General features: G+C 41.2%; 1 protein-coding gene across 1 annotated transcript; it reads right to left on the bottom strand.

Annotated features, from left to right (window-relative positions):
* Window positions 1-32,991: 32,991 nt before the first annotated feature.
* On the bottom strand, window positions 32,992-46,160 carry LOC118782935 (adhesion G protein-coupled receptor E1-like). Its single transcript, XM_036536565.1, has 15 exons — window positions 46,130-46,160; window positions 43,025-43,171; window positions 40,860-40,894; window positions 40,370-40,450; window positions 39,254-39,428; window positions 38,747-38,860; window positions 38,179-38,360; window positions 37,901-38,062; window positions 36,380-36,586; window positions 35,353-35,585; window positions 34,948-35,014; window positions 34,759-34,850; window positions 34,098-34,260; window positions 33,620-33,724; window positions 32,992-32,997 (listed from the first exon to the last, which is right to left on the bottom strand). Exons 1-15 carry the CDS (start codon window positions 46,158-46,160, stop codon window positions 32,992-32,994), a joined length of 1,800 nt encoding a protein of 599 aa, XP_036392458.1.
* Window positions 46,161-72,089: the final 25,929 nt, after the last annotated feature.

The following is a 72,089-nucleotide window of genomic DNA, read 5'->3' as shown; positions in this document are numbered from 1 at the left end:
CTTCTCAACTTACACACTTTATTTTGACCAGAACATTTTGCATTAAATCTAGGCTAATGAACAATAGCCTTGTGCGCTTTCTTTTGCGCTATCGGTAAGGTATCGGTATCGGTAAGGTCTACACAAACTTATCTTTAACTGCATCCACATTCATGTCTCCAAGTACGAGACAGCGTCAAAGAAATCACTGTCGCATCGGTGACGTAAGGGTCAAAGGTTGCATCGCTGACTTTCGCCATCAAACACATTGCGGCTTGATAATAGTGATTTAGACGTTGAAATACTGCACATCTTTGTCATTTCTGTTTTATTTTCGAATACTAAAATACTGTTTTGGTTCTCACCCAATACCCACCCGCGTTTAGTTCAATTCCCGCCCGCGCCCGTACCCGTGAATTTAAATGAAAGAAAAATCCGCCCGTTTTAGCAACTTTTATGCGGGTACCCGTTGGGTACCCCTGGGTACCCGACCCGGTGCAGGACTCTGTTATGAGGTCATCTGGTGGTCATCCTGGGAAGCAGTAGTTGAATCCTTGACCCTTTCTCATGATAACAGCAGTTCATGAAACACACCTCCGCTGTTAAAATGATGTAAATGAGGATACAGCAGTAGGAATTGCTGCAACAACTAGGTTAATGTGAATGGTGACGTCATTGCTGTTATGAATACAATTTCATGATTTTCCAAACTTTGACCCCTGAAAACCATGATGAGCAATGACAGTCACATTTAGGTGTAAATGAGGTTTCAGTAAAAAAACAGTTTCTAACCTCATTTGGGTACAAGTTAAAGAGATCACATCATCATGCTGCAGCTGACCCCATTTACCACCTCAAAGTGGTAAATGGGGTCAGCCACAGCTGAGTTCCACAGCCCTGCATCTGAGCTGAAGTTGCTGCAGGAAACACCAGTGCTGTGTGGGTGGGTGTGGCATTTCACCTCAGCAGTAGGGACTCTGAGGTTCAGGCCTCTCAAGTTATTGAAAAACATCACTGAGTTTTTGAAATCATATCCAGAATGGGTTACAGAAGAAAGCAGCCACCCCTCTTTCAAAGCCTCCAGCTGCCAATGCAGCCTAACAATGGTGTTTTATATGAATTAAGTTTTTAAAAAAGAGTGTGAATAACCTCAGACTGGTCAGGAGTTCCCACAGTAAAGGCCTTTCATGTGCTTGTAGTGATCGTTAATATTAGTGCTGCCAAACTATTAAAAAATGTGATTGCAAATATTTGTGTGACTAAAAAATGAATATTACCATTATTTACAATATTTACTGAGGGCTAGAGTTACACTGTATACACAAAGAAAATCAAAATAAAGAAATTGTGTATCTCTGACATAATACAATGAATTATGCCATGGACACACTTTTTAGTCAAGTCAAGTTTACTGCCAAAAGAAAGTTGTTTTTTTTAAAAAAAAAAAGCTTCCATAAATCTTTTTTTGCAATAAAGGATAATTTTGATTCAACTAAATGTAGATTCACACTTGTAGGAAAAAAAACAGAAAATCCCCAAACAATTGTAATGCAACAGAAGTCACATGCGCTATTAAAATGAAATGATCAGTTCGAATCAGAGATTGGGTCCATTTCACTTTAATTTACAGATTTCAGTAACCAAGCTGGAATTTGAGAATGGGGGGGGGGGGGTGTTTCTGTTTCTTTAATTGCACTGGAAATGAATTGAATGACTTACTGACAATGAATACAGAGTTTCAGAATGTCTGTCTTCTAGCAGACCTTGGCTGCTGTGAGCTCTTAAGGACAGGTGTTTCCTGTTCCTATGACATGCTGAAGAACCACATGGGTGACTGAACTCGGAATCTTTACACAGCTACACATTTTACTAATATGGGTCTGGATAAATGCAATGCATTACAACATGTCAACCCCAAAAATGACAATTCTCTGAAGGGCAAATCATTTCCTTCATGACCAACACTCCTAAATGGAACTTAGAAGGGCTTCAACAAATGGAGCACTTTAAGACTTGGAGTAAAAACACAGAATAATATCAGTCATGATTATAGATGGCAGTGTGGCATAGTGGTAAGGAGCAGAGCTCTCTCTCACAAATAGCTCCATGGAGAACCTAATTCCCCCCAATACTCCCCTCACCTCTGATTGGTGGGGTCATCACTGACCCCAGACACCCCAGCCTGCTAAGGGGGGGGCACAGACAGATACACCTGTGACAGTTAGATTTTGAATGATAGGGTTGTGTCTGGAACTGTATGATTCTCTGTCAAGCTAGTGTGAAACATCAGTGTAATTTCTAAAGCATGTGTCACAGAGAGAGAATCACTCCAGAGAAACACAGAGGGTTGTGACCGATGCCGGAAAGTGTGTTGGGGAGGGCAACAAGACATGTGTTTCTAAGTTATTTTTATCTCTTTCTACAACAGTTATTACATTATTCACTTCCTCTTTTTACTCTCATTGGTTTATTCTCACCAGAGCATATCTCTCGTGTCTCCTCAGCTCCTCTTCCTCACATAGAAAGCACTGCAGTTCCTCGTCCTCAAACAGAAAGCACTGAGAGAACTGCTGTTCCTGCAGGACCTCCTACAACGTTTCACCCAACAACTTCGACACACATGTCTGTTAAAGGTATGAACCTCTGGAAACTACATTTAAGAACCTGCAGTCCAGTCAGCACAGAGGTGTGGGTCATGTGACGTTCTGTAAAGAGAATGATTGGATGTACTGTCTAAGAGGGGAGAGTCAAATAAAAGGGGAGAGATTTCTATAAATAAAGGTACATGCGTGCACATGCGTGTGATGGAAAACAGAGTTTGATGGATTGCATTTCGAATGTCAAGTTTCAGAGGTACTGCTGGTGTAGAGTGAAATACAGAGGGCTGCAACTGAGATCAAGAGAGATGGATTATTTAATAGATAACAGATAACGTGTTCTATTCAGCTCAACAGATTAAATCCTGTTCTATTTCACCCCTTCACTAAAGTCACCCCTTCCTGTTACATTGTAAAGTCACCCCTTCTTGTTACATTGTAAGGTCACCCCTTCCTGTTACATTCAAAAGTCGCCCCTCCCTGTTACATTGTAAAGTCACCCCTTCCTGTTACATTGTAAAGTCACCCCTTCCTGTTACATTGTAAAGTCACCCCTTCCTGTTACATTGTAAGGTCTCCCCTTACTGTTACATTCAAAAGTCGCCCCTCCCTCTTACATTGTAAAGTTGGCCCTTCCCATTACCTGTAGGGGCTACTTTACACTGCAACAAAGTCTGTCCTCTACCCACCAGACTACTGCACTCAGCTCTCTCAGGGTGTTTGGCTGTCTCACTCCGCGTGGCCTTGCATCTCGTTCGCGTCTTGCGTTGGCCCCTGTGTAGCGGAACACATTCCTGTTGTCCCTGGCCATCTTTCATCACAAACTAAAGACCCACCTCTTCAGACTGTAACTCAATCCCCGGGCCTGATCTCCAAAAGCATGATCCTTTGTTCCCTGTGTGTATGGTGGTGTACTACAGGGCATGTGTTAGCATTGTGTTGTGTTAGCATTGTGTTGGGTTAGCATTGTGTTTGGAATGCTATATTCCTGCGGTTGTGCGCATTGCCTGACACTTGCGTGTTGATCTAGGCGCACACTTACAGATCTCAGCGCTGATGCTGGTTCATATGTGGTGAGTGGTTACACTTTGTAAGTTGCTCCGAATGAGAGCGTCTGCTAAATGACGGTAATGTAATGTGTTCTGATTGTAGACGACAGAGGGCAGAAGCCGGGAACAGTCTCGGCATCCAGAGAAGGTATGGTGTCTGAGAGCTATTGAGTCACTACGATGGCGGTCCGTTATGGTCTGTGAAGAATGCAATAAGGCCACAGCGCCCAGTAAGAAATGACCAGAGGGGCCGATATTGAATTTGAATGAAAGCAAACTCAGGTTGACCTCCCCTCTTTGTGATCTAGCCTGAGAACCCATCTTCTTCTCGTTTCAGGATTAAAAAATCTCTCTCTCTCTTTCTCTCTTGGTCTGCCAGATCTCTTGCCACACGTTATTGGAGGTCTGAGTGTGGCAGTGTTTGGCCTCTGCCTGTTTTTAGTTTTCAAAAAGAAGACGAAAACCAAGAAATCAGAAGGTAAGGGTTTCTCTCTCTCTCTCTCTCTCTCTCTCTCTCTCACACACACACACACACACACACACACACACACATTCACAGACACATAGACACACACACTCACACCACACGTGCAGGGTCACAGCTGCCAAGGGAAGATTATCACACTATTTTGGTTTTCTGTTTCATGAGAAAGCACCTCTCTTTTCTGCCTACAAAGCGGTTGCTGGCAAAACCTCAAAATTATTCACTGACCTCACAGAAGGGGCTATGAGTGGAGGAGTGCTCCCTCTACTGGGAATAAGCGGAAGTGCTTAAGAAAAGACACCAACCTGACACGATCAACTTTTCATTCTTTTTATTCAGGATTGATTCATTGTTATGAAATTATGTCGCACTGCCCATTTTAACAGATACACTGGTGCATAACTTAAGTCTGAATCCCAAAAACTGACAAACATGTAAATGCCATTTTTTGCAAAAAACACTCAGCACCCTGAAGTCTGAATTTGCTCCTTAATGGCCTGGCTGTAATGCATACTAGGCAGAAAACAATGAACGTTTCTGTGCTGTGACTGAGGTTTAGCATTTTACTCCCCACAGCGGCCGCCTCCTCCTCCAACTGGATGAACACAGACACAGGAAACACTGGAGGGGTGAGTGTAGTGGGGTTTATGGTCTTCAGAAGAGCCATACAACCAGCAAGCCAGAAACACCCCACAGTTTCAGGGTGGTTAGAAACAAATAGGAGGTGATGGGACCTACCCAGACTGCAATTGTAGATTCCTGAAGATAACTCTGCCATCACTGAACCAATCAGAAATGTGAGGGGCTCGTGCGACACCAATCACGTGTCTTGCTGTTGTGGGGTGGGAGAGGGTGTTGGAACTTGGAAGTAATGAAATAAAAACACATGACTGTAGGGAGGCCCTTACCCAGCCCTTACTTCAGTTGTGATAAGTGTTGTGAAAAGGCCAAACATCTGGACAGGCAATAAGGGAGGAGATCAGGGAAACCTGACTGAAGCTGGCGACTGAAACCCCAGGACAGAGCGTTTGGATGTTCAGTGTCTTTCCTGGAAAAACATGGCATTTGTCCTGCTGATTAAAAAAAAAAATCATTAAAAACTTCACACAGTCATAATATTAATTCATGCTTGTATTTTTCATTTCTTTATTTTTAGGGTGACTATGACTATGACGAGGTCAAGGATTCAAACCAACAACCACCTGCAGCCCCTGCAGTCAACACAATATATGCCACAGCCGGCTCACCCACAGTCCCTCCTGACTTCCTAAACTACGCCACCATCAACTTCCCCAAACGTCCAGACTCTGAGGATCAGTCAGCCATCACCCTCACTAAAAATTCCACTGAATACTCCACTGTCAGCTTCCACAAAGACCCTCCTAACTCTGATATCTACTCAACTGTCAGGTTACCCAAAGACTAACAGATGACTCTGCCACCTACTCCACTGTCAGCTTACCTAAATACTCTTGACTCTGTGAGGCAAGGCAGATATGATATGGAAATCTCACTAAGTCAGTTAGAAAATGCCAATATGTCACTTACCTGTTTGCAGTACTGGTTTTGGAATGTACTTAGTAAACATAAATGCATTTGAACAATTCAGCATTGTCGGTACTGGGATGATCCAAGCTGGTAGCCCAGGGTAGGTTCATTGTAAATATGTTTAGAGTCTACAGGAGCCTGGAAGGGAAGGGGGATGTTGTGGTTGTGTGTATTGCCTGTATTTGTGACTTTCTGTTTCTGTGCTGTTGGAACCCCTTTTGTGGCGGTTAACTGTTTCTCCAGGAGGTGTATTACAAACGTTATGTTACCGTGTTTTTTTATCCCACAAAGCATTAGTATTCTTTCAGTTCCCTTTATTATTATTATTATTATTTTAATATCACCAGTTAGGTGTGTTTCTTTTCAACAGTGAAAATGTAACCGAGTGGTTGTTGTTATGCCCTTGAAAGTGGAGACAGTGTGTTCTTAAAGGAAAGCAACTTTTATGCTTGGATGGGTTTGCCACCTGTGAGAATGACAAACAGTCAAAACAAAGATGACAACAGATAAATATATGTATACAAAAAAACCTCCCCAAATGACGCCTACACACGGGGTCAGGAACCTTTCTCTCCTACAGCTTCTCTCTGAATGTACACAGTGGAGGACTTCAGAAGGGTTCACCCTCCCCACTCTGCAGAATTTCATCACATCTTCAGATAAATAAAAGAACATGTGCATAAATATTGCACATTGCACAATACACAGAATTTCATTCAAATAAATGGATTACACATCCAAAACACAAGTGCAAAGTGTGCTCTCGTGTGGAAGTGTGAAAGCTGAAGGAGACAGCTGGTTGGCCTGCACTTAGTTCTCCCTACAAAGGCACATTTGAAAAGTCAGGAGTAAATTTCAGGTCCAACAGTGCTTCCTTCCCCTAAATGATGATGTCATCTGAATATGTTGTGGTAAACTGCTCCATTCGCTGAAGCACTGGATCCCTGAGCCACTGGTTTCTGGTGCTCTGTGCAAACCAAACAGCATTACAGTGAACTGGTACAGTCCGAATGAAATGCAAAGGACAGTGTGCACTGTGGACTCTGACGCCGGTGGCACTGTGTGCCTACCACCTGCCTTGCTCCTCTCTGTAGGTCCAATACTGTCCTTTCAACGGTTGTTTCAGTTTCTCAAATGAGTCATTCTCACATGTTGTTACGAGGAGCAGAGTGAACCCATCTGCTGAGAGGAGACGCAGGAGGTTTGGTTCAAAAATAAATTTACCTTTATTGGAGACATGTGCACACGCACACACACACACACACACACACACACACACACACACACACACACACACACACACTCTCTCTCACACATGCACACACGCAATTCAAGACTAAACAAAGACAGGAACAAGAGGCAGAACTTAAACAGCAGTGAACACACGTGCACAGAATAACTGATTAACACAAATGAAACACATGAAGTAAATGAGAAAGAGAACACAAACCTGGACACAGCAGCTGCACTCCTCACACATGTATCCTTCCAATGTAACAATGCATTGCTAAAGCAGGAATCAAGATGCAAGTTGCAACTGTGGATATTTAACACTTAGCACATTCACTTGAAAATAAGCAATGAAATAAAAGATGAACTTTTTTTACCACTACATTCACATGTAAAATTTGTAAACTGGTGTGAGGTATTCACAGCATACTCACATTTAACATGATCATGTTATAATTTTTAGCAAAACACGTTACTTAGGCATTTAAATTTGTTCCTTTCCATATACATTAGGTGGTATGAAAATGAACAACATAGAACAGAAACAGGAAACTGTCCAGTTTCTACTTATATCTTTTCTTGTGTAGTAAAAGGGATCTTCTGTGTGGATTCTGTCCTTAATTAATAAGAGAAAAACACATACTGTCAGTGCTCCGCCTCCTTAGCTGTCGAGTTTTTGTTTTTTCCTTTGCCCATGTGCTTTTGTTTTCCCTGTGTTTTGGTCCTGCCCCGCTCCCCGCCCGGTCTCCGCCCGCCTGATTGCCTGTACACCTGCTTCCCATTCCCTCGTCTGCCCTGCCCTATATCTTCCCTGCTTTTCCTTGTCCTGTTGCTAGTTCGTCACAGTGTTTTTCGCCTGTTTCGTCCCCGCGTTTGCTTTATGCTTCTGTCTGCCTGTTTCCCGTTTTTCGACCCTGCTTGTACCCTGACCTCGTTTTTGCCTGCCTCCTTGCCTTGTTCGCTTGATTGTCTGCCTGTCCGGTTCCCCGACCTTGCCTGCTCCGATTTCCCGATCCTCGCTCTGTCCACGGACTGTCTCCCGGTTTTCGACCCTGCTTGTTTTCGGATTAGCGAATTGCCTGACGATTCCATTAAAGACGCACGGAACCCGACGCTCCCGTGGTCCGCGCCTGAGTCCCTGCCTGAGCCCCGACACATACAGTCATTATGTTTTTGAGTGAATTGTCTTTTAAAAAGTGACCACATGAATGAAGGTATAATGATGTGAACAATGGCTATTGCATTCCTTCTCTGCAATCAAAGTACATTTTGTAAACGACATTTACTCCACATACCCCTTCTCTTTAAACTCTCCTAAATAGATGAGGAATTGTACAAAAATATATATATACTGTTAACCTTTTTTCTTGGCATGGAAAAATAGTCACACAGCAAAGCTTATATCAACACTATGGTGATGCAAAGGTTAAACCTCCTTATAATTTAGTAAAAGCTAAAAGCTGGAGCTAAAAGGCTGAACTCTGCTTCTAAAATAGCCACGATACTGTAGGCCACCTTTCTCTTTTGTCTGTTGGTGAAGATACGATACAATGGGATACCTTCATCTTTTGCAAAGTTGTGATAATAAATTTGGAATTTTCATGCAGCAGCTTTTACGAAATTCCAGCACCTTTTCGCATTTGCTTTGTCTTTTGAATCCGTCGCCCATTTGAATCCAAAGCTTAAAAAGTGAGCTGATGCTACTTCTGAATAAAGTGTCAGTTGTTATGTTTTAAGACATAGTCATTCCTTTTGTGCAAGAACTCAAGAAATGGAGCCTTGTCATTGTGACAAATGGAAACTTATTACTGTTGCCTATAGTTGCAGATTTTCTCAACTGTTACTGAGACTTTTCAACATTTTCTTGTACATTATTGTTGGAATGCAGTTTAATATCTTTTATGACAAAAAGCAGATTGTGTTAAAAAAAAATAAACACTTGACAAATGTAACAAATCGAGTGGAAATACATGGTGAAGGTTTTATAGCATTTTTGAATATCTCACACCAAACTTCACTTTATGCCAATGTGCTGACTTTAATATCCAGATCTTTTGTCCAATTGATCTTGGAAAATAATTGTGCATCTTTCTCAAATTACAAAATCAGTTGGTATGAGAGTGAATTGGTGACAGTAATGACATTTATGGATACAGTTATTGTCATCTCTCCCCATAAAAACAACAGACAATAAATTCACATATTTATGTTCTGTTGTTAAAAGAAAATCAACACTCTTCGTTAATCTTAAGTAGTATTGTACAGTAGATCACCCATATCATATCTATGATTGGACGCTTAAATGCAACTTAAATTGGTACTTTGCCCAGATGTTGAAATTTATCTACCTCAGCATTTATATCACAGGCTTAGTTTTAAAAAATGGATTCAGTCTTCATACGTTTTTGTTATCATGAGTCTGCCTGCACTGCCTATTTCAGGCCTAGTGAGGAATCCAAATGTACCAAGGCAAGGTTAGTAATGACGCTGACTGAATCCACCAATGCGGCATCAAGAGCAGTGGAACCTGGTTTGTCATCAGGAAGGAAGTGGGAAATCTGCTCCCAGACACAGAGACATCGTAGGGCGCGTGCAGCATGGAACAGCTGGCTTCGGACTTGGCACAACAACACCCTCATGGCATAAAGCAACACCTGAGCTGAGAAGAAAGCTGGTGGTGGAGGAGGTGAGGCAGCAAGAGGAGGCAGCACGCTGTGCAAAGGCAGTATCACAGGCCAGACAAGGCCAATGCGCAAGATGGGAGAGTCTAGAATACCCTAAACTCACCTGGAGGGATATCTGGGAGATGGAAGGGAACAGACTGAGTTTCATCATTAGAGCCACCTATGATGTTCTCCCAAGAATCTCAACCAATAGATGGGAGAAGACCCATCATGCCCCCTTTGCAAAACTCCAGCAACACTTAAGCACATCCTGACTGCATACCCAACCAGCCTCATGCAAGGGCGCTTCGCTTGGAGACACACCAAGTCCTTCGGCAGCTAGCCTCCATTTTGGAAGAAGGGCAGAACACCACCAATGCTTTACCCACCTGTCAGCCATCCCAAATACACACTGTGGCCTTCATATCAGCTGGGCAACATACCAACAACCAACCAACAACAAGGGAGTCAAGCCCACTGCACCCAGTGCAAGACTGGAAAGATGTGAAATGGAGAAGTTCTTGCACAAACAGATAAATCAGACGGAACAGCATCTTAGGTTGATAAATATCAAGGGTGTGTTGTAGTTATGACAGTTGGTGAGCTGTCATTCTTTGACCCCCAGCCTCCACCAAAACAGTATAAAGGTCGCTGTCTGGGACCCAGAAGAGTATACCTGAGCAATACCTCCTGTTGTCATTATCAAAACAGTCTTTGACAGGTGAGTTATGCTTTTCATATGAATTTATTCACCAGCAATGATTGACTGAAATTGTTTGTGTTGTGATTTTAGAGTAACAGCTTTTGCTAAAAGCAGTAATTGATGTTGTATGCTATCAAAATTTTTTGAATTGTTGGGATAAAATAATGGATAATGATAGTAGCAATAACAATATTCAATTTATTTATATCATTTATATCACACATTTCATGGATCACAATGTGCTTTGCAATGAAGGGGATTAACTCACATCAACCACCCAAAAATTCTACAGTGTAGTTCCCAAACCCAATATATGACAGCCATTGTGACAGTCAATGAGCAAATATGTTTCATATCAGTTTTTGACATGAAGCGATGTTCCTGTTGAATCCCTTATAGATTGTATGGTCCTCAAACTGAAGGACCTTTAGCATTCAACAGGCTTGTTGTTAAATTTCTGGGCATCTTCAGCACAATGCATGTCAAGGTAAGAGTGCATTTCCCTATAAATCTGAATTCACACCTTTATGCATACAACGTTACTGCATTGCATTATGCAAGGAATCAAATGCCATATAATTTGTTACTTACTGTACATATATATGCAGACAGGTTTCTTTTCTGTTTTTCTCAGGCTGTCACTGTTGTTTACTTGATGGTGGCACTGCTGGGGGAAAGCAGTGCACAGAATGTGAGTATTCTCCTCCATGATCCTTTAAAAGCAACTTAACCATAAGACACTGCAGCTGAACGGAGAATGCGATATGATGCGTGAAATACTGTGGAGGATGTTATAGTGGTTTATCAAATCACAGTGTTACTGTGTGTATTAGGGGTGTAGTGATACACTGATTCATATCGGGGCATCCATACAAAAGCATGGGCACATCTGTACTGATGCTGCATATGAGATTCAATTCCATTGATTTTTTTTTTTTTTATTTGTTTATAGTATTCATATTAATGCATACATTTGAATGGAACTACAGCACCTGTGACAACCCTAGTTATCTTTGAAGATTGAGTGTTATTTCAGTGGCACATAATGAACTAATGTTTACATACTCTAGATTTCTTTAAAAGCATAGAGTAATTATGGTAAATAAGGTTACGTTGAATCACATTTTAACAAAATGTATCAGATCATACTGCATGGTACCAAGTTGAGTTATTTCATATGCTCCGATACATTGCATCATTGCTTAGATATTGTGTCGTGTTAATTTTAATCCAGATGATTATACCCCTACTGTGCATGAGAATATGTAGGTGAGAGCATTAGACTTGTGGAATTGTATTGTGTCTTACTTAACAATAACAGTGATAGACTGAGCGATCTTGCAGTGTGTGTGTGTATTCAGGTTTTTTTGGTGTGGTTAGTACATCCAACTGAACACTTTCCCAAGGGTTCATTTTCCAAAGAAATACTGATTTTGCCAGTATTTGCCAGCTAGGTGTAAAATTATGATTGTGAATCACTGCTAATATTTCACAGAACAGCCTTAAGTATATTTTAAAGTTGACCTTAAATACTGTTGTGTATCTACAGGTGGGACAGACAGGCATCCTTGTGAATCAAGGTCAGTGTCATTCACATGGCTTTATGTTTCACACACACACACACACACACACAAACAAAGAATAGTGGAATTTCACAAGAAAAGCTGAAAAAAGACAGAGAAAACTACCTATAAAATCCCCCTGTATTTTGAGATATAGCAAGGTGTTAGAAACTGTTCATTACTTGTGTATGTGATAAAGAGATTACAAGCTCAGCACCAAGGTGGAAATTAAATTCATTTCACTCAAAATTCTAAATGCAAACAAGGGCATTTACTAGATGGATTGGCAGCATTTTTGAATCAGTATGAATCAACTGTGTAATCCTTATCCTGCTGTATTCCCTGTTTTTTTTTCCATAGGTACTCCTGTCCACTTCTTCGCTTCAATGCCAACATCTCTTTCAGGCTATGTCGACCATATCAAATACACTGATGTGATCCTGAACATCGGTGGAGGATACAACAAACACTCTGGTGTCTTCACCGCTCCAGTCAGCGGAGTCTATCAGTTCTTCTTCTCGTATCAGAGTGGTCGTGGAAATGAAAATAATGCCTTAGATCTGGTAGTCCGTGGCTCCAATGTCATGGTGTCTCATTCCCAAATCGCTGCACCTTCCACTGCTAGTAATTTGTCTACATATATGACTGTCCTAAAAAAAGGTGATGTTGTCTATGTGAAGCAGAGGCAGGGCTTTGCTTGGGCAGAGCATTGGTCACGCACTATTACCTTTTCTGGGTCACTGCTTTCCCAGATATTCTGAAAGCTGCACTTCCTGGCTGCAGTACGATCATCCAATATCTGTTTTCTGTGTTTCATCTCCCTGTGCTCAAGTTTCATGCATAACAGCCAGAAGCAATAAACGCTTCACTATGTTCCTTCTATTTTAAACACTTACTCTTCAGAAGAATATACTGAAATTGTTATTGCCAGTTTCTACTATTATCAGTGTACACTGTAGACTGCTATATAATAAAGTGAAGCTTAAATCGCATTTACCCTGAAAATGAATTTGTTCAACTTGTTTGAATGTTTCAGTTTGTGATTTTCAATTCAAACTCTTAGAATATCCATCGTATCTGAACTGTTGTAATTAACTTTAAGAAAAATAGTGCACTTTACACCACAGTTTAGGATTCAGCATTGACATTGGAGAGTGCCAGTGCCCCTATGAGCAAGGATGTGCATAGCAATGACGTTGCTCTTGACATTACATGTTGTCATGCTATTGAAAAACACATTCATGGGTTCCTGAACAAACAGAGCAGTCAGCAGCTCTCCCTCAGCTCTGTAACCCCAGAGCTCCTGCGTTCTCTTCTGCACAGGTGTGTTGATGTAACAGGTGAGCAGGAGGAACCCAACAGCAGAGACCACACAGCAGCACAGAAACAAAGTAACTTCACTGGAGCCTCAAAACCACCAAGGTTTGTGCACAGGAACATACACAGAGCAGCTGAAGACTCAGCAGGGAACCAGGGAACAGGCAGGGTTTATACAGAGCACAAAATGTATGATCAGGCTAATTATACACAGCTGAACTCAATTAACAAACTTAAAAAAAGGCAAAGGGGAAGGCAGGACCTCTGGTGGCAGCAGCAGGCAAAAATAAAACGGACGATTTTGAGGACGTCTGCTGGTTGTTGTGGACAGCGGTCTCTGAAACCCCATCCTCTCCACTTGCAAGACATCTCCCCCTTTTTTAAAAGTTTATGTGAAATGTTTTACAAGAACACAGCTTTATCATGTTACAGCTACCCACATTAAGGTCTATTAGGTATAGTCTTATTTTGTAGCTCACATATTCTTGAAAGCTATCCTCACATATATGCAACAGTATATACAGTATATTACAGTATATAGTAATGTACTGTAAGTCTAAAACTGTACAGTATAATGTCTTCACTAGAACTGACATTTTTAGTCATCAAACATTGTCTTGCATTTAAGCTTGACATCAGTATGTTTTCCACTGAGAACAATTTTTCACATCTGTACCACAAGTCCCACACATACATTGTTCTCTTTTCTTTTCTACACAATGGACATTTCTTCTTAAAATTTCTTCTTCTCAATCGCTCCCTGTCTTTTCCACAGGCAGAGCAGTCTATTGAGTTTTCACATCACAGGTCTTCCGGGTCCAGTTTTGCAACTGGCCTCCGCATTCTCCCTGAGCAAGTGAATGAAAGGGTCATCTCAACAGTCTCTGAAAGTCCTTCAGGACTTAGAGAATCAGCACGTTGTGGCTTTTCAGACTTACCTGCCACCCCACAGGCTGTACCGTCTGTAGGCACAGCACCGGAGATGTTGTGTCGCTGTGTTTTCAGGTACATTCAGGAGGTGACAGCTATCCCTGTGCAAGTGAATGAAGTGAAGTCTGCTGCACTGAAACACCTTCTCACATCCAGGAAATACACTTTTACTAGGTTCACTCCCGGAACCCTAAAGAAGGTACCACCTGGCCCATTAGTATTTGTTCATTTCCCTTTTTTCATTTTTTTAATATCATCAGTTTGGTATGCTTCTTGTCAACACTAAAAATTTACCCAAGCGGTTGCTGTTATGTGGGGGTTACAGTGGGGTTGAAAATGGAGACAGTATGCTCTTAAAAGAAAGCACATTTCAAGCATGAACTGGTTTGCCACCTGTGAGAATGGCAAACAGTGAAATGAAGACACCGTGCACACTGTATACATACAAAAAAAATCTTCCCAAAATGGTTCCTACACACATAGAATCAGCCTCTCTCTGAGTGAACACTATGAAGGACTTCAGTAGGGTTCAGTGTCCCCAGACTGAGGAATTTCATCACCCATTCAGATAAATAAAATAACACTTGCATAAGTATTGCACATTGCACAATGCACAGAATTTCATTAGAGTAAACGAATGACACATCCTAAACACAAGTGCAAAGTGTCCCCTCATATTGAAGTGTAACAGTGTTTTCAACTGCAGGAGCCAGCTGGCACATTGGAAAAGTCAGGGGTAAGTTTCAGGTACCACAGTGCTTCCCTTCAACTTCCCTTCCCTTAACTGATGACGTCATCCAAGTATGTTATGGTAAACTTCTCCATTCCCTGAAAACCTGAATCCTTAAGCCACTGGTTGCTGGTGCTCTGTCCAAGCAATATGTGCCTATCACCTGCCTTGCTCCTCTCTGTAGGTCCAATACTGTCCTTTCAACGGTTGTTTCAGTTTCTCAAATGAGTCATTCTCACATGTTGTTACGAGGAACAGACTGAACCCAACTGCAGAGAGGATTTGAGATACAGGAGGTTTAGTTCAAAAATAAATTTACCTTTATTGGAGACATGCACACACACACACACACACACACACACACACACACACACACACACACACTCTCACACATGCACACACGCAATTCAAGACTAAACAAAGACAGGAACAAGAGGCAGAATTTAAACAGCAGTGAACATATGTGCACAGAATAACTAATTAACACAAATGAAACACATGAACTAAATAAGAAAGAGAACACAAGGGGATTATGTGGCCATCTAGTGGCCAAACCTGGACACAGCAGCCTCACTCAATCCAATGTAACAATGCATTGCTAAACAACTGTGATTCCACACATTTCCACACAATTCCACACCAGTATTTCCCAGCATTTGTGTCAGTTTGTTGATTTTAACAGTGAAGACTGTCCTTCTAGTGTTGTCATACGGAGAGAATCTCCCTTCTTGCACCAAACTGTTCTTTTCCCCTGTTTTGATTAGATCTTTACAGCTAAAACTGCTGTACACGTGGAAAATAATAATATTCATCATTAGAAATTCAATAATGCAATGGCCAGTTAGGTATGCTGAGTGTAAGTGCTCAGTAATGGTGTTGATTTCAGGCAGAACTCACCTGTTAGACAGAAGGTGGCAATAAGGAGGTTCCTCATGCTGAGCTCTGGCTCCCAGTTACTCCCAGTTATTCCTAGTGCCTCCAGTCCTTTCCCTTACAGAGTATCTCTCCTTCTATTTCTCTCTCTCTGTCTCAGTTTGTTCTCTCCTCCTCTGTTCAGTTCAGTCTTTACATCAGTCTGCAGCTCAGAGTGTCTGCAGCTGTGAGTGGAGAGACATGGCCCCGCCCTCTTCCTCTTCCTCCTCCCCCTCTCCCAGCTCCCTCCCTCCTCTCTGTCTCTGATCTCCCTCACTCACATACACACTGCACCCCCTGCTGGCCCTTAAACTGCACTGACTCTTAACAGGACCTTCACAGTCGATCTATTTATGTATTTGTGCGTGTGTGCGATTTTCCTTTACATGCACTACAAGTTCAGGGAGTACTGTCAAGAATTAATCAAAGGAATGCAGGCAGAGGCGCTGGCACTGTTGGAGAAAAGGAAATTTCTAGCAATTGCTGAGAAGGGCTGTGAAATCCACACAACCAATGGCATCATCTCTCAGCCTGCTGTGAAAATGTTTCTCTGCTCTATGGTTAAAGCATATGGCAGCAAAACATATTCTGTTGTACTGTAATGGTATGCACACGGGAGAGGGAAGTGGTGAAGGGGCTCAGAAGTCCGTGTAAGAGATACAGCATGAGCCACCTATAGAATTGAATTGGCCCAGAATTGCCAGGTGCATTATGGGTAATATGCTTCTGAACTTAAATATCTTCATTACTTTACCTCCTACAGTGTCCTCACTCTCCATTCAAGTACATTTACACAGCCACTGAATTCCACACATGCAAAACTCAATAAGACATAAATTTAATTGTAAGAGATCAGCACTTTTATATCAGTCACTGACCAAGACACCACAGAGAGACAGTGTTTATTAACAGATAATTACATTCCCACCAAACTGACATTAGAGTGAGATGAAGTGCAGGCCAAGCCAATATGACAGTGGAGTAGAGTAGAGAAGATGTAGGAGGTCTTCAAATAAAATTAAAGTTGAACAGAAGCAGAGTAATATTGTGAGGGTTAGTAGTCTGTGGGCAAGTTGACATTGGAGGAGGTGGCAGAGTGATCTGTTAGTCTCTGGGTAAACTGACATTGGAGTAGATATCAGAGTTAGGAGGGTCTGTGTGGAAGCTCACAGTGGAGTATTCAGTGGAGTCTTTAGTGAGGGTGATGGCTGACTGATCCTCAGAGTCTGGGCTTTTGGGGAAGTTGACAGTGGCGTAGTTTAGGGAGTCTGGAGGGTCTCTGGGTGAGCTGGCGGTGTAGTAGATGGAAGTGACTGCAGGGTCTGCATGTGGTTGTTGGTTTGAATCCTTGATTTCCTCATATTCACAGTCAGCAGCCTGAAAATAATGACAACAATTTTTTTGAGGTTTGACCCAATATCCCATCTGTCCAAAAATTAAAATTTCAAAGATTTAAAACAACTGTTTGTATGTGCTCCTCTAATTCATATCAAACAAAAATTGGAAATGACATATTAGATTGAATATCCCTCTTAAAGACCCTGTCCAAATCCAGATTTCAGTGCCCTCCCTCCCCCAAATACCAAGCACTTCCCCTCCACACATTGATCTAACCACCCCCCCCCCCCCCCACCCCAGCTCACCCCTGCAGTGTTGATCCTGTTGATCCTATTGGAGGAAGAGGGGGCCACTGTGGAGAATACAACATTTAATTTCAGTCACAACATTCGTACATTTACACTTACACACAGCTTCAAAATGGATACATCTTCACTTAGTAAGACTATAATTTTTATACGTATTATTTCTTTTTATCCAGCTGTATATAATGTCATGCCTGTATGTTTGTTATTTCACAATAATGCACATTTTGTGACTTCTAGCTGTACTCAATTTATCCATAAAAACATTTACGATCAACACAAAAGCAACACAAAATGAGTAGTGACTGTCAATCTGGTGTCTTCAAGTATTTACAGTTTTTTACAATCGCTAACATCCTTTTGCCCAATCTATAGTCACATTTTCAAAACTCTAAACACAATTAGCACAACATCTGTCTGTTATGGACCATACCATTAACACAATTCATGTTGTTTTCACAAAATATGCAGTCAATTAACACATTACTAAAATGCTTTAATTTTCTTTACATACAAGCTTACCCAACACCAAAATTATGGATCTTTCTTGTCTTGTTTACAAATGCTTGCACACTGCCAGAAGTTCTTTCAATTTATATGGACATAATTATTATACAGTAAAAAGGGGACTTTTTGGATTGGTTTTGTTCAATGTGGATACAGAACAACACTGAGGAGCAGAGAGAGAAAAATAATGTCTGGACAAGGGAGAGGAGTAGCTGGACCAGGCAGAGGAGTAGCCAGACCAGGCAGAGGAGTAGCTGGACCAGGCAGAGGAGTAGCCAGACCAGGCAGAGGAGTAGCTGGACCAGGCAGAAGAGTAGCTGGATCAGGCAGAGGAGCAGCTGGACCAGGACAAGGGAGAAGGATAGGTAGGGGGTGAGGAGTAAGAATGCGTGCATCACATGCCCAAATGTCCCTCCTGGATGCAATGGATGCCGGCTGCAGAGACATCTCAGCTGAAGACGGCCAGGGGTGGATAAGGCATGCCAAACGTTTCTATCCAAGGTGCATAGCGAGTTACGACATAAGATGTGATGTGGACGAGAACATGCGGCCAAATGCTGAAGATCAGATAGATTAGAACAGGACTGTGCATTTTTTGTGTTTTTTCCCCTTCTGTGCCTTTTTACTGTATTTGTGTATTTTATTTTTACACATTTGGAACCAAAGGCCATGTATGTTGGATTTTTTGTTGATCACTGGCAGCAATTTCATATTACTACTAGTAAAGCTTTTACTGCAGCAATTCTGTCACTATTTTGTGTGTGTGTGTGTTTCTGACTCCCACCTGGTGGTTTCCTGGCTCTCTTCTTCTGTCTTAGGAATATAAACAGGCCCACCCCAAGCGCTGACACAATGGCACCCAGACCCAGACTGACGTACAGCAGTGGATCTGGCAGACAGAGGGAGTAAAGTCTTAGCTCTGAAACATGCTGAGATTAAAATGGGTCCTCCTGCATGATCACAAAGGGTTAATTACGTAGAGGGTTAAATATCTGAGTCTTGTTTGCAGGAGCAGCAGTCTAGCATAGTGGTAAGGAGCAGGAGGAGCATAACCATTAGGTTGCTCGTTTGATTCCCTGCTGGGGCACTGCTGCTGTACCCTTGGATAAGGTACTTAACCCACAATTGCCTCAGTAAATATCCACCTGTATAAATGGATAACATGTAAAAATAGTAACCTATGTAAGTCACTCTTGGATAAGAGCATCTGCTAAATGACATTAATGTAATGTAATGTAAAGTGTATTGACAGCGTATTAAGCCCATAACCATCACACGATCAGATCATTCACACCACATGTTTCTGTGGGGACTAGATTCACACTGCTGGCGCACTCTGTCTGTCCTTAAAGATTTTGGCAGAGTTTAAACAGGCTTTTGGGATGCAGCCCAAAAGCCTTTTGGGATTCTGCTTTCACTGATAATCTGTTCTCTCTTCAGCCTTCACCAAAGGGGTCAGCATTTCATCTTTGGTGTAATATTGGAATTTAAACTGAATATCATTTGCTGTTTATTTTACTTACTAGTGTGTAATGGATAACATGATCAATTGACTGTGTGATGTATGTTAGTGCATGTGATTGACTTCCATTAGTTTTCTAGCCTGTCTAGTTCCAGGGTAGCACATGTTAACTTGGTGGTGGGACTTGTTCTCACACTCACTGGTCTGGAAGAGCTGTTAGTGTTAGCCTGGTCTGGCAATGGTGCTCTTTTAACTTGGATGGATACACCTCTGATTTATTGTGCTCAAAATCGCTCTGGATAAGACGGTCCTCTAAATGACTGCAATGCAATGTAATTTAATCTACACTCTACACCATGTAAACTATGAAGCTCTACAGCTGAATTGCAAACTACGAGGCTCTCACGTTATGTGTCACTTACAGGAAGGGAGTTTACTGAACTTCATGTGACCCTCTTAGACTGTACATTAAGCCCCGCCCCTCTGTCTGAAGGTGTGCTTTCCCTCCACCAGCTGCAGTGTGCCCAGCAGCCAATTACTCCCTTTAGAGAAAGTCACATGACCCACACCTCCATGCTCTTGAAAACCAGAGGTTCATACTTTTACCCAATGTGTTTGACAGCTGGTACATGAGAACTATAAACAGCCATGGAGAAACAGTGACAAATTAATGAGGAAGAGACAAAACCATCAAAACCCACTTCCTGAATTCTGTCCTGTGTATTTTTTCTGAATGTAAATGTGATGTTTCCGTGTGTCAGAATGCAGAACTTACTCTGATCCCTCATTTCCAATAGCCTCTATATTGACATTAAATTGTTAATTGTTAATCATTAAAATGATATATAAATACACTGTACTGTGATGATGATTTTTAATAATATTATCTTTCACCTGGTTGAACAGTATGCAAAATAGGCAACTGCATTTTTCCTTAAAAAATCTCGTTAAAAACTAATAAGCAGTGAATATCATTCATAATGTGGGGGAGCAAACCCCCAGCCCTTCACAGATTGTTTTAATAGAGGAGGTGGCCCTTGACTGGACGTTTTGCCTGTGGTCCCAGATACGGTGAAGCAGCATTAGTGCTGTGACACTTATTGGAGTCTGACGAGGATCTGGTACCTGATTCTGTATGAGCAGCATCTTCCTCAGGAGGAAGAGGAGCTGCAGAGCTGTCAGAGTGAGGAAGAGGAGCTGCAGTGCTATCAGAGTGAGGAAGAGGAGCAGCAGAGCTGTCAGAGTGAGGAGGAGGAGCTGCAGTGCTGTCAGAGTGAGGAAGAGGAGCAGCAGAGCTGTCAGAGTGAGGAGGAGGAGCTGCAGTGCTGTCAGAGTGAGGAAGAGGAGCAGCAGAGCTGTCAGAATGAGGAAGAGGAACAGCAGAGCTGTCAGAGTGAGGAAGAGGAACAGCAGAGCTGTCAGAGTGAGGAAGAGGAGCTGCAGTGCTGTCAGAGTGAGGAAGAGGAGTTGCAGAGCTATCAGAGTGAGGAAGAGGAGCAGCAGAGCTGTCAGAGTGAGGAAGAGGAGTTGCAGAGCTATCAGAGTGAGGAAGAGGAGCTGCAGAGCTGTCAGAGTGAGGAAGAGGAGCTGAGGGGAGGAGAGAGAGATGCTCTGATGAGAATAAAATGCAGGAAGTGAAAAGAGGAAGAGACCAAGCAGAGGGTATGGTGCATTCTTAAAATTAGAAATGAACGTTACCTACAAATGTATCTGCAGATGATCTGCATAAAACCCCACTTCCTGAGGGCTGAGCCACTTCTCCTTTCCCTTTGCATGACAGAGTGATGTTTTTTTTTTTTTTTTCTGGCTGAGAACACAGAACTTTCTCATGCTCATGCTAATACTTCTGCTTTCTTTTAAAAAATATTAGATGTACTGTTAATGTCATAATGCAGATTTTTTAATTAATTATTGTGACTGCCATTTATTCCTCTGACACTGTATCACAGCAACAGGCCCAGACCCAACTCTTGCCATCATTAAGTGTACCTGTTGCAGGGGTGTGTCTGTGTGACCCCCCCTCAATCCTCCCCTCTGTAGCAGGTATTGGTGTTTGGGGGTGCTGGGGGTCAGGGACAGCGTCACTAATCCGATGTGGGGGTGATGTGGGGGGTGGAGATGCTTGAGTCACTGCTGGGGGGGCTGTGGGTGGAGCTGTAGGGGAGAGGGAAAGGAAGAGAGACAGTTTGGGAAAAGAGAGCAGAGTTAGAGATCCATGCTGAGCAGGACCCTCAGTAACAGTGTACTCACTGAAATTGTACTGCAGCCCCTAAAAGCAATTGCTCTGCATCTACAGCCGAGTAGCAATTACATGCGGAAACTTCAGACAGTTTAGACAGAGTTTCTTTAGACAGTGACTTTTAGACAGAGATACACTTAGGAGTGGTCTTATTCCACTATTCACGCAAATCTACTGCACTATACTATAGTTATAATAATTACATATTTTTTTATATTAGTTATATAAATATATTAATATATACAGTATATAAGTTTTCGCTCCAGCATTGTTGTGGTCATTGCATTGATGGAGCGCATTCGGCAGCACATTATAACAGTGTAATGATTTCTGGGTACCTTATTTGTGTAGTAAACCTTATATCTGTTACAAAAGGGATGTGTCTCAACAATAGATTGATAAAGAAGCAGGTTTCACATCTGTTGGGTGCAATGATTTCTCAATATGGTGGCTGAGAAAATAAATAGTATTGTGGTCTGCCATGACCCACTGTAATTCTGTCATTTTTAGCTACTGGAAAATGTCTGTATTGTTAGGTTACAAAGAATTGAATAGTCTAATAAGAAAATCCATTCCTTTGTATAACCCTTTGAGGCAGCATACAATAAAACGTCAACTACTGTGTGAAGGTTCAGGAAATATTTGCTTCAGTTTTGTAGTATTATTCCAAAGGCCATTAAAACATTTACTCACACACTTGGGAGGCATATGAATTTAGATATTGCATATGTATACATATTGTTGCTCTCAGGATGGGTTTTGGTCTTCTTGATGTTGTAGATTATAATTGGGACTGTGAACAGTTCAAATGTCTTTTCTCGGGATTTTATGGGATGCATGTAGAAATACAACAGTCAGACTCTTACCTTTCTCTACTTTCAGCAGCACCTCAGTGTACGTGTCAGAGTAAACTGAGGTATGTATTCCACACCAGTACTTCCCAGCATCCCTCTGTGTCAGTTTGGTGATGAAAACAGTGAATAATCTCCCTCCAGTGCTGTCATTCAGAGAAAATCTCCCTTGTTGCACCCCACTCTTCTTTTCCCCAGTTTTGATTATGTCTTTACAGCTAAAGATATCCTTGACATCTTTGCAGAAATATCTATTACTGCGTTCATGTCCCTGTAAATAACCACACTTGATGCTGATGTCTTGTCCCTCATATGCAGTGATGGAGTTCTCACAACATGGAGCTGTCAGTCACAAAGAGAAATATATTAATCATAAATGCAATCACTGTGCCAGCCTGAAACCACTGTATTCTCATTTGTCCACAGGGATTTAAAATAATTAATTAATGAAAATCATTCTCAAAGATACATAGAATTTATGTGTATCAAATCAAAAAGCCAATTTTCCATGTTTTAACTCCCCAAGGAAATGCCTTTTTTAAAATACATTTAAATTTTCGGTGCATCACATTTTTTTAAAGAAATTAATTACAAAATTTATTAAAACTCCACAGATCCAAAACTGATTATTCAATATAAGTTTTTTTTTTTCTTTTTGTCTTTAAATGCCATTTTGGCCTTAATACAAATCTTTTTTTGGAATCGCCATTCACACATTAGACTTGTCTCACCATAAAATCTCAGTGATGCAGGAGCAGCGGAGTTAGGCAAATATAACTCTCAGATAGGCCTACCCTCACTCACAGCCAACTGCTATTTACACGATTCCTCATGTAATAGAGCGATCTCTATAACATCTAAATTTTTAATGTCTGAAATATTCATCTTCAAGTCATAGAAATCCTGAAATTTTGTGTTTATAGTAAATGACCTTTCAGAAGCATGTCTCACTTTTGCCAGTGGCTTTAATATTCCTGATATTCCAAAGATTATTTTGAATTAAGGAATAAGATGTGGAAAAGGAGTCCTAAAACTCCACTATAAACTGGATGCTTCATAAACATTCAGATTTTTTTATCCACAGAATTGACAACGTGGACGCCTCAGAGAAGACAACGGGTGAGGAACCTGGTGGGTCATTGCAGCAAAAACACGGTTTGATGGCAGTTGGAAACACCGTTCAAATTGGAGTCCGATGATCTGACAGAATCCATCCCCATTGTGGCCTGCATGCTAGATCCCCGGTTCAAACATCTTCAGTTCATCCCGAAGAGTAAGAGAGGCCGCCCAGAGCCACCTACACAGCCTGCTACAAGATGAGGGAGAGCCGCTTGCAGCAGCCGGTGGGTTCGCTAAAAGAAGCTAGTCAGCCATCTTAGTACGGTCACACCGGTGTGATTTGCTGTTTAGCGTGTACGCTAACACCGGTGCGATTAGAACACTAGATTGTAAAAATTCTAGCTAATTTTAGCTTTGAGGAAACAGCGATTCAACGTTAAAAAATATAGCAAATGCTAACTGAAAACTATGAGAAGCTTAATACTGCAAATGAAAACATAATGAACCATGTGTAACACGCGCTACATAGCATAAAAATAAGTTGAGTGCGAAAGGGTCAATTGATTTAGAATGATCTAATATTGATGCTATTGTTATAATATGCGCAGCTACGGTAAACTTAGTTATTAAATTTTCATCCTAGGTGAGGATGTCCAAAGCGAGGACACTGTTGATAACGAAGGTGAGCCAGTAACTGGGGAAAAAAAGCCAAGCTTGACCAACCTTTTGGGCCACACTATCAAAGTGGGAGGAAAGCGGGACACTACTGCACCGCAGCCGAAGAATTCCGTGATTATTAACACCGCATATTCCCACCATGGAGAGCCCACTGCAGTGGTGGGCCCGCAACCAGGACAGATTTCCCGGTTTGTCAAAGCTTTGAAAAACCTATTTGGCTATCCCAGACACCAGCACCCCAAGCCAGAGAATTTTTCTCTCTGGCTGCGAATACCATCACGCGACAGCGGGCGAGCCTTCATCCAGCCCACGTTGATGTCCTTATCTTCTTACAAGCAAACCAGGATCGAAAAGCAAAAACTGTGGCTGAATAGGACTATGACAGCGAGGAGTTGTCAGAACTCAGGCAGGGACTCAAGCGCAGACAGGGAAGACTGGAACTCATAGGGTTTATTAAATCCAGAGGGTAATCCAAAAACAGGGTCAAAACAGGCAAAGTCCAAAACCAGAAAAACACAGAGAAAACACCAAAAATCGTAGAGAAAAACAGGCAGGCGGGCAGAACAGGAAACAAGGCTGGTAGCGAAACAGATAAACTGAGACAAACTGGCAAGAAGACAAGAAGCAAGCAGGGAATATATAGGGCTGATGAGGAGATGGGATGCAGGTGTGCAGGCAGGCAGGCGGAGACAGGGCGGAGAGCAGGGCAGGGCTGAAACACAGGGAAAAACAAAAGCACATGGACAGGGAAAGCAAAAACAAAAACAAACCCGGCGAAGAAGCCGCAGTCCTGACAGGAGTAGGCTTACAGGCTGCATCTTGCGTGAGTCTTATTTCCTCCCCGTGTTATAGCGACATTTCAATCTTTCTTCTTTTGCACTTAAATGAATTTGTAGCATACAAGTGTTATTGTTGCATAAATTGCTACTGCTGAGCTGCAACCTGTTGTTTCTGCTTGTTTCTGTTCCCTGTAAAATATTTGTGCATGAGCTGTGTGTTGTCAGACATGCATTAAGTTTTGCGAATACAGACTGTCGCTTGTTGCAAAGTGTCCCCTTCTCCTGTGGCTTTATTTATGACATCATCAGCGATTAGTCAACGTCGACTCGACTTTTATCACATAACTGTCGACTGTTAAAAATCTTAAGTCGTGCAACCCCTACTTTGCAGTATTTTTATTATTTTATTATCTTATTCAATGTTCTTTGTTTAAATTAAGTATTTTCTCATTGTAACCCCAGCAGACCTGGTTTGACTCTCTCAGGTGTGGAAATGTACTGATGAGGAAATGGGAGATTTCAGACTTTACCTGTTTTAACTTCCAGCTCCACTTCAGTGTAGGTGTCAGGGTGTGAACTTCCATCTAATGCACACCAGTATTTCCCAGCATCCTCCAGGGCCAGTCCAGTGATTCTTACAGTGAAAAAGCTCTTTGTAGTGTTGTCATATGAGGAGAATCTCAGATCCATATTTTTGCCCAAGCTGATTTTTTCATGGTTATGACAAAGATTACGACTATCACTTTTGCAGAAATATTTCTTATGGTTTATGTACTCTGCTTTGTATGGGCACCTGATGATGACTCCTCCTCTTTCATAGCCAATCACTTTGATGGATTTCACATTAAATTGAGCTGTCAATCACAGGAGAAGCATATTAACTGTTACTAAAAGTACTTTAAAATACTTTACGCTGAAACCCTGCACCACTCTGAAACTAATCTCAATCTGTGTCTCTAAACACCCAACACAACTGTCATATGAATATAATACTGTCAAACAAATGCATCCCTCATAACATCTTAGGTAGCATAATTAAATATTGAAATACAAAATGCACGTCTATTTTCAATTTTAAGCAGGTATGAAGTGTTTCATCGTGACGTTATTGTGTTTATTGCAGATAAACTGTATTGTGCATAATTTTATTGTTAATAAAATTAGTATAGTTTATAAATTATTAAATTATATAGTTTATTGTGTGGAGTTTGGCATAATTAGTCTTTAACACAATCGGTCTAGCATGAGTCAGTGCTAATTTAATGGTTATATTAAAAACATGTAGTGCTGATGGTATCCAGGATGGTGAACTCATACCTTTCTTAACAACCAGTTGAACTTTAGTGTAGATATCAGTTTCCCATGGTACAGTTTTTATTCCACACCAGTATGTCCCAGCATCCTCCAGGGTCAGTCCAGTGATGGTCACAGCGAAGACTCTTGCTGTTCTGTTGTCATACAGAGAAAATCTCCCTTTTCGTGCCCTAATCTGGCCTTCTTCAGTTTTTATTTGGATGTTTTTATTCGGCCACTCACATTTCCCTTTGCAAAGATATTTTAAATTCTGTTGATACTCCTTTGAATATGAACATATGATGTCAGCATTTCCTCCTTCATACCCTGTCGCCGTGATCACCTCTACTGACACCTCACACCTCACAGCTGTCAGAAAAAACACATAAAGAACGTATACTGTGAAATTTAATAATTCTTACAAACACTTAATTTAAAAACAGTTAACATGAAATTACCAGCCATAAAAAGAGGAGACTGTTCACATTTCACAATCACACTGGATGATAGAGATGACACAGCTCATAACTGACACTCTGGGGCGTAAAACTGCAAAAAAATACAGCATAATAATACAGTTTAACTGAATCAGTGTTCAGTGTAGCAGATCTCAGCTAAACAGTGTTAAGTTAAATGTGTTCAGTGTGATATTTAAGCAACACAATGCTGAGAGTAACGGTGTTTATTAATGCAGTACGGGGTGAAATAAGTATTGAGTGCAGTTTCAGTGTTCAGAAATACAGCGTTGAGTGTAATACTGCTGAAAGAAATAATGTTCAGTACCACAGTGTTGAGGATAACTCTTGTTCAGTAATGCAGTGTTGAGTGTATCTTTGTTCAGTATCAATGCTGAGTGGAAAATGCTTCAGTCAGACAGAGCTCACCTGTTAGACAGAAGGTGACAATAAGGAGGTTCCTCATGCTGAGCTCTGGCTCCCAGTTACTCCCAGTTATTCCTAGTGCCTCCAGTCCTTTCCCTTACAGAGTATCTCTCCTTCTCTTTCTCTCTCTCTGTCTCAGTTTGTTCTCTCCTCCTCTGTTCAGTTCAGTCTTTACATCTGTCTGCAGCTCAGAGTGTCAGCAGCTGTGTGTGGAGAGACATGGCCCCGCCCTCTTCCTCTTCCTCCTCCCCCTCTCCCAGCTCCCTCCCTCCCTCTCTGTCTCTGCTCTCCCTCATTCACATACACACTGCGCCCCCTGCTGGAGTCCCTGGGTCACTGCTTCACTGAGTGCAGTGCTGTGCTGACACTGTATTGCCCAGAGGGAATGTCAGTGAAGCAGTGGCCTTTTTCTGTGTGTCTGTCTCTCTGTGAGTCTGTTTTTGTCTCTCTGTCTCAGTGAGTCTCTGTATGTTTGTCTATCTTCAAGAAACTACAGTCACTTTTCTGGTATGTTTTGGTATTTTTTTCCCAAAAGCATAGCTGTTTCAATGTTATTTAGTAATTATTTATATTTGTCCCAATATAACTACTGTCTAAGAAACCTGTGAAAATGTAAATGTCTCCAAAGCTTTATTGTTTTAATGCAGACTGAAGGAGCTGCTTGTGGGTGTTGGTTTGAATCCTTGAGTTCTTCATATTCTCAGTAAGCCTGAAGGTAAAGACAGAAGTCATTATGAGGTCTGACCTGTCATCCCCGCCTCTGATAAGTCTCATGTTCAAGACCATGGGCGGCAGTGTAGCACAGTGGTTAAGGAGCAGGACCCGTAACCGAAAGGTTGCCGGTTCGATCCCTGCTGGGACACTGCTGCTGTACCCTTGGGCAAGGTACTTTACCCACAATTGCCTCAGTAAATATTCAGCTGTATAAATGGATAACATTGTAAAGAACTGTAACCTATGTAAGTCACTTTGGATAAAAGTGTCTGCCAAATGAATAAATGTAAATGAAAAGTTCATGAAAATAACAGGAATTAAAATTAATAAAAATTACATTATTGTTTAATGTTAAGAGTGATCTACCTCCCCCCACCATAAATCTCACCCCCAACTCCACAGCTACCTTCCAAATTTTCCCTCCCTTTCCCTCAGCACCTCCACAGAATGGTGCTGGCAGGGTGCATGCTGCTCTGATATCCCAGTATTCATTGTGTCTGATATGCCAAGGTGAACGAGCTGTCCCTTAATGAATTTAACCAAAGTTCCATTCAGCTGCAACAGTAGTAAGTATATACATGCTCCCTATGTTTACATAGATGTACCATAAATAATCAGCTCATATCAGTTGTTACTGATAAGATCATTTAGTTTGGGTGGGAACAGAAATTGTCATGATTTTGATGATTCAATGATTCAGTCATTTCATACCAATCACTGTATTTTTTTTTGTTTTGTTCTTTTTTGCAATAAAGTTGGATCTGCAGTGATAGCCCTCTGTCTTTCCTTTGTAAAGAAAGACATGTTATTCCTTCAGAGCATTTCCTGTATCTGTGTTCCTCCTGTTTCCTGTTAAAGGAGGAAACAGTATTTATTCAGAGTGGATTAGGTTGACCTACCTGAGTAGGTGCAGGTTGTCTGAATGCACCATGGTTCTTTTAACCAACACAAGGCTATAGTACACACCATTGTTCTGCTGCATGTGACCCTCTCAGAACTGCAAATTAGGACTTTTCTGTGGAAGTTTCTGAATCCGGTAACCTAGTTCTTGGTAACATTTATTAATGGTACACAAAATTTTAAAAAATATAGTTGTTAAAGATTTATAACACCATTATCAATAATCTTTTGAAGTATGTAAGTATATAAGCACAGCTTTTTCTGAAGTCTTGGCAGATTTTGTAACAGGAGGATGGGACCAACATGAGGTGAGGGTCAGGTAACACAGGCAAGCAAGGTGAACACGATCAAAGGCTTTGCAGCAATAGGAAACCAGTGGAGGTTGCTGTGATGTCAGGGAGCAGGGAAAACGAAATGTGAGAATGCAGAAGTATAAGCAGGAAGGAGAGCAATGAGAGGATATCAGTACCAGCAAGAGCTGTGGCTTTGGGCTTTGGCCAAAGTCTTAAAAAGGAGATAGCTGGAATATGCTTCAGAAAGTAATGGCTGAAAGTAACCACAGAAGACATATGATGCAAGAATGTGTCAGGGTTGTGTACAGTGACCCCCAGACGCCTCAGTTTTGTTCTTTTTTAAGTGGGAGGGTGAAAGTGTGACTAACTCTAGACACACAGAGAGGTCTGCAGGAAAGCATAAAGAAGCAGGAAGTGATAAGAAGTCCAGTTCTGAAAGGTGAAGTTTAAGATCATTGGGAATGCATCCACAGGGAGATGCCCAAGACTCCTGCTGAAATCATGAGAATAAAAACCTGTGAATCAGATGGATGGGAGAGAGAGACAGAATTCTGCATTTTCTGACCAAATGTGCGACAACACTGTGTTGTCTTTCTGCTTACGCCCAAATGAGAGAGCACAAACACCAGCCTATGTGCTGCTCAGTGAAGGATTTTAGGACTTTTATTTCTGTGTAGTACAGATATACAAAAGTGACGTATTGTTATATAAATAATGGAGGTAGAGGGTTTTGCAGAAAAGGAAGTTTTTTTGTTTTTTTTTTAGGTAAAAACCACCACAGATGTTTCAGTTTACACATAGGTTATGAGCTTGTTTGATGTGGCAAAATTGGTTGAAACGTGTTGTCGTCTGCATTCACACTGAGACAAAGTGAAACATTTTACGTGTTTTTGCTGCTTGATGTCTGAAGTGTGTGCATACAGCAGCTGGGCTTTTAGTTGTTTATTTATGGTGAAATATTCTCACACAGAACTGCAGGAAGCAGGAAGCAGCAGCTTCTCACCAGGCAGGAAATGCAGCTCAAACACTTGTGTGCCAGAGACCTGAGCAAAGCTCAGAGAATCCTGCTTGGTGTCCCCTTCTGTGCTAAGGGTGACTTCATAAGACCACATTATCAAGTGTACTGCAGGTTGTATGTTATTTCCTCACCACCCAAATCAGCCAAAGATGCTGTCAGAACTTACTGATATCAGAGAACATTACATTAATAAGAATCGGCCTCTTGGCTCCAGTATACAAGTGGAAGCCAGTGAAATGCCAAGGTAATGCACAGTGCTTCCTGAGCCAAGCTGAACATTGATAGAGAGAGAGAGATAGCCTTTCAGACCGAACCGCTCCTCTCGTTGAAGTGGAATGATAAGAATCCATACGCTTCTCACAGGCGGTTGGCAGCAGCATGATCGTTCTTCTAACTTGTCCAGTTGTACTTCTTTGCTGCAGACAAGGCCCAGCTACTGGTTAATTTCTCTCTCTCATCAGTCATCTACAGCGTCCCCTCTCCCCACAACATCCCTCCCTCGATTAGTAGAATCTCCCTACACCAAAGGGAAAAAGTCTCTCTGTTCATTAAAGTTACCAAATGACAGAACAGTCTTATTTCATAAGTCCTGATTATATTAAGCCCTGCTTATAAAGAAGTGTGACTTTGATAAAAAAAAAAAAAACATTTATCTCTAACTCTTCTTTCTCTCAAACTCTGATCAACATACTGATGTCTTATTAGTCTCTTCCTCTTTTTATCCCCTGTGGTTTATACTCAGCAAAAAACCCTCACTTCCAGAAATATTTTTGACATACCTCTGCGGAAATGTTTTCAACATAAAAGAACATTTTCAAAATACAGATACGTGACTCTATCAGTACAGTAAGCACAGTGGGAAACCCTGTCAGGTAATGTGCTGGTAATGTCCTATGCCCACATTGATATTTTGTTACATGCTACCCATTTGTTCCCCTGGATACTTACAGAGGCAGTTCTGGGGGTTAAGTACCTTGCCCAAGGATACAGCATCGTTTCCCCAGCAGGGAATCAAAACTGCAACGTTTCGGTAATAAGCCCAGGTCCTTGGACTCTGTTACACTGTTTAGGAATCGCCAGTTGTGCATGAGGTTTGTTTCACTGCAACACCCTCTACACTGATGCGAGAGAGCTGAGGTGAGTTAAATGTGATCCTCCAACAAGCTAACAGTGAACCACAGTGAAGAGCACATTACACATTACATTACATTACATTATCGGCATTTAGCAGACACTCTTATTCAAAGCAACTGACATCGGTTCCAGTATTTCTTTTTTTTTTCACAATGTTATCAATTCAACAGCTGATGTTCATTGAGGCTACTGTGGGTTAAGTACCTTGCCCAATGATACAGCAGCAGTGTCCCAGCAGTGGAATCGAACCAGCGACCTTTTGGTTACAAGCCCTGCTCCTCACCGCTAGGCAACACTGCCCTCCCTCAGGGAAGCTGCTCCATCCAAAATACCCTTACGGCTGGGCTTTGCCATCAGCTGACCCTGACTGCACAGAGAGCTCAGGCTAATTCCACTCCAAACAATTCAATTCAAACCAGCTTTATTTGCATTGCCACACAGATGCACAGTAATGCCAAAGCAATTTTCACATAAATATGCAAAACAAAATGACAACTAACCAAAAATAAATCCATACACACACACACAGAATCACACACATATAGGCTGTGGCACTCTGATACGTACCATGCTGCTAAAGGTGCAGTGTTTCCCTCCCCCACAACTATTTGTAACGTTTCTTCATCATATTTGTCTGTAATTGTTTGCAAGTTATTACAGTGTCGGATAAAGTGCATCTCTGTTTCTGCTTAACCTGTTTCACAGTGACTACACAACCTTTCTTCTTTTGGTTTCCATGACTGTCTGCGTCCACCTTTTTCAATTGCTGAGGTGTGGTCACTGAGCCTGTACTTGGTCAGGATCTTTCTGTCACCAATAATCACTGATGACTTTCATTGACACTATATTACATTAAATTACATTATTGTCATTTCGCAGAGACTGTTATCCTGAGAAACTTACATAGTTTACAGTTTTTTTCCATTTATATAGAATGTTAACTGAAGCAATTGTGGGTTAAGTACTGTTAGGAGACAGGTTTGTGGAATGGCATGGCGTTTGTTCCGGAGACACGCAATGTGTATTCGAATACAAATGCTGGAGACAAGCGATGTGTATTTGAATACAAAGCGATGTGGCTACATCCGACCGGAGCCAAATGGCGCCTCTTGTGATCCCTATGGAGCCAATTAGGTTACAGGGCTCAGGAAATACCCAATTAGAGAGGGAGCTGTTTAGCTATGCACAGCTCCACAAGACCAATCAGAAACAGCACCCCTGCTGGTTATCATAGCTCATATGTGTGCTCAAATGTGACTGCTATTAACTGTATAAAAAATGAACTGAATTCTATACCTGTTGAACTTCTGCTCAATGCTGATGTTCCCACGGCCGGCTGTGCTAATAAACTTCCTGTCTTTTGCTACGAACATCGAATCTGCTTCTTGTCGTAACAAAACCCTTTTTGGTGTTCCGGACTTTTACTAACAGTACCTTGACCAAGGGTTCATCAGTACCATTTGGTTATAAGCCCTGCTCCTTATCGCTATGCTACACTTCTGCCCTACCTCATGTAATATTAAACCCTTTCAGTACATATACAGAATCAATGACTTTTTATCATTGCATAAAAATAATAGAAAAAATAATGCATCATTACAAGGCTTTTTGTGGTTTATAAAAACTAAACAGCAATTACTTTCGCTATTCAACACAGAAACAACGAGCAGATGAACTTTCAAAGTGCATCCTAAATGTACATTAGTCAAAATATTTTCATTGTAAATGCTTTCAAGAAAAAGTCATTTTATTCCAAAATTCATATTGGGACAGGCTCATGAGAAAAGGCACAGAGTCAGATGGCTTCTCAAATCCAGCTCCTGAAAGCATGGACTCTCACTTCTGCAAGACAGAATAAACAGACAATCATTAGCAGGACGAATGATTCACATTTAACCTCTAACCTTGTGTGATGTGTCTGGTGAAGAAAACAGTAATGGGTTTTGCTCCTCCAAGTTACTCATAAGCTTTAAGTGGATATCAGCCAGTCTGGCTGTTCCTGCTGATGCTTGCACAATTCCACATGAATTGAGAGACTGCTGATAGCCAATGACACATGACCAACAGTAACACTAAACCACAAAGTGAATGTTGTGTTGATGCTGTCGTGGTAAATCCACTCAAAGATAACAGGGAGTTGACTGTACATCTTTTCTGGTGGGTTTTGGATCTAATGACAGGTTTACAGAGCTTCATTTGCTTTTCTGTTAATGAACCTCATTGGGAAAGAAACTTTGCTCTTTCATGGAAAGTGCTGGAGATCCTGGCTGGTGGGAGAGAAATCCCTAACAGAGGATTCATCTTAGCACAGAATCTGAAACATTACAGCAACACAGAGGAAGGCTCCCATCCAAATCTGATTCCTCTCTCAGTGCATGATGGGTACATTACATGAGCTTGGATACAGGCCCTTTTCCACTGCAGAGCAGTTAATGGCACTTGGTTTCTGTCAGCTTTCACTCACTGTGGCGATCTGGGACGTTGTGAATGTCGTAAATGAGTGGGAGGACTCAGAGGGATCCTTGGAACCACAGATGTTCTTCCACCACTTCCTGTACTGTTCCTGAACCTGCAACATACACAATGGAGGAGGTAAAGGTGAGATGGAGCACAGGTACAGGCGAGACAGGTGAGTCTGGGAAGATAAATGAGATGGGAGTGAGATGCAGGTGAGACAGAGGAGATAGGATGTACAGATTAGAGACACAGGTGAGACCAAATGGGGAGGATACAGATTGGTAAGTGGGGTGGGTTATTGGTTAGAGAGGTAAAAATGGTAACACAAGAGGTGGTACAGAGGTAGAAAAACAGATAAGTGACATCAGATATAAAGGTGAGAAGAAGGAAAAGAAAATAAGGTAGATTAGCAGGTAAGGCAGACTGGTACCAGGACAGTGAGTGGGGAACAGGGGCACAAGTGGGTAGAACAGGTGGGTGTTCACCTCTTTTCTGAGGGCGCAGTGCACCAGGAAGATGAATGTGCCCTGCTGGGAGGTTATAAGCAGGAAGAGATACTCCAGCACCTTGCTGTTATTCACAAAGAAGCCGAATATCCAGGGGCAACCAAGAATGATGAACTGGAATAGTGCTTTTAACACCAACATCCTTCAGAGAGAGACAGAGAGAGAGAGAGATGGGTCTGCACCAGAGGTGTCTGATACCTGTGTCTATTCTCCCACACCTGTTTTTGGCCTTTGCTCCCTGACCTCCTCTTTTACTTGCAACTGCTTTTTCTCTAACTCTTGTCACCTACCTAAAAATTAAAATCTCTTACCTTCACCTCTCCCTTTTTCCTGTACATGACTTTTCCTAATAGTAATGTGTCTTATTGAAAAATTGTATCTTTTTATCTATTATTTTATCTCTCACATCTCTAGTTGTCCTTTTGTTCCTTGACTTCCTGTTTTACTGGCAACTGTTTTTTTTTTCCCTACCCGTAGTAACTGACATAAAATTTAAATCTCATATCTGCAGATATCTTTTTTTCCTGTACCTGTATTTTCATGCCTGTGTAATGTCATATTTTATAATGTTTCTTATTATCTATATCTATCCTCCTTTACCTGCAACTGCCCTCTCATTCCTCTACCTGTTCTCTCCTACCTGGTGTCTTTCAGTTGAGAGATTTCCTTGTTCCGGCCAGCCAAAGCAAAAAACAGGTATCCCATGATGGTAATAAAGAGGATGACATTCACCTGTACAGATCAGACAATGGTATATTTTCATCAAAAGTTTAAACAGAGTCAGACTTCAACTGGAAACAGACATCAAACAGATAAGTAAAGCACTTACTGCAAGGAGAAAACACACTGGCCCCAGAAAACTCCAGATGAGGCCCTCATTAGTCTTCAGCCAGCATCTACGATCAACCAGACTCAAAATTACAAGAGGAAGACAAAGGAAACCCAAGCATATAAATCAATCCAATCAAATCCAGAACCATGACACCAGGGAAGAACAGTTCCAGGCTGACCCAGAACAATGTCTACATAAATGTCATAGCTGCCCATAATGCTGCTAGCTTTCCACTACCCAGGAGTACTGTAATCAATGGCTTGTGAACCAGTTAATCTCGCCTCTCTGATCAGCAAATATCAAAAATTCTACTCAAGAAAATCTGCTGGGTAGAGAACAATAGTAGGTCACCCTGTAAATGCCCCGCCCCAAGCACTTGGCTCCGCCCCTCTCTGTACTTACTGGTCACTGCCGTATCCGTTGGGAACCACTCCTGCAGACACACCCACCACCAGGAAGGGGGCGCCGTAGCCAATCAGCAGTAGGAAGCCCCAGTGAATTCCTTCCCTCTGTATAATCCTGACCTCTCTCAGGTTGCGCACCAACAGGAAGAGCTGCAGAGCCTCCAGGAACATCCACACAAAGCTGGACAGGAAGAGGAAGTGCAGCACGCCCGAGATCACTGCACACACCAGCTGAGGAGGGACACATCATCATTACCACCATCATCACTGATGCCATCATCGTTATTACCACCATCATCACTGATGTCATCACCGTTATTACCATCATCATTACTGATGTCATCAGCATTATTACCATTGTACGAAACCATACCAAATTAGTTTCGTAATGATTGCTCATGTGGCACTTAATCAGAGACTCCATGATAACATTACACTATCATGTGCTCTTCATACAGGAATAACTGTAATTTATCCCTCAAAACAGATCCCAGTGGTTTGCATGACACGTAAATTAGCCTGTAGTTCTTGTAGCTACCTGGATACTGAATCTTTATCCAATGTCAGCTTGTTTCAAGCCTTTATTTATTTCTTGTGTGTTTTGACACATGGCATGATTATTTTTATTAAGGTATGGTACCACCTATAGATTAACTACAGATTTATTACTCAGATTGCTTTGAACCCATGACTATAACACATCTGGAGCAGCTGCAGTTATTTAATATGCTGTCCAGAACTTCAGCATTCTTCATTCCAATCCAATACTTGAGTAGCACCATTTAGTATTAACCTTTTATTAGCTTTTTAGCCTTTGGCAAAGGTTTAAAGTAAGTAGATTTTCAGCGTATAAATTTATAAATATCTTGATTGATACAAAGCCATTTTTAACTTTATGAGGCATCACTACAAATTAACTCTTTAGAACCATACAAACAAAACTGAGGATATCGCCAACACTGAGATTATACAGAGTGATGAGGTGTCTGATATGAGGTAAAAGTTGAGAGCTGTGGGTGGAGAACCTTGTGCTTCTGGATGTGAGAGAGGAAACTCTGCACCAGCAGGAAGAGCAGGTGGGCCAGGAAGAGGCAGATGGAGAGGTTCAGGCGTGCTGTGTTGCTGACTTTAGGGTTCCAGCGACAGAGGATGAAGGTCAGGATGGCCAGGGCCAGAAACAGCAGCCCCACTGACACTGCAATCATGCTGATCCACTTCAAGATGATGTCATCCTGGAAAAATCAATCAAAACAGAAATCCACAGAAATAATAATAAAAAAATTAGGGCTGTCAAGCAATTTAAAAAATTAATATAAAGTACATGATTTGTGATTAATTAATCTAAATTAATCGCATATATCAATATTTGCCGTGAGAAGCATTTAAAAATATTTACAGTTGTATTTATGTTTAAATTGTGCTTTATACAACAGTATAGTTCCAACCAAGTAATTTGAGGCATTCCATCAGTGCTGATATTCAGTATAACAACACTGGGACATTTAACTATATATGTATCACTCTCCTTTACAGATGTTATGATGGAATCGTTGAATACACCAATGCAAACTTAATTTGCATTTACAGACGGAGCAAATGTAGATGTGTTAACATGTATGATATAAAAGAACCTAGCTAGTCTGCAGTTGGATATGATAAATGTTTAAATGCACAGTGACATATGGGGTCAAGGGGCATCATAGAGTGGGATTATTTCTACGATTAACTAATCAAAATTAACATGTTATTTTGACAACCCTAAAAAAATGCATGGCACCTCTTACATTTCAATAACAACAGTTGAACCATGGTCTGAACACTGACTTTCTTCTCCTGTTAAATGGTTCACTAAGGAGAAGGGCTTCATTTTAGGCTCTGACAGATGAAATTTAATTCATTCCGAAATCTCCAGATCTGCCTTCTTTTTCCAAGTAATACTCTGAATATTCAACTCTCGATCCAGCCCAGTGCAGTAAAACGGTTCAGTGGTTTCAGACCAAGCCATTGCTCAACTCACAGCCAACTCCTTCAAACAGCACATCATCAGCCATATTTTCACCCAAGTCGGTTTACTTCCCTCTAAAGCAAAATGGACACAGTGGGCGGTCATGGACTCTTAGAATGCTAAAGCCATGTTTCATCCTTTCAGTTCTATTAGCCAATCATATGGATTAGATCTATAATATTTGAATATAGATTCATCTTACAACATGTAACTATAAGACGGTCCACTAGGATATCTCACAGTCTGGAATAAGGTTTGCGATGATCTTAATTGTATACATGAAAAATATTTGCTTTATAGCACTCTGGAAATTTCTTTATTATGAGCTCATATCAAATTTAATTTTATTAAGTGATTAATATCAACTAATAAGCAGTCAATGGACACCCAGTTTTACATTGAGCCAGAGAAGATTATGAGTTAGTGCTGTGTTGGCATTATTTTAGTAGCAATTCTGTCATGATCCTCTTGGTTGGGGCCCACCTAATACATCTTTTTGCATTTTCCCTGATTGGTTTACTCGTCTCCCTCCCCTCCTCACCTCAGGTGGTGTGTCCGTCTGCATGATGAGGGCGAAGGTGGATAGGTGGTTGCAGGTGCACACGGTGTGAGTGGCATTGGTCTCTGTGGCTTTACAGCCATCCACGATCCACCTGCCCTGATTCCAGTACACACAGGTGAGATTACCCTTAGGGTCCACCTGCTGAGAAAGGGAGGGAGGCTCAACATATAAGTTCACAGCAACACCAAATCAATGTGATTACAATGGAAACTTTGTTAAAGGTATTAGTGAGGGGTATGTATGGAGCAAGGACTCACTGTGAGGTGTCTCAGGGTAAAGTTGACTGGATTGGGCAATGTTGGGATTTTAGTGTTTGGGAGAAAGGCAGAGACCACACTGGATATCATGGTCTTTATGGTGTCGTTCTCTGTGTCGAAAAGTCTGGCCTTCAGCACATCCTCCATGTTGGCGTATGCTATGAAGACCACTGCTCCAGATCCTGCAGAACAGACCAACAGAACCAACACAAATCAGAAACTTAGAACACAGAACCTTCATTTAATGTAGACTTCCCTTCAGAACCTCTAAGGAACATAACCTACATACATCATCAGCCGAAGTTATAATGCTGTGTCTTGTTTAGAGGTTTGTAGTTATGTGTGAAAACCAGCCAATAAAATGATTTTTGTCAAGCTAAAATGTTACATACATGAGGATGAAACAGGAAATGGTGCTTTAAAATTTGCCCTAGACTTCAGAATATCAATTACATGCGCTGCAGATTGTGATGTTAGAAAATCAGATAAAAATGTAATAAAAAGATCCAAAAAGATCAAGTAATGAACAGAACACTGTGATTGGCTGAGGTGTGGATTCTGGATTCACCATTGTTGTTCTTAGCAATTCCAAGCAGATCAATTTCCAAAATGTTGTTTCTCGAGTTCAGCTGAGGTGTGTCTGTCAGGTTGGTTTCTGGCCCGATGGCAAACGTTTGCACCTCTGACAGAAAAGATGGAAAAAACCTGACAGTAAATGCCTTCATTGTAAATTATTTGCTTATACTGAACAATTTACAGTACTATATTACAGGCAGTCCCCACTTCACAATAATCTGGTGTTCAGAAATCAGCACTGGTGTTTGCAAAAACTCTGCTCCTAAAAGTTTTTGGACACAAAACACAGATTTATTTACATCCTTTAAAGGGAGTCGAAACAAATTTGACCAGTCAAATCATTGTATATGCTGGCCTACCTTTAACCCCAAGAGCAAAGAATAAACTGTTGAAGCATTTATTCTTAAACCAGCTTAAGGGCTTTTAATCAGAAAAGACAAACTCGCAGCATATTTCTTTCACAAAGGACTGTGCTAAACGGTTATCGGAGGGTGCAAACCTATTTGTGTGGTATTGACGCTGGCAAAGCTCTGGTGTTGTGTGGGCTTCACCAGTGCTGACGCCAGCTTCTCTGTGACCTCCAGCATGGTATCTCTCAGCTTGTCTCTGTCATTACCCTCCCTCACAGAATTCAGGGTCACATTCAGGGTCACATTCAGCAGCGTTTCCACTGTCTGTATGACAGTACAATAACACTGTTATAACATGCTAATAATGCTGGTAATACATGGTATTATCAGAGAATTAATGGCTATCACACATCATTTACACAGTAATAACATTATAATTGAGCCATATTAACAAACCTTCTAAATAACACAGCAAAAAGACAGCAGCAGTAATACTGTTGCAGTGACACAACAATCACATACACTAGGCTTGGGCTGATATCCAGTATATTATCATACACTGCGATATTTGTGGGCCCTGGTGGTATATTTCAAGTATTATATACATTATATGTTTGTATAATTTACCACAACTGTCTTTTACCTCAGCTTTCTTGGTTTATAAATTTAACCATGATTATTAGACTTGCTCTTCACAGGGAAGCATAATTCACCATTCCATTGTTATTGCATGCAAACTGTCTTACCGAAAAAAAATGGTTATTTAATGAGAGCCTGAATGAGGGTAATAAAATAATTTTAATGTAAATAGTTTCACCAAAGTTTCAACAGAGTGACTACACATATATATATATATATATATATATATATATATATATATATATATATATATATATATATATATATATATATGGGTGACAAATTAAAGGAAAACCCTGAATAAATGGGTGAAGAAACATAACAAATGCAGGCACAATTAAGCCATTAACATCCAATCATGCCCTGTGGCATTGGCACATGCTCATAGTCACTGGTCTACAGAGATGTGGAAAAAAAAAGTGACATGGTTAGATGAGTCATCCTTCATCATATTCGAGAGCATGTGTGGCGTACAGCAAGCGAACAAGGGGGAGAGTGGGGACAGACAGAGAAAGGACAGAGTAAGGATGTGGGCACTGCAACATGGCTGCCACTCTCTGTGCAGCGCTACACAGCACACTAAATACACACAGCGCAGTGAAAACGGCAGCAGATACTGAACTCACTGTGGGTGGAAGCACCAGTGAGCTGCTGTTATCTAGCAGATTAACCACAGAGTCCAACTGGCACTGCTCCTCTGATTTACCCTGGAAGAGACGACCAAGCAGAGCTGACCCTGTGGGTAATGACTTCTCAATCTCATTACTTGCAGAAGTAACAGTCAAAACTTGTAAAACACAGCAAAAAAGCCAAAAAGAAAAATTTTGTAAAATGTGCTGAGTGTGGCCAAAGGAGTGTTTACATATTCTAGAAATAAATTCAGGTAGGGAGAGTTACCCTGGGTCAGGGTAAAAAAAACTCTGGAAATAGCTTGAAAAAATCATATATATAATAATGTGTTATGGAGACACTAGGTAGCAACTGGATGAAAAACGGGGTGGAGTGGAGTGGGGGTGGGGTGGGGGGGTGGGGGGGTGGGTATTGCAATCCTTCCTCTCACTGTCACCCCCTACTGTCTCGACCCCTACATCCCACTCACAGAACAAAATCTCTCACCTCACATTCTGCTGTATTTAAGCCCTCTGTCACACCTGCAACACAAGCAATAGTAATCATTTCAAACACAGGCCTGTCTGTCTAGGGACAGTGAATGCAGATCATGAGGAATCTGATCAAACCTGGAAATGGAGCTCAGAACTGCACTTTGATTAAGACCCACAAGAGGAAGCCTTCCTCAAAAGTACCACATCAAAAGTAAAGAGTTTACATTAGCCCCACACCAATCTAAAGCAGAGTCACCCTGAAGGACTGGAGACAGGAATGCATCATTGATAATAAAAAAAATATCCGTGCGGTTATTAATGTGTCGTGAAAATATAACACAAATAAAGAAATTTAGGTCGCATGTGTCACATTTAACTGTTGATGTCCCACTCTGAATGATAGAGAAGGCAACAATTGTGAGAACTTAATGTTTCAACATGTTTGATGTTTGAAGTTTGGTAACAGCTAAATGAGGAATCAATGCAATTTTGGTCACACATTTTCATGCTTGCTTCACTTCATATTTAGGTTTTCCAACAAGTTTAAGGTGTTAACATTTAAGATATCATAGAAAGTTAATATGTAAGTGAGCCCGATATTGGGTTTGTAGCAAATGGATAACATTGTAACCTATGCCAGTTGCTGTGACTAAGTGTCTGCTTAGTCAAAATTATGTAATGTAAGAAGACTAAAAAAATATGCTTCATGCAGATTAATTATAAAATATACACAGATCCAAAAATACAACTCTTCACAGAGCCAATTTCTTATATGTATACTGTTTTATCAATAGAAAAACTTTATTTAAATTTTTATTTACTTTTCATTGCATGAAAGAATAACAAAGGAATAACAAAGGAAAAAATGAAGGATCCCCCCCCCCCCCCCCCCCCCCGAGGTACCAACACACTCTTCCTTTCTGCCATTTACACCTGGCCTCAGATCAGATCTCACAACACCAGTCATAACCTTCACCATGATTATGTCAAAAATTATCTCTGGGTCAGATGTGGCCTGAATGTAACTGTACCTCCCCCTGCACTGTCTCATACAGTGTTACTCATCTCATCTCACCTCATACTCACACGCATGAAGAGGCATTTTTAAGTTTAACCACCACGAGGGCTCTACTTACGCCACTGAAAACTAGCGTAGCTGCATGCACGTAGCACTTCCAAATGCCTTTATCATGTAAGTGAGCAAACCATGGTAAGGGAGGGTGTTTCACATTTTATTTCACATTCTATTCATTCTTCGTTAATAGAAATTCCTAAACCGTATATTTAGCCCGTGCAAGTGTATGTACATAATTACACTATATGGACAAAAGTATTTGGCCACACCTGTTTTTCAGGGTTTGGGCTAGGCCCCTTATCTCCAGTGAAGGGCAATCTTAATGCTTCAGCATACCAAGACATTTTGGACAATGCTATGCTTCCAACTTTGCGGCAACAGTTTGGGGAGGGCCATTTTCTATCCCAACATGACTGTGCCCCAGTGCACAAAGCTAGGACTATAAAGACATGGTTTGATGAGCTGGGTGTGGAAGAACCTGACTGGCCCGCACAGAGCCCTGACCTCAACCCCATCGAGCACCTTTGGGATGAACTGGAACAGAGATTGCGAGCCAGGCCTTCTTGTCCAACATCAGTGCCTGACCTCATAAATGCTCTACAGAATGAATGGGCACAAATTCCCACAGAAACACTCTAAAATTTTGTGGAAAGATTAAAGTATATGTATTTGAATACAATGTCATGACAATGTAATGGTCAGGCACCCGAATACTTTTGACCATATAGTGAATATGTTGTAAACAGAACCTTGACCTTTTTTGCCCTCTCATCAACTGCATCATGATTGGAGGCCTTCTTGGACCTTCACTGAGGCGCTCTTTTGCCAGATGAAGATAGCAAAAGCCTTTTCCTCCATGTAAAGAGGGAATTTCTGTAGCTTGGGAAACAAAATCTCTGATTGATCTTTGCAGGACACATTAATGTGGGCCTTCAGAGGAGACTTTGATCTGCATGGTGTTCCCAGCTCCCCTCTCCACTCACCTGTACAGGTGGTGACTGCCTGCTTCCACTCCACACTCACCTGTACGAGTGGTGACTCCAGGCTTCCCCTCCCCACTCACCTGTATGGGTGGTGACTCCCAGCCTCCCCTCCCCACTCACCTTTGCAGGTGGTGACTCCCAGCTTCCATTCGAGCCCCGGGCTGGGAATGAATCCCTCCTTACACTCGCAGGTGAAGCTGCCAGCGGTGTTGCTGCAGGTTGCGTTTGAGCCGCAGATTGTAGCATTCTCCCTGCATTCATCCACATCTACACAAAGCAGAGAGGAGAAGCACTACATTTCAAAGATGGCACTAATGTTTCAGTAGCTGTGCAGCTATGAATGCACACTTGTGAGTATATTTGCATGAGCATGTCTGCCAAGTGACTAATTGTACATGTATGTGTTTAAAGGACTAGATTCACACTGCTGGCTGTGAAAGGGTGTCTGGTCAGGGACAGACAGGTTTAAGGTGCAGTGCTGCACTCCTTAAAGATTTTGGCGGAGTTTAAAGAGGCTTTTGGGCTGCAGCCCTTTGCTGTTTTTTTTTCTTCTGCTCTCATGACTCACAATCTGTTCTCTCCTCAACCTTCACTAAAAGGGTCAGTATTTCATATTTGGTGCAATAATGGAATACAAACTGAGAATTGCTCGCTGCTGATTTTACTTGTCGTATCACAATGTGGTATGGATAATGTGATCCAGTGACTGTGTGATGTATGTTAATGTATGTACTTGACTTCCCTTAGTTTTGTAGGCTACTTTCAGATAGCAGGTTTACTGAACAAAAATCATTCTCACTTAATATGACCCTCTTAGACCCTCTTATGACCTCCACCAGCTGCAGTGTGCCCAGCAGCCAATTACTCCCTTTAGAGAAAGTCACATGACCCACACCTCCATGCTCTTGAAAACCAGAGGTTCATACTTTTACCCAATGTGTTTGACAGCTGTTACATGAAAACTATATACAGTTACTAGAGAAACAGCGACCAAGTTCTGTCCTGTGATGTTTCTGTGTGTCAGAATGCATACTTTTATCCCTCATTTCCAACAGCCCCTATATTAATATTAAGCTCTTATTTCCACTGGATTTTGATGTTCTGTTTCATTATGAAAGAAAAGTTTTTCATCATGCTACCATTCATCTGGTTGAACAGTATGCAAAATATGCATTTTTTAATGTTCCCATAAAATAGACAGCTTAATTTTTGCTTAAAAAACATAAAAAATGATCTGGGGGGAGCAGACCCCCAGCCCCTCACAGATTGTTTTATTAGAGGAGGAGGCCCCTGATTGGACATTTTGCCAGTGGTCTCAGACCTGCAGTGCTGTCAAAGTGAGGAAGAGGAGCTGCAGTGCTGTCAAAGTGAGGAAGAGGAGCTGCAGTGATGTCAAAGTGGGGAAGAGGAGTTCAGGGGAGAAGAGAGAGAGATGTTCTGATGAGAACCTGAAAAGAGGAAGAGACAGATGAGACCGTGGTGCAGGACTGACAGTTGATGACAGTTAGAAAAAATTAGAAAAATGTATCCGTAGATCATAAAACCCCACTTCCTGAGTGCTGAGACACTTCTGCTTTCCCTTTGAATGAGAGAGTGATGTTCCTTTGTGGCTCGGAGCACAGAACTTTAAGAGTACATGTATATGGAAATAGAGCAGAAATGTTACACAAGTTCATTATGTCAATGATGATTTTTTTAATTAATTATTATAATTGGTTATTGCATTTATTCTTATGACATTGTAACCCAGCAACAGGCCCAACCCCAACTCTTGTTATCATTATCTCTATCTGTTGAAGGGGTGTGTCTGTTTTCTATGTATGAGAGTGCATGTTTCCTTGGCACTCAGAGTGCAGAACTTCCTCCGAGCCCATGTCATATTTCTGCTTTCTTTTAGCATTGATATCTGCTAAGATGCACTGTAAAAGTTTTTCTATTTAATGATTGTGGCTGATCACTGCATTTGTTCTTGTGGCATTGCAATCCAGCAACAGGTCCAGACACAACCCTTCTGTAAAACTCTGTATGTTACTGTGTTCCTTTATGGAGCAAGAGTTGTTGGTTGGGGGTACTGGGGGTCAGGAACAGCATTACTAATGCAATGAGGGAGTGATGTGGTGGGGTGGGGACATTTGAATGACTGCTGAAGGAATTATGGGTTGAGATCTTGGGGAAAGAGTGCAAGATAGTTAGACAGATAGTTTGGGGGAAAGGGGGAGAGAAAGACACACACAGAGAGAGAGAGAGAGAGAGAGAGATTAGCAAAAGTACAATAAATAAAATCAGATTGCAGCCTCTAAATGCAATCACAGTGCATCTACAGCCCAGCAGTAGTTATCTGTGCAAACACTCATTTCTTCACACAGTGACAAGCATTGTTTTCCAGTTCTGATTAGATTCTTGCAACTCAAACTAATGTCATTGCAAAAGTATGTATTGCTGACTTTATGATTCAATGCATAATTACACCTGATAGTGACTCCTCTTCCCTCATATCCTGTGGTGGAGTTCACAGAATATTGGGCTGTCAATCACACAAGCGAATGAATGTAAAAAAAATACTTCATGGTTTCAAATCACTGTGCTGGTCAGAATAAACTGAGAGAGGTCATTCTCAAAGAGAGATCAATGCGCTCCCATGTATCAGCTCCATAAACCTCATTTTCAAAAGTTTTCACTCCCCAAAGAAAGTGCTATTTTTCTAATGACTGGACCTTTCTTCATCCATGAAATGAATGCAGTGTGTGCATCTGTAAACTTTATTTGTAAACAGTAAGTCCCATCCACATGATCCTTCAGCATCTGATGTTTGTCAACGTAATGGAAATACCTGTCATCAAAAGCACACACCTGTGCAGGTCCACTAACACAGAAATCCTCAAATGCTAAAAGTAAGGCAACAAAATAACGCTACAAAGTAACGTTACAAAATAACGCGTTACTGTAATCACATTACATTTGCCTGTAACGCGTTACTGTTCTAAATTCAGTAATCACACTACAGTTCCCAACAGTGCGCGCGAAGATTACTGAATTCTCCTATAGAGGTTATGCACTGACGTCACTTTCCCACCGGACTACGCCCCCTCAGTCGGACTGAGTGGCAAAACATGCTGCAACATGGCTGCCTTTAGTAGGGGAAACTGCGAAACCGGGAGTAACACAAACGATTATCTGCTTAAATTAAAGGCAGTTGGACTCCACAGTGATCCTTACACAACTTACCAAAGAACCAGTGGTCCATGGACATTGACATGTCGCCAGGAATCGGGTTTCCTGACATTTATATGTACCTGATTTCGACGGTGGGGAAATACACAAAGCAAAGTCTGAAGGCATACAAAAGCCGGGACATTCTAAAATGCTTAACGTGGCTTAATGTTCCAAAACTGCCATCAATGATCACCAAATTTCTCTCCGACATCTTTTGCTAGAAACACTTACCCCTGTCAAAGCCGAAATCCTAGGAGTATGGTCGTTATCTTACGTTAAGCGTTTTCCTCTCCATTAACGCCCATTATAAGGAAAAAGCTTAACGTGGCTTAATGTCCCAAAACAGCGATCAGTGATCACCAAATTTGTCTGACACTATCAAAAAAAGCAAAACTCTCCATTGACGCAAATGATCAGGAAAACGCTTCGTAGCTTAATTTTCTAAACAGCGATCAACTAACAAAAAAGCAAGAGGACAGCACAGTAACGTCGGCCTAAATACCATATTCCTTGGGTTTTAGTTTTTCTTTTTTGTGACAAGAGATGTCCGAGAGAAATTTGGTGATCATTGATCGCTGTTTTGGAACATTAAGCCACGTTAAGCCGTTTCACCTTAAGCGTTTTAGAATGTTCCGCAAAAGCTTGGTCGTATTTCATGGCGGGATTTGTTGGCGAAATTAAAGTGACGAGGACACCAATGGATATTCTGGTTGTATTTGGACAGTTTTGTAAAAAAAAAAAAAAAAAAAACGTTTTATTACAACTTTTATTTGGCAAACTGTAAGCTAAACGTATCAGTGTGTCACGGAAGTGACTGGGACACAAACGCAGACCACGCGATTCTCAGGTTCCGGGCGTTTATTGAAAACGGCAGGCAGTTCGTACGATCAAAGACAGGCAGGGTTCAAAACACAGAGAAGCAGTCCGGGGGCAAATCCAAGTCGGGGAATCGGAGCAGACAGGGTCAGGAACCAGGCAGGCGAGAAATCAGGCGATCGAGTCCAGGCGGCAGGCAGTATCGTAAGCGGGATGCAGGCAGGAAAAGGGACAAGGGCAAAACACAGGAACAAACTACGGCGGGGACGAAACAGGTCAAAACACTGACACGAACTAGCAACAAGACAGAGACACGCAGGTAAGATATAGGGCTGGGGTGACGAGGAGATGGGATGCAGGTGGGCAGGCAGGCAGGTGAAGGTGATGGGGCCATCAGGCGGTCGGAGAGCAGGCGGGAAGTGGGGCGGGGCTGGAACACATGGAAAACAAAAAGCACATGGACAGGGAAAAACAAAACACCACAGCTAAGGGGGCAGAGCTCTGACACAGCGCCTGGATTCCAGTTGTTTCTGCGAACTGCAGCGATCCTTTTGCTTCTCTTTTCTTTAGCTTTAGGAAGTCTGTAAAAAGATTTCTCCGATTTCTTGTTGAATATGTTTGTACAGTCAATCGCACAACAGCTCTTTCCCAGTTTAGATGTGTTTTTTGTGGCATTCAAGCTGAACGCTAGGCCTATTTTTGAGGCAATTAATATTTTTATTTTGTTTTTTTTAATTAATATTTTTATTTTGTTTTATATAGGCTATTGATATCGGCAAGTTTTTTTTTTTTTTTTTGAGACTTATAGCCTGCTGCCAGTGCCGCATTGATATGGCCACTTGAGAGTTGTACCGTCATTCAGACATAGTAACTGTTCTTGCCGTGACATTTTTCCTGTGAAATGCTCTTTAGGTTTTCACCAACTTTGTAGTCGGCTTTGTGGTAGCCTGTTTTATTAAAGAGCATAAACGAAAGACTTGTGTTGTCTTCCTTATTACAATAGCAATTTGTTATATGTGTGCACGTGTAGGCCTAAGGTTTAAGGTTTGGATATAGGCTGTTGCTGAGTAACGCAAAAGTAACGAGTAATGTAACAAGTTACTTTCCATAGGGAGTAAAGAAGTAATGTATAAAATTTTTCAAAGTAGCGAGTAATGTCTAATACATTACTTTTTTTGAGTAACGACCCCAACACTAGTGATTCCTGGTATTAGTATAAAGATTTACTGATTATGGGCCAAACCTGGCTGTGTAATAATGGTTATATTTAAAGGAGGTCTTGACTACAACAACAGGCGTGAAGAATCACAAAGGGGTTTTTGTTTTTGGTAACGCAAAAGTACTGTAACGAGTTACTTTTCTCAGAAAGTAGTGCTGTAATGTAACTAGTTACTTCTTAATGGCAGTAACTTTGTAACGTAATTAGTTACTTTTAAAAGTAACATTCCCCAACACTGTTTATTGCCTATGATCTCTGTAGAAGTGGATTTTATGCTGATTCTCACTGTTTATCACTGCTGAGGTTTTGTGCTTTCAGATCACAGCACTGATGTATCAAATCATTTTATTTTAAAAGTCGCATGAGCAGGATGTGTAATCATGTGACCCTTCCAAACAATGTTACATATTGTTTTCATTTAAACCTGCATTATACTTGAATGTAGCAGATATTGATTATCTGTCTCACTTGTTACTTGTTGTTTTAATCAAAAGAACATAGATGTTACAGAACAGACCAGACATTGATAATCTGTGTCACTGGGTCAAAGTGTGGACACTTGTTTCTATCATGCAGTTTTAACCAAATGAGCCATTTACATCTCCTAAATTCAGCAGAACTCTGCATGTGTCGTGAACATGAAAGAGGTCAGCAACTCTGTGAGCGAATCCCAAGCCCCTGTCCTCATCACACAACCAGCTCTAATGACCAACATAGTTACCAGTGGAGCTAAAGGCATTTTGCCCCTGACTCCATAGGCAACAACGCCAGCTAACCGGAGTCTCAGGGAGTGACACCACTACTGAAAGTGCTCTGCTACCTGCTACTCTAACGTTACTTACGTATACATACAGCATTCATGGGAAAATAATATAAAATATAACATATATTTAATTAAACATAAAAATAATTTTAAAATGCAACATAAAAAGTAGCATCACTTTGCATACCGTATTCATGGGAAAATAATATTCACTTCATATTTTACAGTCTATGTTTCAATACTTCTCAGTCTCAGTACCTGTAGTAGGCACTGTGAGCTGTAGAAATATTTATTTCAATTTAAACTCATTAATTTATGTTATTATGCAGAATGGTTTACAAAGTAAGAGAGCAAAGTGCCTCCAAAAAAGCTGCAGGAAAGAAGGATCATACTGAACAGAGCTGCAGATGCCTCAGTCCATCACACAGGGCTGTGGTAACTAGCGCTAACATAAACACCTGCACGCTACAATAGACTCACTGCATCAGTTATAACTCTCTGCACAAACTGCACAAACTGATTAGCAAGAAAAGGATTTAGACCCTTACCTTTCTCCACTTTCAGCTGTACTTCATGGTCATTGTCAGAACTCATAGATATATCAACTCCACACCAGTGTATCCCAGCATCCTCTTGTGTCAGTTTGTCGATTTTAACAGTGAAGTATCTCCTTACAGTGTCGTCATACAGGGAAAATCTTCCATCTTGCACCCAAGTGTTCTGTTTCTTAGTTCCAATTAGATCTTCACAGAGCAACGTGCTCCCACCTTTGCAGAAGTATTTCCTGTTGTCTTCATGACCCTGTGGATAATCACACCTGATGCTGACTGCTCCTCCCTCATATCCACTCACTGTGATGGAGCTCACACAACACAGAGCTGTCAATCAAACAGGGAAAATGTTATATCACTTTGCTGAACATAAATTTCATATATATATATATATATATATATATATATATAAAAATACATACATATGTGGATATAACATTCTCCTATGTAAAAAAGAGAATTATTGCTTGATGCTGGATATTGTATTCAGTTTTAAAGTTACATAAACAAACTTCTCCCAACACCCTCAGGTCTTCTAATGGATCTGTGCCCACCTGAGTGTTTGGATATTTGCAGTTGTATAGATGAGAGAGGAACATGTGAGGACTTATATGTATTATATGAATCTTAAATAGGAAGCATATGTTTAATTTTGAAGTTTTTCAGCATAATGTTATGGCCTGAGGTATAATGGTGTCATCAAATTCTTATGAATGCTTGGGCATTGTTGCTGTCATATTATTTAGTAACACAGTGTTGAGTGACTATTTGTCAGTGTACTAGTGGTATTTTTTTTTTTACATTTTTAAACAAATTCATTTGAGTGTAACATCATTTGATAATACAATGTCAAGCAAAATATTCAGTGCATATATTTAAATTTAGTGCTCAGTCACAATATGGAGTGAAATGTGTTGCAGTCAAGAAAAACTTGACTAACCTGTTAGACAGAAGGTGACAATAAGGAGGTTCCTCATGCTGAGCTCTGGCTCCCAGTTACTCCCAGTTATTCCTAGTGCCTCCAGTCCTTTCCCTTACAGAGTATCTCTCCTTCACTTTCTCTCTCTCTGTCTCAGTTTGTTCTCTCCTCCTCTGTTCAGTTCAGTCTTTACATCAGTCTGCAGCTCAGAGTGTCAGCAGCTGTGTGTGGAGAGACATGGTCCCGCCCTCCTCCTTCTCTTCCCCCTCTCCCAGCTCCCTCCCTCCTCTCTCTCTCTGCTCTCCCTCATTCACATACACACTGCGCCCCCTGCTGGAGTCCCTGGGTCACTGCTTCACTCACAGTGCTGACACTGTATTGTCTAGCGCTGATTCTCAATCCTGCTCCTGGGGCCCCCCCTGCTCCGCACATTTTCCATCTTTCCCTGCTCTACCTACCTGACTGAACTCATCTGTGCCACTTTTGATTAGCTGAGCACACCTGATTTAATCAAGAGCATGTTTGGAGCAAGGATAGAGTTTCAGGACAGGGGGGCTCCAGGAGGTGGATTGAGAAACACTGGTCTAGATGAACTGTGAGTGAAGCATTGTTTTTTTTCTTCTTCTCTGTTTCCCTGTCTGTCTTTGTGCACTTTAGTTTGGTTATTTTTTTTATTTTTGAGGTAAAAAACCACCATGGAGGTTTCAGTTTACACATGAGCTTGTTTGATGTGGCAAAATTGGTTGAATCCTGTTCTTGTCAGCATTTCCACTAAGAAATTGTGAATCATTTTCTGTCTTTTTGCTGCTTGATGTCTGAAGTGTGTGCATACAGCAGCTGGGCTTTTAGTTGTTTATTTATGGTGAAATATTCTCACACAGAACTGCAGGAAGCAGGAAGCAGCAGCTTCTCACCAGGCAGGAAATGCAGCTCAAACACTTGTGTGCCAGAGACCTGAGCAAACCTCAGAGAATCCTGCTTGGTGTCCCCTTCTGTGCTGAGGGTGACTTCATAAGACCACATTATCGAGTGTATTGCAGGTTGTATGTTATTTCATTCACCACCAAAATCAGACAAAGATGCTGTCAGAACTTACTGATATCAGAGAGCATTAATTAAGCATTAGGGTCTTCACTGGAGTTCACTGTTGGCTTATTGGAGGATCACATTTTTAACTCGCCTTAGCTCTCTTGCATGAGTGTGGAGATTGTTGTGGTGAGCCAGACTTTTTGCACAACTAACAATTCCAAAACAGCAGTTCGATTCCCTGCTGGGAAAGTATTGCCTCTACCCTTGGGCAAGGTACTTTACCCAGAATTGCCTCTGGAAGTATCCAGGGGTACAAATTGATAACATGTAAAAAATTATCAGTGTGGACATTGGATATTATGCTCTGGATAAGAGTGTCTGCTAACTGATAATTATATAATGTAAAACAGAGGTGTGTAAAGGATTGCACATTAAGCCCCGCCTCTCTTTCTGAAGGTGTGATTTCTGCACAGTGCTTTCTCTTCACCAGCTTCAGTATGTCCAGCAGCCAATTATTGCCTTTAGAGAATGTCACATGACCCACACCACAGTTCTGACTGGATCACATGTGCTGAGGAATGTACTTTCAACCTGTGCAATGAAGCAGTCAGATGAGTATTTACCAGTCACAAATACATACAGTGAGCAAAGCCAGAGCAGCGCCTTATTGGAAACTTCATGCTTCCTCTGACAGGGTTTCCCACTTTGCTTACTGTACTGATAGATTCATCTCTGTATGTTGAAAATATTTCTCTACAGGTATGTCAAAAATATTTCTGAATATTGAGGGTTTTTGCTGAGAATACACCACAGGGCTAAAAAAGAGGAAGACTCTGAGAAGACAGCAGTGTGGTGACCAAGTTCAAGAGAAAAAAGCATTAGATAAATTCTTTTTTTTTTTCTGTTAACGCAGTAAGTGACACAGCAGTGTGTTTCCTATGTGAGTGTGATGTTTCTGTGTGTCAGAATGCAGGACTTGCTCTGTGGTATCAGGGGTAACAGGGGTTAGTATAACCAGGACTCAAGAAAAAAGAAGTCTGTTCTGAAATTTTTTTCACTTTAATGGACTGAGAGAAATTTCCCCTCAGTGTGGGGGAGATCTCTCTCACAAAGGGAGGAATGTTGTGGGGAGAGGGGATGCTGTAGATGACTGAGGAGAGAGAGAAATTAACCAGTGGCTGGGTCTCATCTGCAGTAAAGAAGTAGAACTGGGCAGATTAGAAGAGCGATCATGGTGAGATGATCTGCATTATATTACAGATTTATGTAATAAATGTGTAATAACATGAAATGTAATAACATTAAACTAATACATGTCTGAGGTAGCAGGTTACCTCAATGGTGAAAACATACAGTATTCTGAATAAATGCATTTTTGCCACTAAAAAAATTTACTTTTAGATTAAGCTGTGTGTACTTCAAAGTGGGCAAACGGCTGAACAGTGCAATCCCCTGTAGCAGAGGACATTTTAAACCTGAACTTGCAGAAAGTCTCAGTCTTTATCAGTGTCTTTGTCTCTGTCATCATTTGGTGGTCTCCAGCTCAGACTGGTCAGTGGGAGCACTTCCTGTTCTGGGAGAGTGGAGGTCTACCTCGATGGCCAGTGGGGAACAGTGTGTGATCATGGCTGGGATATGGATGATGCTGCAGTGGTCTGCAGGCAGCTGGGCTGTGGGAGTGCTCTGGCTGCTCCAGGTGATGCCTATTTTGGAGAGGGGAACGGTCAATAATAATAATCTGGGCAATTGCATTGGGTTGAATACACTATGTGGTAGATATAGCTTTACAAGTGCGTATGCACAGATGTAAGATTTGTATATGAAAGTAAATATTGTTATACATATGTATTTCCTCATGGATAACGTTTCTGCAACTAACATTTTTTATGGGCTCTCGGACATGGCGAGAGTTAGTGATGGGGAATGTGGAAAAGGACATGCAGGGTTGATTGAGGGGCATTCAACCCGATCAGAGACTGACTTGCTGACCAATCGCGTTGGAAGCGTTGGAACCCTTTGTGTCTGTGGGGAGTACGTCACTTCTTGTTGTAGTACACCAGTGCAGTAGTAAGTGACTCGCTGAGCAAAGTTTCTGGTCGCGTAAGACTTCCGGTTTGGACATACACGAGCCATCATGTCACTTGTTGTGAATGTGTGCGTTCAGATACAAGTAAGTTATGTCCACACTACAAATGTTATTCGGGTGTAACAGTGAAAAGGTTTGTGATTTGTAATACGATCATAAGCTACAATGCTAGCTAGCTAGCTAGCGAATTTACTGTGTTTCCAATGTTATCCCCTTGTGTGCTGCAATGCTAGCTAGCTAGCGAACTTACTTGCTATGCTTTCCAATGTTATGTCCTCGTTCAACGAACGTGCTCAGGGCTAGAATGTAGCAGATGTTATTGTCATAATTCAGTAGTTTAGTTATACTCGCTGTGTGACAGTTGCAGTAATCTAGCACTCATGCAAGCAGCGGTACCATACTGTTCACCTTTGCTTTACTGTGGGTGCCAATACGCGCATGCGCACTACACATGTAGCGTTGTATAATCGCATCGCTCCAGTGCGTGCTGGATTTAGGTTATACCGTGTTGCGCAACTCCCCGTAGGCATCATTGTTTACATTGATACTGTGAATAATGTGAATATCGCTGTCATTGTTAATTAAGCCATGTTGATTATTGTTTGTAAGGTAGTTTAATGTATCTTATTTCCCTTTCAAGTTAATAATGTTGTTTCTTATTTGATTTACAGAACCACACACACACACACACACACACACAAACCCACAAATATTCAAACTGGAACAGACCCTAGAGGACGGATCACTACCTCTGCCTCAAGTGATTCTAACCGGATCCCCTGCAGTGATTCTAACCATCTGGAACTAGCACATAGTGGCATGTGAACAGCAACACGTGTCCCTCTGTCAGCGTAAATGTGTATAGAGAAAGCGGTGAATTGTGGACACATTCTTTCTAGGCCTGCTCAGCCTCTAAACCACCTCCACACAATAATATGCATTTAGCACACACTCTTATCCGGAGCGACTCATTTAGGTTACAATTTTACCCATTTATACAGCTGGATATTCATTGAGGCTACTGTGGGTTAAGTACCTCGCCCAATGATACAGCAGCAGTGCCCCAGCAGGGGAATCGAACCAGCAACCTTTCAGTTACAAGCCCTGCTCCTCACCACTATGCTACACTGCCCTCCCTCAGGGAAGATGCTCAATCCAAGACACGCTCACGGCTGGGCTTTGCCATCAGCTGACCCTGACTGCACAGAGAGCTCAGACTGCTTCCACTCCAAACAATTCAATTCAAACCAGCTTTATTTGCATTGCCATACAGATGCACAGTAATGCCAAAGCAATTTTCACATGAATATGCAAATAAAATGACAATTAACCAAAAATAAATCCATACACAAACACAGAATCACACACATATAGGCTGTGGCACTCTGATACGTACCATGCTGCTAAAGGTGCAGTGTTTCCCTCACCCACAACTATTTGTCTCTAATTGTTTGCAAGTTATTTCAGTGTAGGATAAAGTGCATCTCTGTTTCTGCTTAACCTGTTTCACAGTGAGCACACAGTCTTTATTCTTTTGGTATCCATGACTTTCTGCGTCCACCTTTTTCAATTGCTGAGGTGTGGTCACTGAGCCTGTACTTGGTCAGGATCTGTCTGTCATTAATAATCACTGATTAGACAATGACAGTATATTACATTAAGTCAAATTGTTATCATTTCACAGATGCTATGATCCTGACTGACTTACATAGGTCACAGTTTTCCCATTTATACGAGATATTAACTGAATCAGCTGCGGGATAAGTGCCTTGATCAAGGGTTCATTAGCAGGGAATCGAACCAGCAACCTTTGGGTTATGATCACTGCTCCTTATTGCTATGCTACACTGCTGCCCTACCACATGTAATATTAAACCCTCTCAATACATACAGATACACAGAATCAATTATTTATTTTCACTGCAATAAAAATAAAAATAAAAAAAACACTGAATCATTAAAGAGCTTTTTAAGCTTTGAATCTTTATGCTGAAATAGAAACTAAACACCCATTCACCTCATTAGCTTATTCAACAAAAAATGAGGAGCAGATGAACTTTCAAAGTGCATTTTAAATACACATTAAGTAGAAGTATTTTGAGTGTAAATTGTTGAACGAAAAAGACATTTTTATTTCAGAGTTCATATTGGGACAGGCTCATGAGAAAAGGCACAGAGTCAGATGGCTTCTCAAATCCGACTCCTTAAAGCATGGACTCTTACTTCTGCAAGACAATAGAAAGAGACAATCATTAGCAGGACAAATGAACTCAGATCATGGTTAGGATCTATGGTATAATCCCCTGATACTGCTCCCTGGAAAAGATCTATGGCTTTAATATGTGCTAATTACCAACATAATAAAGGCTTTCAGTATGTCCTTGATGTGGTGCCAAATGTCCAATACAAAAATGTTCATGTTTTTTCTCAGATTTAACGTCTAAGCTTGTGCGGCATGTCAGGTGATGAAAACAGTAATGAGTTTTGCTCCTCCGAGTAATCCTCATAATCCTGAGTCATTCCTGCTGATGCTTGCAAGGTTTCACATGCATTGAGGGACTGCTGATAGCCAATGAAAAATGATAACCAATAACACTAAATGGCCAAACCAATGTTTCTCGCATCACAATTAAGTAGTAATGAAAATTAAGTGGGTGCAGCCATCTTGGCTGCAGAGACCTCGCCCCCCTTACATTTCACCCCCCTGCAGTGGAAGTGAGTGGATTTTTGGAATTTTAAACTGGGGAGTCAACCACTCTTAACATGAATATGAATATGAATATGAATCATACGTAACTCCATATGTAGCCAAAGCATGTGCAGGTGGCCATACCGTCTCTACTGAGAATCATTTCAGGATGTTTCAGTTTGTGGTGTTTTTAAACCTGAATTTAGGTACACTGAGGAGTCCTGCAGGCTTCTGTCAGCTTTCACTCACTGTGATGCTCGAGAAAGTTGTGAATGTCTTGGAGGAGTTAGAGGAGTCAGAGGCATCGCTGGAGCTGCACAGGATCTTCCACCACTTCCTGTACCATTCCTGAACCTGCAACACACATAGGAGGAAGTAAAGGTACAATAGAGCACAGGTACAGCTGTGACAGGTGAGTCTGGGAAGATAAATGAGATGGGGGTGAGATGCAGGTGAGACAGAGGAGATAGGATGTACAGATTAGAGACACAGGTGAGACCAAATGGGGAGGATACAGATTGGTAAGTGAGATGGGTTATTGGTTAGAAGTAAGAGTGGTAAATTAATGAATGACAGAGAGGAAAAGACACAGGGTAGTAACATCAGGCATAGAGGTGAGAAGAAGGAAAAGAAGATGAGTTAGATAAGCAGGTAAGGCAGACTGGTACCAGGACAGTGAGTGGGGAACAGGGGCACAGGTGGGTAGAGCAGGTGGGTGTTCACCTCTTTTCTGAAGACGCAGTGCACCAGGAAGATGAATGTGCCCTGCTGGGAGGTTATAAGCAGGAAGAGATACTCCAGCACCTTGCTGTTATTCACAAAGAAGCCGAACATCCAGGAGCAACCAAGAATGATGAACTGGAATAGTATTTTTACCACCATCATCCTTCAGAGAGAGAGAGAGAGAGAGAGAGAGAGAGAGAGAGAGAGAGATGGGTTTGCAACACAGGTGTCTTATACCTGTATCTATTTTCTAACACCTGTATTTGTCCTATATTTTCCTGTACTTTTTCTTGCAACTGTTTTTGATCTATCTGTTGTCGCCTAGCTAAATTCTCTTACAAACACCCGTCCTCTCGTTCCTCTACTTGTTCTCTCCTACCTGGTGTCTTTCAGTTGAGAGATTTCCTTGTTCCGGCCAGCCAGAGCAAACCACAGGTGTCCAGTGATGGTAATGAAGAGGATGGTATTCACCTGTACATGTCAGATAATGGTATATTTTCATCAAAAGAGAGTCAGACTTTAACTGGAAACAGAAATCAAACAGATTACTCAAGTACTTACTGCAAGGATAAAACACACTGGCCCCAGAAAACTCCACCTGAAGCCCTTATCAGTCTCCAGCCAGCATCTACGAACAACCAGACTCAAAATTACAGGAGGAAGACAAAGGAAACACAATCACACAAATCAATCAAATCCAGTCCCGTATGGAGTCAAGTCCAGAACCATGAAACCGGGGAAGAACAGCTCCAGGCTGATCCAGAACAACGTCTACATAAATCGCATAGCTGCCCATAATGCTGCTAGCTTTCCACTACCCAGGTGTTCAATCAATGGCTTATGAACCAGTTAATCTCGCCTCTCTGATCTGCAAACATCAAAAATTATCAATAATACTACTGAAGCAAGAAAATCTGCTGGGTACAGTCTTCTCATGTTACAGAACAATGGTAGGTCACCCTGTACATGCGCCCGCCCCATCCCCTTAGCCCCTCCCCTCTCTGTGCTTACTGGTCACTGCCGTATCCGTCAGGAACCACTCCTGCAGACACACCCACCACCAGACAGGGGAAGCCGTAGCCAATCAGCAGCAGGAAGCCCCAGTGAATTCCTTCCCTCTGTATAATCCTGACCTCTCTCAGGTTGCGCACCAGCAGGAAGAGCTGCAGAGCCTCCAGGAACATCCACATAAAGCTGGACAGGAAGAGGAAGTGCAGCACGCCCGAGATCACTGCACACACCTGTGCACATGTCGACATCATCATTACCACCACCATCACTGATACAAAGTTAAAAAATGCAAACCGTGTATAATGCTATATACCCTGCCCTTACATTCAATCAACAGTTGTCTGCAAAATTCATTTAAAAATAAATGTAAGTGCTAATTTTAACAATACAAATCCTTTCTTCACTTTTATTCATTTTAGTAATCGGTAATTAGTAACTCTCCAAAGTATTTGTGAAGGAAAACAAACAACACTGGCAATTAACTGTGAGGCAAGTTGCCTAAGTGATAAATGCTGACACTTCAGACTGTTTCCTTTCGGTTGATTTCTGATAGAAATATAAAATACAGTGCAGTAATATATTATGGATTACACCACACTGTAGATAATTTAAGTAGTTTAACCACTAGATTCCAGTTAAAGTGTCTGTAAAGTCACCTTTGATATTAATAAATAAGCCCATTCAACATTCAGTTTCAATTTTACATTCTACGTTAGCTTGAATTAACAACAAAGGATACAGGATAACAACAACAGTGCTGAATTATTCAGGCAACAAGTAGGTGTTACATTTGCTCTTGTAAATGGATACATAGAGGTAAACCATAATAAATGGCAGCCCTAATGTTAGTGTTTGTACACAAAATACTAAAAGGGAACTTGTCAAACTTGATACCTTGTGTAGTTATGTTTTAGTAATATTGTAACATTTTTTGTATTACATCACGTTACCAAAGCAATTGTAAGTTGCAAATATAAGCACCTTTGGAGCAAATGGGTCCCTGTGCTACAGGATTGCCCATTATTCCACTTGTTGACAGACTCTCCTGAAGTCTTTCGAAGCTAATACTGTATTTCAGTACGATTTATTGAATAATCTCCATAGTTACTGTATGAATGAACCATAACCAGGTGGGTGGGAATGCAAGCAGAGGACCACCTCCTCTGCGTTATATAATGCAAACCCTGCCCACTTCACATGAACTCCAATTTATGATGGAGGTGATTACATAACCTGTCTGCCCGGATGCGTCTGTCCAGTCAGGCTAGGACAGGCCACAGACAGACCAGTGGAGCCAAAGAAACTGTCTGTCAATCAAAGAAACTGTCTGTCAATGTCCCATATTCGTATGCTTAGTTCTTGAGAGTACAGAACTGAGGAGATAGCTGACACTGAAATTACAGACAGTGATGAGGTCTCTGATATGAGGTAAATGTTGGGAGCTGTAAGTAGAGAACCTTGTGCTTCTGGATGTGAAAGAGGAAACTCTGCACCAGCAGGAAGAGCAGGTGGGCCAGGAAGAGGCAGATGGAGAGGTTCAGGCGTGCTGTGTTGCTGACTTTAGGGTTCCAGCGAAAGAGGATGAAGGTCAGGATGGCCAGGGCCAGAAACAGCAGCCCCACTGACACTGCAATCATGCTGATCCACTTCAAGATGATGTCATCCTGGAAAAGTCAATCAAAACAGAAATCCACAGAAATAATAATAAAAAAAATATGGCAGCTCCTGCGTTTCAGTAACACCAGTTGAACCATGGTCTGAACACTGGCTTTCTTCTCCTGTTAAATGGTTCATCAAGGAGTAGGGCTTCATTTTAGGGTTCTTAATGATGAAATATGTTTTTATTCCAGATCTACCATCTTTTTGCAAGTAATACTCTGAATATTCAACTCTCGATCCAGCCCAGTGCAGGAAAACAGTTTAGTGGTTTCAGATCAAACCACCATTCAAATCACAACCAACTCCTTCAAACAGCACATACAGTAATAAGGCAAATTTTTGGCAAAGCGCTTTGGACACAATGGACAGATGAGGATTCTCAGAACGCTAAAGCTCTTTGCTACCATGGATCCTTTGCTGCTTATAATATGTACTATAAGATGTTCAGTTAGGATATCTCAGAATTGCTGATTGTTCATATAAAATATAATTGCTTTATAGCATTCTGGAAATTTCTTTATTATAAGCCTATATCAAATTTAATTTTACTGAGTGATTAATGTCAACTAATTAGGAGTCAATGGACAACCAGTTTTACATTGAGCTAGAGAAGCATATGAGTTTGTGCTGTGTATTAGTCGTCTTGGTTGGGGCCCACCTAATACATCTGTTTGTCTTTTCTCTGATTGGTTTACTCGTCTGCCTTCACTCCTCACCTCAGGTGATCTGTCTGTCTGCATGATGAGGGCGAAGGTGGACAGGTGGTTGCAGGTGCACATGGTGTAATTGGAATTGATCTTTGTGGCCTCACAGCCATCCACGATCCACCTGCTCTGATTCCAGTACACACAGGTGAGATTACCCCCAGGGTCCACCTGCCGAGAAAGGGAGGGAGGCTCAACATATAAATTCATAGCGACACCAAATCAATGTCATTACAATGCAAACTTTGTTAAACAGTATTAGTGAGTGGTATGGATGGAGCAAGGACTCACCTTTAGGTGTCTCAGGGTAAAGTTGACTGGTTTCAGCAATGTTGGGTTTTTGGTATTGGGGAGGGAGGCAGAGACGACACTGGACATCATGGTCTTGATGGTCTTTCTCTCCGGGTGGAAGAATTCAGCCTTCAGCACATCCTCCATGTTGGCGTAGGCTATGAAGACCACAGCTCCAGATCCTGCAGAACAGACCAACAGAACCAACACAAATCAGAAACTTAGAACACAGACCTTTATTCAAATGTAGGCTTCCCTTCAGAACTTCTAAGGAACATAACCTACATACATCATCAGCCGAAGTTATAATGTTGTGTCTTGTTTAGAGATTTGTAGTTATGTGTGAAAACCAGCCAATAAAATGATTTTTGTCAAGCTAAAATGTTACATACACGAGGATGAAACAGGAAATGGTGCTTTAAAAATTGCCCTAAACTTCAGAATATCAATTACATGCGCTGCAGATTGTGATGTTAAAATATCAGATAAAAATGGTATAAAAAGATCCAAAAAGATCAAGTAATGAACAGAACACTATGATTGGCTGAGGTGTGGATTCTGGACTCACCATTGTTGTTCTTAGCAATGGTGAGTAGATCAATTTCCAAAAGGTTGTTTCTCGATTTCAGCTGAGGTGTGTCTGTCAGGTTGGTTTCTGGCCCGATGGCAAACGTTTGCACCTCTGACAGAAAAGATGGAAAAAACCTGACAGTAAATGCCTTCATTGTAAATTATTTGCTTATACTGAACAATTTACAGTACTATATTACAGGCAGTCCCCACTTTGCAATAATCTGGTGTTCAGAAATCAGCACTGGTGTTTGCAAAAACTCTGCTCCTAAAAGTTTTAGGACACAACAAACAGATTTATGAAATATCCTTTAAAGGGACTTTAAATAAATTTGTCCAGTCAAACCACTCTATATGCTAGCCTAGTGTTAGCCCTTAGCATTTGACTAAATTGTTGAAGCATTTATTCTTAAACCAGCTTAAGGGTTGTTAATCAGAAAAGACAAACTCGCAGCATATTTCTTTCACAAAGGACTGTGCTAAACGGTTATCGGAGGGTGCAAACCTATTTCTGTGGTATTGACGCTGGCAAAGCTCTGGTGTTGCGTGGGCTTCACCAGCGCTGACGCCAGCTTCTCTGTGACCTCCAGCATGGTATCTCTCAGCTTGTCTCTGTCCTCACCGTCCCTCTCAGACAGCACATCCACAGCATTCAGGGTCGCATTCAGCAGCGTTTCCACTGTCTGTATGACAGTACAATAACACTGTTATAACATGCTAATAATGCTGGTATTATCAGAGGATTAATGGCTATCACGCATCACTTACACAGTAATAACATCACAATGGACCCATCATGACAAAACATCTAAATGGCTCAGCACAAAGACAGTAGCAGTAATACTGTTACAGTGATAAAACAATCACATACACTAGGATTGGGCTGATATCCAGTATTATCATACACTGCGATATTTGTGGGTCCTGGTGATATATTTCAAGTATTATATAAATCATGTATTTGTATGATTCATTACAACCCATTGTGGGAAGTTAGCCTTCTTGATTCATAAATTTAAACATGATTGTTAGACTTGCTCTTCATGGGGAAGCATAATTCACCATTCCATTGTTATCCCCTAGTTCATAAATTGAATGAAAATTGGCATTCTAAATAAAAATGGTTACTTTATGAGAGCCTGAATGAGGGAAATAAAATTCTGTTAATGCAGAGAGTTTCACATTGCCTGTTACCACAGTTCCGCATGAAGTTTCTTAGAGTCGCTAAAACAAAGTTTCTGCTTTCACGCATATGGCATATTTTAACATTAAAATAAACTAAATAAAATAAATCACTTAATGATCATAGAAAGAAAGGGGGAGAGTGGGGACGGACAGAGAAAGGACAGAGTAAGGATGTGTGCACTGCAACATGGCTGCCACTCTCTGTGCAGCGCTACACAGCACACTAAATACACACAGCACAGTGAAAACGGCAGCAGATACTGAACTCACTGTGGGTGGAAGCACCAGTGAGCTGCTGTTGTCTAGCAGATTAACCACAGAGTCCAACTGGCACCGCTCCACTGATTTACCCTGGAAGAAACAACCAATCAGCACTGATCATTTAGGGAATGACTTCTCAATCTCATTACTTGCAGACGTAACCGTCAAAACTTGTAAAACACAGCAAAAAAAAAAAATGCTGTAAATGTATTGAGTGTGGATATGGATGGGCCTTTCGTCAAAGGACTGTCATGTAGGTTAATAATAAATCCAGGTATGGGAGTTACCTGGATCAAGGTAAAATCCTCTGGAAAAATCTTTAAAAAACAATATACATAATAATGAGTTACAGAGACACTAGGTAACGATTGAAGGATAAACAGTCACCCCCTGCTGGCTCGACCCCTGCTCACAGAATGAAAGCTCTCACCTCACATTCTGCTGTATTTAAGCCCTCTGTCACACCTGCAACACAAGCAATAGTAATCATTTCAAACACAGGCCTGTCTGTCTAGGGACAGTGAATGCAGATCATGAGGAGGAATCTGTTTAAATCTGCAACTGGAGCTCAGGACTGCACTTCCATCAAGACCCACAAGAGGGAGACATCCTCAAAAGTACCACGTCAAAAGTAAGAAATGTATATCACCCTGAAGGACTGGCAAAGGGAATGGATCGTTGATCATAAATAATTTCCTTGTAGTGATCAAGTTGTCATGAAAATATAACACAAATAAAGAAATCTAGGTCACAAATGATACATTTAACTGTTGATGTGCAATTCTGAATGAAAGAGAAGGCAACAATTGTGAGAACTTAATTTTTCAACATACTTGATGTTAATTGAAGTTTGGTAACAGCTAAATGAGAAATCAATGCAGTATTGCTCACACATTTTCATGAGTGCTTGCTTATTTCACTTGAAATTAGATTTCTCAATCACTAAACTTAATGGCCAGCAGTAAGTTTAAAGTAGTAACAATTGCTATCTAAGATATCATAGCAAGTTAATACGTAAGTGAGCCCACTATTAGGATAGCATGGATGTGAATGGAGTGAGCAGTTTCATACCAAATGATGCAGTTTTTTTTTTTTTTTTGGATTTTATCTAGAACAAACAGAGAACAGTCTTCAAAAACAGATTCAAAGAAATAGACCACCCTCCCCCCACCCTCTAGCCACCCCCCACCCTCCCTCCCTCCTTTAACCCCCCTCACCCTTCCTCCCCCCTTACCCCTCCCGTAGACAGGGTGGAAAGGACAAGCTATGGCTGGATCGACAAATGGACAAAATAAATGTATGTACAAGTACATGTGGAGGGAAAAAAAAGAAAAATACAGCAACAAAATATCAACAGCATTGTACAAAGATTATAGAACGTGGACTCTAACTTAAACGAATCAATATTCCTCCCTCAGAGGAGGACAACATCTTGTTCTGTCTTCTCCCTTGTTATACAATATATTTCATTATTCTTTACCTTCTTTGTTTAAATATATTACTAATTCCATCCTTCAGCCTCTCTAATTTTATCCCATCTTTTGGCATAAGCTAAAGCTCCTGTTTCATGTGCCTTAAGACACTCGGTTCGACAATAATAGTTTACAAAGGTCTTGAATCTCTCAATTCTTAGAGTCTCCACTGATGTCAACCCAAAAATAAACACTTTTCCAAGCATATAATTATGTTCTGTATTACGTGAGAGTGTTTTGATATATCACCCGGTATCACTGTAAACAAGTTTAATTGAAGACAAACATCCTACATTGATAACCATTCTTAAACTTTTGTCCAAAATAAGGCCACAATCAGACAATACCAAAACAAACGCTCTACAGATTCCACTTCTTCTTGGCAGAATCGGCATACGGGGGATGGTTCAATTCCCCAGATATTTAACATCTTTTTTGTTGCCAGGAACTTATATATTAGTTTGTATTGGAAATATCTTATTATTTAATCTAGTGTTGTTTTATAAAGGATTATGAAAATCTAATTCCATGGGATTGGTGAATCTAACATTTTTTCCCAGCTATCTAAAATCTTGGATGATATGGCAACTAAGACCTTTGTTTCTAAGTAAAATTTGTAGATATCTTTATTATCATCAACCATATCCTTTATAAAAAATTATGCTTTTGTCAAACATTTGTTTCTAAAAAAATCATTGTTCTCTCCATCGTAATCTTGGAGTTCAGCTATATGATTTGTTGTAAGACTTGTTCTGTATTTTCTGGTGGATAAAATTGGTATTGTAACCAACTTTGTAGAGCTTCTTTCAAAAAAAGTGGAGAAAATAGAGAATATGTAATTAATTACTGAATAACGCATAACTTTGATTTGTAAGAATGGAAAAAGTCCTTTTCTAAAATGGGGTGAACACTCTTAAGTAATCTACTGGAAAACCATTTTTCGAGTTTTTAAACAACCAGATACGTAATCATTATAGAGATATGTCCACTTAATTTTACCTTGTTTGTCGTTCCATATAAATTGGAACACCTTCTGCTCATATGTTTTGAAAAATTATTCTTCAGGAGTTGGTAATGCCATGAATAAATAGGTAAAGTGGGATACAATTAATGAATTAATTAAAGCTGTTTTGCCATAAATGGTCAAATGTTTTCCTTTCCAGGGCTGCAAGATCTGAGTTTATTATTGAAATTAAGCGTTGATATTTCATTCATGTTCTCTGGGATATGAATACCAAGTAAATTAACCGATCCATCTCTCAAATCGAATGGTAAATCACATGGTAGGGAGAAATCTGTATTTGCAGTTTTTTTTGATGATGCTTTTGGTGTGTGACGAATTTCCAATGAGTGAGCAAGCCATGGTAAGGGAGGGTGTTTCACATTTTATTTCACATTCTATTCATTCTTCTTCAATAGAAGGTCTGAAACCATATGATTATCCAGTGCATTTGCATGGACATAACTGTGTGGAACCACGACCTTTTTTGCCCTCCCATCAACTGCATCATGATTGGAGGCCTTCTTGGACCTTCATTGAGGTGCTCTTTTGCCAGATGAAGATAGCAAAAGCCTTTTCCTCCATGTAAAGGAGGCATTTCTGTAGTTCAGGAAACAACACATCTGATTGAGCTTTGCAGGAAAAATTGTTGTGGCCTTCAGAAAATCCTATGATCTCCATGGTGTTCCCAGCCCTCTCCCCCATTCACCTGTACAGGTGGTCACTCCCAGCTTCCAATCCTCACTCACCTGTACAGGTGGTCACTCCCAGCTTCCAATCGAGCCCCGGGCTGGGAATGAACCCCTCCTTACACTCGCAGGTGAAGCTACCAGCGGTGTTGCTGCAGGTTGTGTTTGAGCCGCAGATTGTAGCATTCTCCCTGCATTCATCCACATCTGCACAAAGCAGCAAGGAGAAGTACTACATTTCAAAGATGGCACTAATGTTTCAGTAGCTGTGCAGCTATGAATGCACATTAGAAGTAGCTCTGGATGAGCGTGTCTGCCAAGTAACTAATTGTACATGGACAGTATGTGTTTAATGAAAAGAGAAATGATGAAATGTCTGCAGGTTAATCATGATGATGTATAAAATCTAATGAAGAAAATATTTGAACGGGGCTTTGTATAAATTTATGGCAAAGCGCCCCAAGACATCCTAAACCAAAACGTATGTGTGAGTGTGTGTGTGTATGTGTGTATTTGTCCTTCACCTTGGCAGGGGTATGTGGAGTTGGTGAGGGTGACCCCCGGGGGGGCTCTGTATCCATGGTGACAGGAGCAGCTGTATGACCCCACAGTGTTGCTGCAGTTTGCGTTGGGGCCGCACACAGAGGTGTCTGTGCACTCGTTTCTATCTGTGGAGAAGAACACACCTGTCACCTGCCCTGTGTGACACAGTCTGTATGAACAGCTTCTATATATAGTTAAATATGAAATGTACACAATTATTTTACCATTTTAGTATTCTGCCAAACAAAGGGATTTACAGTCATATTTTCAATCCATTTATAACAATAAAGCCTAAGGTAGGTAGCTAATGCTAGCTAGCAATGATTTGTGAATCCGTGTGGTCTGAACTAGCTCATGTCAGAAAAAATGAGGGTTATGAAAAAAAGGCCTTCATTTGTAGCGAGCGAGTAACATGTAATTTTTTATGTAACAGCTTTATATGCAGCTCACAGGAACTAAAATAACAATTATATCGCTTCATAACAAATCCTGCTGTAATTAACATAACTGCCCAGCAAGCCAGCAAGCACGATTATAAGTGGCAAAAGTCACACAAATTTTTCTGCAATATTCCACTTTTAGGCACTGACAAATGTTTGCAGCTAGTTAGCTCTATTCTTGTCTGAGATTTTTAGCTGAGAACCCATTACAATGAGGCAACTAGCTACATATCTACGTAACGTAATGTCAGTAACCTTGGTGTAGTTGTCCACCCATTCATTCAGAAAGTTCAAATATTCCAGCCAGGACCTCCCTTTTCAAGGGAACTGCTTATGATATCCTTCGCTAGAAGACCGTCTGTGCTCATTATCAGTGTCTGGCAAGTGCTGGCTTGATCCGTATATATATCTCGATGTTCATGCGCAGTTCAGTAACCATTCACGTTCAAGCCTTACGACTGAAAATTCTTGTCTTCCTGTTCCAATATTCTTGGTGTATGCAGTGCTTTGCACTGTCAGCCAATCAGACCATTTGGTGCATTTTATGAAACGTATGATTGTTGAACAATCAAACGAGAATTTCTTTGCGGGCAAAGCCTTAATTGAGAAAGGGAGCCCTTACCACAAAGTACCGAAATGTAGCACCAAATGCATGAACAGATTTCCATACTTGGTAGTAGATGTTATTCGGTCGGTGCTTTCGAAGTATTGAGCCTTGATACCCAGCCTTAGCTGTTGAATTGTAGAATTTTACAAAAGCTTCGTACAAGTCCTACCACAGTTTGGGGAGAAAATGCCAAAAAATCCTCATGAATCAAAAAGTGTGTGTGTGTGGCTGTGTGTGTGTGAGTGCCGTATGTGTGTTTGCTCATTTACCTTGCAATTTACCACTCACCTGTACAGATGGTGACGCCCAGCTTCCATTCCAGCGCCGGGCTGGCAATGAATCTCTCCTTACACTCACAGGTGAAGCTGCCAGCGGTGTTGCTGCAGGTTGCGTTTGAGCCGCAGATTGTAGGGTTCTCCCTGCATTCATCCACATCTACACAAAGCAGCAAGGAGAAGCACTACATTTCAAAGACGGCGCTAATGTTTCAGTAGCTGTGCAGCTATGAATGCACATTAGAAGTAGTTCTGGATGAGCGTGTCTGCCAAGTGACTAATTGTACATGGACAGTATGTGTTTAATGAAAAGAGAAATGATGAAATGTCTGCAGGTTAATCATGGTGATCTATAAAATCTAATGAAGAAAATATTTGAACGGGGCTTTGTATAAATTTCTGGCAATGCGCCCCAAGACATCCTAAACCAAAACATATGTGTGTGTGTGTGTGTGTGAGTGTGTGTGTGTGTGTATTTGTCGTTCACCTTGGCAGGGGTATGTGGAGTTGGTGAGAGTGACCCCTGGGGGGGCTCTGTATCCATGGTGACAGGAGCAGGTGTATCCTCCCACAGTGTTGCTGCAGTTTGCGTTGGGGCCGCACACAGAGGTGTCTGTGCACTCGTCTATATCTGTGGAGAAGAACACACCTGTCACCTGCCCTGTGTGACACAGTCCTATTTAACCACCCCCGCCAACACTGACGCCCCGCCCCCACCCTACCCCAGACTGCTCTGAAGGTGGGGTGGACCACATTGCTGTATGCTGTATGTATGTATTTAAGTGTGCTGTCAATGAATATTGTCACCATAGCGGTAGAATGAGAGAGGCGTGGTGAATTTCACCCAGTGAGTGCACCAATGGGAAATAGTCTGGACCAGTCTGCTAGCTAGCTAATCATGACTGTTGATATGGCTGGGTATCCTTTAAAATTCTTCGGTATCGGAGCCGATTATCAGTACCTGGAATTCGGTGCCGGTACCAAAACGATACTTTTTTCGGTACCTCATTATACTCCTTGTTGTTGTAAGCAATTGTTTTCTACTATAACCAAAATTTTCATTTCATCAGACAAAATAAACCAACACTTCTCAATTTCCACAGTGAAAAGTATTTATTGTTCGCTTACTGAACAACTGTATGAACAGCTTCTATAAATAGTGGAATATGAAATGTACACAATTATTTTACCATTTTATTATTCTGCCAAACAAAAGGGTTTACAGTCATATTTTCAATCCATTTATAACAATAATGCCTAAGGTAGGTAGCTAATGCTAGCTAGCAATGATTTGTGAATCCGTGTGGTCTGAACTAGCTCATGTCAGAAAAAATGAGGGTTATGAAAAAAAGGCCTTCATTTGTAGCGAGCGAGTAACATGTAATTTTTTATGTAACAGCTTTATATGCAGCTCACAGGAACTAAAATAACAATTATATCGCTTCATAACAAATCCTGCTGTAATCAACATAACTGCCCAGCAAGCTAGCAAGCACGATTATAAGTGGCAAAAGTCACACAAATTTTTCTGCAATATTCCACTTTTAGGCACTGACAAATGTTTGCAGCTAGTTAGCTCTATTCTTGTCTGAGATTTTTAGCTGAGAACCCATTACAATGAGGCAACTAGCTACATATCTACGTAACGTAATGTCAGTAACCTTGGTGTAGTTGTCCACCCATTCATTCAGAAAGTTCAAATATTCCAGCCAGGACCTCCCTTTTCAAGGGAACTGCTTATGATATCCTTCGCTAGAAGACCGTCTGTGCTCATTATCAGTGTCTGGCAAGTGCTGGCTTGATCCGTATATATATCTCGATGTTCATGCGCAGTTCAGTAACCATTCACGTTCAAGCCTTACGACTGAAAATTCTTGTCTTCCTGTTCCAATATTCTTGGCGTATGCAGTGCTTTGCACTGTCAGCCAATCAGACCATTTGGTGCATTTTATGAAACGTATGATTGTTGAACAATCAAACGAGAATTTCTTTGCGGGCAAAGCCTTAATTGAGAAAGGGAGCCCTTACCACAAAGTACCGAAATGTAGCACCAAATGCATGAACAGATTTCCATACTTGGTAGTAGATGTTATTCGGTCGGTGCTTTCGAAGTATTGAGCCTTGATACCCAGCCTTAGCTGTTGAATTGTAGAATTTTACAAAAGCTTCGTACAAGTCCTACCACAGTTTGGGGAGAAAATGCCAAAAAATCCTCATGAATCAAAAAGTGTGTGTGTGTGGCTGTGTGTGTGTGAGTGCCGTATGTGTGTTTGCTCATTTACCTTGCAATTTACCACTCACCTGTACAGATGGTGACGCCCAGCTTCCATTCCAGCGCCGGGCTGGCAATGAATCTCTCCTTACACTCACAGGTGAAGCTGCCAGCGGTGTTGCTGCAGGTTGCGTTTGAGCCGCAGATTGTAGGGTTCTCCCTGCATTCATCCACATCTACACAAAGCAGCAAGGAGAAGCACTACATTTCAAAGACGGCGCTAATGTTTCAGTAGCTGTGCAGCTATGAATGCACATTAGAAGTAGTTCTGGATGAGCGTGTCTGCCAAGTGACTAATTGTACATGGACAGTATGTGTTTAATGAAAAGAGAAATGATGAAATGTCTGCAGGTTAATCATGGTGATCTATAAAATCTAATGAAGAAAATATTTGAACGAGGCTTTGTATAAATTTAAGACAGTGCACCCCAAGACATCCTAAACCAAAACATATGTGTGTGTTTGTGTGAGTGTGTGTGTGTATGTGTGTATTTGTCCTTCACCTTGGCAGGGGTATCTGGAGTTGGTGAGAGTGACCCCTGGGGGGGCTCTGTATCCATGGTGACAGGAGCAGGTGTATCCTCCCACAGTGTTGCTGCAGTTTGCGTTGGGGCCGCACACAGAGGTGTCTGTGCACTCGTCTATATCTGTGGAGAAGAACACACCTGTCACCTGCCCTGTGTGACACAGTCCTATTTAACCATCCCCCCCAACACTGACGCCCCCCCCCCACCCTACCCCAGACTGCTCTGAAGGTGGGGTGAACCACATTGCTGTGTGCTGTATGTATGTATTTATGTGTGCTGTCAATGAATATTATCACCATGGCGATAGAATGAGAGAGGTGTGGTGAATTTCACCCAGTGAGTGCACCAATGGGAAATCGTCTGGACCAGTCTGCTAGCTAGCTAATCATGACTGTTGATATGGCTGGGTATCCTTTCAAGTTTTTCGGTATCGGAGCAGATATCAGTACCTGGAATTAGGTGCCAGTACCAATACGATACTTTTTTTCGGTACCTCATTATACTCCTTGTTGTTGTAAGCAATTGTTTTCTACTATAACCAAAATTTTCATTTCATCAGACAAAATAAACCAACACTTCTCAATTTCCACAGTGAAAAGTATTTATTGTTCGCTTACTGAACAACTGTATGAACAGCTTCTATAAATAGTGGAATATGAAATGTACACAATTATTTTACCATTTTATTATTCTGCCAAACAAAAGGGTTTACAGTCATATTTTCAATCCATTTATAACAATAATGCCTAAGGTAGGTAGCTAATGCTAGCTAGCAATGATTTGTGAATCCGTGTGGTCTGAACTAGCTCATGTCAGAAAAAATGAGGGTTATGAAAAAAAGGCCTTCATTTGTAGCGAGCGAGTAACATGTAATTTTTTATGTAACAGCTTTATATGCAGCTCACAGGAACTAAAATAACAATTATATCGCTTCATAACAAATCCTGCTGTAATCAACATAACTGCCCAGCAAGCTAGCAAGCACGATTATAAGTGGCAAAAGTCACACAAATTTTTCTGCAATATTCCACTTTTAGGCACTGACAAATGTTTGCAGCTAGTTAGCTCTATTCTTGTCTGAGATTTTTAGCTGAGAACCCATTACAATGAGGCAACTAGCTACATATCTACGTAACGTAATGTCAGTAACCTTGGTGTAGTTGTCCACCCATTCATTCAGAAAGTTCAAATATTCCAGCCAGGACCTCCCTTTTCAAGGGAACTGCTTATGATATCCTTCGCTAGAAGACCGTCTGTGCTCATTATCAGTGTCTGGCAAGTGCTGGCTTGATCCGTATATATATCTCGATGTTCATGCGCAGTTCAGTAACCATTCACGTTCAAGCCTTACGACTGAAAATTCTTGTCTTCCTGTTCCAATATTCTTGGCGTATGCAGTGCTTTGCACTGTCAGCCAATCAGACCATTTGGTGCATTTTATGAAACGTATGATTGTTGAACAATCAAACGAGAATTTCTTTGCGGGCAAAGCCTTAATTGAGAAAGGGAGCCCTTACCACAAAGTACCGAAATGTAGCACCAAATGCATGAACAGATTTCCATACTTGGTAGTAGATGTTATTCGGTCGGTGCTTTCGAAGTATTGAGCCTTGATACCCAGCCTTAGCTGTTGAATTGTAGAATTTTACAAAAGCTTCGTACAAGTCCTAC

The sequence above is a fragment of the Megalops cyprinoides genome, chromosome 1 (assembly GCF_013368585.1).
Source record: "Megalops cyprinoides isolate fMegCyp1 chromosome 1, fMegCyp1.pri, whole genome shotgun sequence".
Taxonomy (NCBI): Eukaryota; Metazoa; Chordata; class Actinopteri; order Elopiformes; family Megalopidae; genus Megalops; species Megalops cyprinoides.
This window is presented reverse-complemented; position numbering and strand designations above follow the sequence as displayed.

Bases quoted from the DNA above. Each gene is read 5' to 3' on its own strand.
- LOC118782935 (XM_036536565.1), bottom strand. From the start codon at position 46,160: ATGTCAATGTCCATGGACCACTGGTTCTTTG. The intron at 43,172-46,129 runs GTAAGTTGTGTA...TGCTTTGTGTAG, and splicing joins CATGGACCACTGGTTCTTTG to ATGTGGATGAATGCAGGGAG. The intron at 35,586-36,379 runs GTTCTCCACCCA...GTCCCTCCTCAG, and splicing joins CTCACATCCAGAAGCACAAG to CTGGTGTGTGCAGTGATCTC.